We start from the raw sequence: 72089 nt of genomic DNA on the forward strand, positions 1-72089 counted from the left end.
CATAATAAGAGATCAAAAACAATAAAAATAAACAATTTTAACAATATACTGTAATAAAAGCTCTGGGAATGTGGTCTCTTTTCTTTCTCTCTAAATACCTTATTATATAAATTTAAGAGCTTTTCCATCTTAACTCATTCTATACCAGGGGATTTTTGCAGAAAGTAACATCTGTGGCTTGTGATTTTTATTTTGATCAGCCAAAAATTAATCCTGATATTTCACCAACACCTTGTTGGTTATTACATACAACAGTAACATCTGAAACACCTGTAAAGTCTAATTCTCAGGAAATGTCTTCAATCCACTCTTCTCTAGAAGCACAGGAGCATTCTCCACCATTTCACTTTCACTTTCTGTATCAGAATCAGCAACTAGGGTTTTTTTTGTGTGTCTTTTTGTTGTTCTAGTATTCCCATCATCTGAATCAGAATAATATCCTGAAAAACTAACATCTTCTGAGACACGAGTATATATGTTGCTCAATCAGAGAAAGTATCTGCATAAATTTCATTGAAAAATACTTTACAAAAATGTAATGGATCAAAATGTGAGTAACAATAATCATAAGATGTATAGTAAACCTTTGATCAATTTTAAGCTCCAACAAATTTGCATGGTGATTTTAACTGTATCACTTTCTAGAAACATATTGCTATGTCTCCAGTCAATAAGCCTCATTAACAAAAGACATATTAACACATCTCTGGTCAATAGTTTATTAATTAAGCACTTACTTCTCACTGTGGCCATAACTTTTGCAGTTTGGGTTGTGACATCAAGAGTAGCACAAATGTCTTTTTCCTTCTTCAAATTTCATGGAATGATTTATTCCTGTGATAGATCTTGGTGGTCTCAGGATACAATTTTTTTTTCTTTCCTCATTAAGTTAATAATTTTCATTTCTTCACTTAAAGAAAGCACTTCATGGCTTCTCTTTGCTATCTCTAAATTACCAACATCAGTGCTCTTGTGCTTTGAGACCATTATTAAGTAAAGAAATGGTGAGTTGAACCCAAGCACTGTGCTATCTAATAGTTGATATGAAAACCAAGATGGCTATTAAGTGACTAATGGGATAATCAGACAAAGGGATTAATCACGCTGCAGGTGCAGACAGCATGAGATTTCATTAGGCTACTCAGAATGGTACATAATTACACCTTTAAAAAAGTATAAATTCTTTATTTCTGGAATTTTCTATTTAATATTTTTGGACTGTGGTAGACTGTAGATAACTGAAATCTCAGAGGGGGAATATTGTATTTATTCTCTGGTTGCCTGAGGTCACCAGGACTGACTTTTCTCAAAGGGAAGATCACTGCTGCTCTCAGTGAGGTCAGCTCTATACAGACCTCCTTCCTTCTGCTTTGCAACTGTGCCTCTCCCCTTGTTCTTTGGGCCTAGAAGTGATGTCAATCCATTGCTGCTAGCTCTGAGCTTCCGTACTGTCCCTTTCACTTCCTGTATACTGTATTCATACCTGTGTAATTAATCCCTTATCCATAAACTGTCTTCTAACCAACCTAATGTGAGAATGCCAGCTCTTTCCACTGGTTTCCTTACAGACAAAAAAAAAACAAAGAAACTAAACCAAGATATACTTTATAAACTGCTTTACCTTAATATTTTGAATCTAGCAGATATTACCAAGTATAATTCCTCCATAATACTGTGGAATTGGAGATGTTAATTTTGATTTTTTGAGTCACTTCATCTAAAATGTTAACATGTATTAATTATGTTATAGTTTATGAATAGCAAGTATAGGTATAGTTCCAAAGGCAATATGCTTTCGGTAAGACATCACTTATTATTCTTCCATATTTTGCAGACAGAAGAGTATGAAACAACAGATGTTGAAATTATTAAGAGTATTCTGACAATGTCAAAATTTCGGGCTTTTATTTGATTTGGCTGGAGACCATGAGCTCAGATTTTATCTGAACCTTGTGTGAACTAACTTAAGTAAAACTTACAGGATTTGGTTCACAGAGATGGGTTGAAACTTTCCTTTGTGTATGAATTCACTTTGTCTTCCATGAGTTTTACTTAGAAGTTTGGGTGTATTCCCAAAGTGATTTTCAAAAATTACTCCTAAAACCTTAGAAACTCTAAGCTTCTGTTAACAGTACAAGAAAAAAGTGAACATAATAGTCTTTAGAATAAAACATAGATTATTACATTTTTAAAATTTTATAAATTTTATTATGAACATTTTCCATTTATTTCTAATTATCATCTTGATTACCTCTTTCACTCATACATTCTGTGAGTTGATAATAATCAGGATTATTTCAATTCTAATTGAGCATTTTAAACACACTAAATTATATATTGTTGCCGTTGTTTTATATGGTATTTAATTTATCCATATATTAAGTATTTTACAAGCTAACTATTTCATTTTTTTTTTATCTCTGTCCTATGTTTAGGAGGACTTCCTTGGTGAATCAGAGGTAAAGAAGCCACCTGCAATGCAGGAGACGTGGGTTTGATCCCTAGGTCAGGAAGATCCCCTAGAGGAGGGCATGGTAACCCAGTCCAGTATTCTTGCCTGGAGAATTCCATGTACAGAAAACCCTGGCGGGTTACAGTCCATAGGGTCACACAGAATCGGACACAACTGAGTGACTAACACATTCATGTACCTTTAGGAATTGACTAGAGTCAAGTTCTAGCTGAGTGAGCCTCCCCTCCATGTGGCAAGTTCTTTGTTAATGCCCCCAAATTGAGTACAAATTGAGTACATTAAATAATTACATACATTGAGTATATTAAATAATTATTTAATAAAATCTATGTACTCTGTGCCCATATTATGTAAATTTTGAATAATATATTTATGAAGACATTCTCAAATATACTCTATTTTTTCTTTAATATATATATATATATATAATTGAAATATAGTTGATTTGGGCTTCCCTGCTAATGCAGCTGGTGAAGAATCTGTGCGTTGCAAGATACCCTGATTCAATTCCTGGGTTGGGAAGATCCCCTAGAGAAGGAATAGGGTATCCACCTCCAGTATTCTTGGACTTCCCTGGTAGCTTCATCGGTAAAGAATCCGCCTGCAATGCTGGAGAACTTGGTTTGATCCTCGGGTTGGGAAGATCCCCTGGAGTGGGGGATATGGCAACCCACTCCTGTATTCTTGAGTATCACCATGGACAGAGGTGTCTGGCTATAGTCCATGGGGTCAAAAAGAGTTGGACAGGACTAAGCAAATAAGCACAGCATAGTTGATTAATAATATTGCAAGTGCACAGAAAGTTAATTCAGTTATACATATACACATATTATTTTTCAGATTAAATATACACTAATACAAATAATTTACACTATAATTATAATATATGCTGTGTGTATTTATATGAAAATTTTAAAAGGAAATGGTTAAAAACAACATAAGTGTGCATGCTTAGTCGTATCCACCTCTTTGTGACCCATGGACTGTAGCACTCTAGGTTCCTCTGCCCAAGGTATTCCCCAGGCAAGTATACTGGAGTGGTTGCTATGCCCTCCTCCAGGGGGTCTTCCCAACCCTGGGATCAAACCGCATTTCCTCTGCCTCCTGCAATGGTAGGCAGACTCTACCACTGAGCCATCAAGGAAGGCTAAAAGCAACATGTAAATTTAACCAATTAATCATTTCACAAATTGACTAGTTAGTAAACTGGCCATCTGGAGAAATTAATTGATTTTTCATGAATTAACTGTTCTGGAATTGGCCATGCAGTGAGTTGAAAAGGTGAATTGACCTTTTGGTGATATATTTTGTTGAATGAGTCTATACGTATCTCCAGAGCTGAGTCTTCTTTTCATCTGCAAAATGAAGGCCAGTTTTCTCTGCTGCGGGGACTAATGGAAGAGATCTGAGATTCATAACTGATCCGCACACAAATTTTCAGTCCTTTGTGGCTTTAATTCCATGTTTTCTTCATCCTCCAAATGTTTTTGTTGAGTCAGTTATTCATCCTTCCTGGGGTTTTGAATCAGAAATGTACTTGCTTCTTGCTGACTTTGTCCTGTAGTAGACACTAATTCTGTTCTAAGTCAACTAACAAATACTCATCTCCATTTATCTTTACCAATTTTTTTTGCCATCTCTCCTCTGCTATTACCTTTTCTATCATTTCTTTTTTAAATTTCTTATTAAAAGAATTATTTCACTGCTGTTTTAATAGGATTATGACAGGAATTAAAAGTAAGTACTTATTTAATCCTCCAAGTTACTTTTTGCCTTTCTCCACTAGTTGACTGACTTTAAAACATATATTAACTAATACAATGATAAGGCTTGTTATAGCAACACCTTTTGCATAATAATTTTTAAAAGAAGTTGACATTCTAAGTATTAGCTTAAGTATTTTGATTAAATGTGTTTCTTAAAAAGTATTTAGATAAATATAGCGCATATTTTATTTTCATACACACATTTAGCTACATAACAATAATAATTAGTTCCAAGTGCTTTAAGACCTCTTGAAAATTTATGTGATGGGCTATACATCTAAATAATTTAAATGTTTGTTCACTTCTAAGAATAGGGTCTTTTGTTATAGACTTCAAGGAATTCTATACCAGCAGCAACAACAAAAGTTGGTATATTGGATAAGTAGAATTGGGATTGAAATTTACCAATTACTTCTGTTTTTTGGAATTATTAATGAACAACTACTCTGCATAAGAAAATTCCAGGGCTTAATACAACTCAAATTATGTGTGTTTAAATTTTCATGGGTGTTACTAGAATAGATGATCATCAAGATGCTGTGTTCTCAACTGTGACCTGAAAAGAGGTGACAGTGAAAATGTTAGTGGCTCAGTTGTTTCTAACTCTGTGACCCCATGGACTTAGCTCACCAGGCTCCTCTGTCCATGGAATTCTCCAGGCAAGAATATTGGAGTGGGTAGCCATTCCCTTCTCCAGGGGATCTTCCTGACCTAATCCAATTTTGATAAATATTTGACAAAATTTGGTCCAGATTAACAGTAGTAATACGATTATCACCCACTGTAAAAATTCTTCACTGGATTATTACTTATATCAAGAATTTAATTTGTATAACTTGTCATTCAAATACATTTTTTTTCTCAGACTGATATGAAGTGTTTTAAAATGTACTTCCAGCAAAACTACTCAATATTATTATAAACTGGTAAAAATGTTGAGATTAGTATTTTCAAGACTTTAAATGACTTACTGGATGCTATTCATCATGTATAATATTTATTTTTCCTCAGTTAGTTAAGCATGTGGTTAAATTTTTTAAAAACTTATTTTCACAAAATACGTGGATGGTTTTCATTTATTCATATGACTTAAATTTTGTGACTTTATTTTACCACCATGATAAAATTCCATCAAACTCCATCAACAAATTTAGTTATGGGTAAACAACATTCTGTTCAGAATTTATAGTAAATCTTAACAGTAAAATTAGTAACAGTGACATATTTGAAGTTTTTCTTTTTATAAAATAAGAAACTTTTAACTAAAAATGTCTGTAGACATTCAATAACATGTAGATGATACTGCTTAATTATATCAACATTTGTAGTTTAGGTAGGACAAAATGTTTAACATTGCCAAATCCAAGTTCATTTATTGTAGGTTTTAAATGCAACACTTTAGAAGGTATTAAAATTTTAAGACAGGGAGGCCTGGCGTGCCTGGGAGGCTACAGTTCATGGGGTTGCTAAGAGTCGGACACGACTGAACGACTGAACTGAACTACAGGAGAGAATGTTCATTTTATAAGAAAATGGTGAACATTTGTTATTTTGCCTAGTGATGCTTTCATTTTCTCTTCTTTTGGTAATACTGCTATGTGAAGTGAAGTGAAGTCGCTTAGTCGTGTCCGACTCTTTGCGACCCCATGGACTGTAGCCAACCAGGATCCTGCGTCCATGGAATTTTCCAGGCAAGAGTACTGGAGTGGGGTGCCATTTCCTTCTCCAGGGAATCTTCCCAACCCAGGGATTGATCCTGGGTCTCCCCAGTTGCAGGCAGACGCTTTACCATCTGAGCCACCAGGGAAGCCCAATACTGCTGTAGCTCCTTTTTAATTTTCTTTTATTTTTTTAAAACTAGATAACCCTGCAGTTGTCTTCGTTCATGGTGTTTTGATTCCGCCCAAGCAAGACACGTGACCAAAGTTAGAACAATTAGGCCCTCTGCTTTGGATTTTGAATTTTTTAAACTGTTCATTAAAAAAAAAATTTTATTGATTTCTTTCTTTTTGCTTACTTTCAGTTTTAATTTTTTCTTCTTTTTCTGGTATCCTAAGGTGGAAGCTGAGATCATTGATCTGAGCTCTTTCTTCTTTTCTAATGCAAACATTTAAGGCTATACATTTCTAAGCATTGCTTTAGTAGCATTCTACAAATTTTGATATATAGTATTTTTATTTTCATTCACAGCAAAACATTTTCTAATATCTTTTGTGATTTTTCTCTTTGATCCATGGGTAAATTTCCAAATACTTGGAAATTTTTACAGCTATATTTTTGTTACTGTGTTCTAGTTCAATTTTCCACAGACCAGAGAACATACTTCATATACCATTAATTCTGTTAAACCTATTCAGAATGTTTTATGGCTCATAATATTGTCTATTTTACTTAGTGCTCTTGGTCCCTTGAAAAGAATGTGTATTTTGTTTTCAGATGGCATGTTCTCTAAGTGTTAATTAGATCAAGTTAGTTGATAATGTTGTTCCACTCTTCAATATCCTCATTGATTTACTGCCAATACATTTGCTATTAATTATTGAGAGTGAAGTGTCAAAATTTCCAATTAAAATTGTTACCATAGAATTCAGGTATGCATATAGCTACACCATCTTTAATTTGCTTATGGTTTGCATGGGGTAACTTTTGCCATTCTTTTATTTTTTATTAAAATATATTTGTCAAATGATATCTTTCAGGCAGCACAAGCCTGGCTATTATCTTCTTACTTAATCTAACAGTATTTGTTACTTAATTCAGATGTCTAGACTTTTACATTTAATGTGGTTATGGATATTATTGGTTTTAAATCTCCCATATTTTTATTTATTTTATCTTCCCTTCGTTTACCCCTTTCTCTATGTTCTTTTGGTATTAGGTACATATGTCCATTATTCTGTTTTATTTTCATGATTGTGTTATTAGCTATGATTCCTCTTACTTTTTAGTGGTTGTTCTAGAGCTTATAGTACAGATTTTAAATTTATCACAGTTTACCTTCAAGTGTTATGATATAACTTCACACACAATGTAGAACCATACAACATTACATATGATTTCCCCTTCCATACTTTATTTGTTGCCATAACTTACATATTTATTTGTGACATAAAGTCCAGAATTCATCACTTGGTTTTTAACTTTAAAGAGTTGCAAAGATGTCATTTGTTAAAAAGATGGAGACTAAAGGAAAATATTCTGTTCTATTTATACCTCTATGTTATCCATTTTTGGTGTTCTTCATTTCTTTGGGTAGATGTAAATTTCCACCTATTATCATTTTCATTTGCTTGAAGAATTTCACTTAATATTTGTTGAAGTGAACATTTGTTGGTAATGCATCATCTACCCTTTTTTTTCCTTTGGTCTGAAAATCCTTATTTGATTAATTTTAGAAAAATATTTTCACTATACAAAAAATTCTTGGTTGACAGTTTTTGTATGTCAGTACTTTAAAGATGTCTTTCTACCATCTTTTGGCGTTGATACTTTCTGACAAAAAGTCTGACTTCATCCTTACCTTTGTTGCTTTCTATATAATTTCTTTTTCCCCTTGTTGCTTTTAAGATTTTACTTTTATGATTGTGGTGAGTTTTTTTCTTTTTCCAATCTCATTGTTTTCTTCTGGAGAAGGAAATGGCAACCCACTCCAGTATTCGTGCCTGGAAAATCTCATGGACAGAGGAGCCTGGTGGGCTGCAGTCCATGAGGTCACAAAGAGGCCGGCACAACTGAGTGACTAGCACTTACTTACTCACATTGTTTTTCTTGGCTTATTTTTCTTTTTTTAAGATTTTTTCATTTCTGCTTCAGATTTATTGAATTTCTTGGATCTTTGAGTTTAAAGTTTATAGTTTTCTCCAAATTTTGTGATTTTTATTTAATATTATTTAAAATATTCTGTGCCTATTTCTCTTCCTAGAACTCCAATTTTATGTATGCTTCCCAATGGTACTGTCCCATACATCACTGATTTCTTGTTTACTTTTTGGTCTTTTTCTTCCTCTCTGTGTTTATTTTGTAGCATGTATTTTGTTCTATGTTCAAATTCACTGACATTTTCTTTTATAGTATCTAGCTGTAAATCACTCTAGTGTATTTTTATACCAGATATTATATTTCTATTCTCTAGAACTTCCATTTGGATATTTTTCATATTTCAACTCTCTTCTTTGTCATGTTTATCTTTACCTTTACCTTATGGAACATATGGGGAGTATTTATAATAGACAAATTTTGAATATAAATTATTCAAAATAGAAAAATTAAAACATTTCAGAGCCATACTAATTGGCAAAGATACCCTGATGTGACCATTATCACTTTCTGCTACCTCAATTGCAGAGCCTTTCTAAACTTGTCTTTTCTTAGACCTGATTCTTCACTAATTTTAAATTCTTTTTGTTACCACGTATTTGTTGAATAAAATTATGTTTAGTTATGCTGACTGCAGTGACTTTCTATAGCACAATCTAAAGTTATAATTGTGTGTGTGTTAGTTGCTCTGTCATGTCCAACTCGTTGGGACTCCGTGGACTGACTGTAACTACCACCATGTTCCTCTGTCCATGGAATTCTCCAGATAAGAATACTGGAGTGAGTTGCCAAGTGCTTCTTCAGTGAATCCCGGGGCTCCCACATAGAAGGCAAATTCTTAACTATCTAAGTCACCTTTTTCTAACTACATTCATTTATTAAATGATACCTCACCACAATTCTTTACCAGTGTTTTGTACTCTCATCTTCATAATACATTAAATCCTTAATTTATGCTTTTTTAATTTCTTTGTATGTTCCTCTTCTATTGAATAAGATTATATTATCTATTTTTAAAGTATTAAAGAAATCATCTTCTCAGACAATTCTTTATTAGTTTAATTTTTAAAAGATTAATTTTATTACTTTGTATGGATATTCCTCCATGTTGCACAATACTAAAATTATCCTTTGACTTTTATAAAAACTCTGTATTTAGACTCCCTACCTTTTCAGATTAATCTTTTAGCTATTCTTTAATGGCCTTTAGAACTGTTTTATAATTATTACATTTATACAGGAGTTTATTCTAAGCTGGCATCTTTGTAATATTTATTCAAGAGCTGTTTTATTTGGAAGATTTCAAAAAGGTCTGGCATATGTGGATTCTATTGGTATTTTTGTTTGTGGCTATTTTAATAAAATATTCAACATGTAAAAATTTGGATTACTTAGGATAGGAAAAGAAACACAAATATCCAAAATACATACACATATGCACATATACAATCATATGTATAAATCACATACACAAAATACATGTACATAATCCAGGCTGCCTTTTCCCCAGCAGCTGCCTTGCCTATCTTTTACCTATTGTACCTTCCATGGTACAGCTTTTATCTAACGATTGCTCAGTGGGGGCGAGTCACAGGCCCTGCTTATCTTGTCAACATTTTCCCATTGCAGTTACAGAGCTTCTCAAGGCACCAGGTAGTATTTTACTTTCCTACTGTTTTCACCTGTAGTAATCCTAAGAGCACTGTGCTATAAATCTACAAAGTAAAATCAATCTCTGAGTCCATTTCCTCGGAAATCTGACTGAAAATATGGGCATTTACATAGCTAGCCAAATGTGACCTTTTGGCTTTAATGGTCTAGCAGGAAAACAGTATAACCTAAGGGCCTCCCTAAGGTGGAAAGATTGATAGGAAAACTTCTTCACCTTAAGCTGAGACCTAATGGTCTACATCCAAAAGCAGTCAGTCTGAAAACAAAATAAAAATATTCTTCCCAGATGCTCAAATATACACACATGCACATACATTAATATAAAATGTTGCTTTGATACTAAGGACAGCCAGGGGGAAAAACATCTATCTTTAGGTTATTGTACACACAAACTAATAAAGTGAGATTTTCCAGGGCAGGAACCATGTTTTTTTATATACTTATATACATAACACAATGTTAGAAGAGTACTAAATATTTGCAAAATGGACACTTAGAAAAAAATATGTTGTGTTTCAAGGCCTGAAACCAAATAAATATATTTAAGGTAGTAAAGTACATTTCAGATTACTGCTAAGTACTGTAATGGAAAAGTGATGGTATGAGTTTTCTTGTTAGCATGGCAATAACAAATCTAAGTTTTTCAAGGTATTGCCCTAAGCTTCCATGTTAAATAAAGTTAATGTAACAACATGTACAATGTAACTTTTCTTGTTTGAGAAATAATTTGTAGTAATTTGAATGATGTACTGATGATGGTCTTGATATAGTAGCATAAGATCTTGTTGAGTAACAGAAGGTAAAATCATTTTAGAAAGAAAAAACAAAAGTAATAGTTCTCCTTCCTTGCAGAACATTAAAAACTGTTGTTTAATACAAACAGCATCTAGTACAAGTGTATGTGTCTCAATAAATCATTAAAACAAACATCTACAAAACAAAACTCTCATAAGATCATTGAAAAGTTTGAGTGCATACACACAAAAGTGTGTGTGTGCATGCATGTACGTGTATTGTAAAATTTCATTTTCCCATTCCATGAATACTAACTAAATTTAAGTCTCTAGAGAGAAACTGAAGAAACTGTATCATTGTTCAGGAAGCAGGAACTGGCTTTTGATAAAAGGCTTCCCTTTCTCTTCCACAATGCATCTGGGACCGTCAGAGTTGATTACTGTAATATTTATATAATATAGCTTTGACGTACAATTGAGAACTATAACACATTTAATAGTGGAAAAAGTTGGCCAGCATGAGATATTTTTAATGAATTGGAATACAGCCTATTTTATTTCATCTGAAATCAAGAAAGAGTGCCAGTTTGGTCACTAAACACTAGTCAGTTTCTTTTAAAAAGAATGCTTCGGATAAAAAAAAAAAATTGGATGTGGTTTCAAAAAATCCTTCATAATTATACTATAAAATGAAAATGAAAATAGTGCTTTTTTACAGACGCCATTAACTGGAGCATCAGACTGATGGCCAAGTTTTTATAAGCACAAAGATCATTGCACTATATTGCTGTTTGTTTGTTTTTTAATCACTGCACTTCTTTGTATGGATATATAGAGAAATTTTATTTCATTCATTTGAAAGGTTTAAAAATGTTGAGAATCCTTTTCTTTTTGCCACATCTCTATTTATTTATAGTAAACACTATGCTATTCTAAATGAACACTCTTCATATGGTTATTCAAATAAGAAAATTAAGAAGGAAAGAACAAGTTGCAAAACCAGGAATCTATTTAATATCAAGGGCTATAAACAAAATTAGTAATTTAATTACTGCCTTACCTCCAAACTTTCATTTACAGCACATTGTTTTCATTGGTTATATAACTTGTACTTGCTTATTATATATTAAATATTAACATTTTATGACAATGGAAAAACATATATTAAAATCCAACTTCTCATAAGTCATACTGATATCCTGCACCCTTGCTGGAATGTATTGATGTATATTATACCTGTGGTACTCTGGCCAAAAATGTGTAACTTCAATTCAATTATAAGAAGACATCAGACAATCCCAACTGAAGGTATTCTGCAAATATAACTGACCAGTGTTTCTCAAAAATTGTGAATGTCTTGGAAGATAAGGAAAGAATAAGAGCTGTCACAAATTAAAGGGGACAAAGAAGACATGGGGACCTGATACAATTTGTGATCCTGATTGGTTCCTCGGAAGATTAATATTAAAAATTCAACAATATAAATTACTTGAATACAATAAAGTCAGTTGCTTAGTTAATTGTATTGTTATGATTTTCTGTATCTACATTCAACTCACATTTTTGTAGGAGATCATCTCTGCTATTTTTTATAATCTACAACTTTTTAAAAGCTGTTTCTACTTTCTTTATTAACTTAATTCATCCTCAACCAAAAGAAACAAATAAATGACTTTCCTTCTGTACATTTCTACATATAACCATACACAGAAACTGTCGCACACACACACACACACACAACTTAGAGAAGATTGAGTGTGATTATTCTGTGAGTAATATATCATATATTGTTCAAGCAACATTTTGCCTAACTTCAAAATTACCTTATGAAATCTCTTCAAGTCAATGGCACAGATACAAGTGATTATTTTTATAGGGAAATATCCCATGTTATTCAATAACGTATTAGTGTTTTTTGACCCTTCCTCTATTAATGGCCATTCATTATGCTTATAATTTTTTTCAACAAGCAATTTTATAACAAACTATGTTTTACGTTTCTGTGCAGGTTGATTCCTTTTCTTTCTGAGATAAAGGAGAACTGGGGGTATTGAAGAAAAAAAAGTATTTATTTTAGCTATAATTAGCTATAATTGATATTAGTAAATTGTTTAACTTGAGATAATGAATTAAATTTCTTCTTCCTTTTTAGTTTCATATTTTAATTAATTTATTTATCTTAATTGGAGGATTATTTTACAATATTGTGATGGCTTTTGCCATACAGCAACATGAATTTGCCATAGGCATACATGTGTTCCCCCCACCCTGACCCCTACTTCCATCTCCCCCTGCACCCTATCCCTCTAGGTTGTCACAGAGCACCAGCTTTGGGCTCTCTGCTTCATGCATCGAACTTTCCCTGGTCATCTACTTTACATATGATAATGTATATGTTTCAATGCTATTCTCTCAAATCATCCCACCCTCACTTTTCCCCACTGAGTCCAAAAGGCTATTCTATACAACTGTGTCTTCTTTGCTGCCCTGCCTGTAGGCTCATTAGTTCCATCTTTCTAAATTCCATATATATGGTCTGTCCATGGAATTCTCCAGGCAAGAATACTGAAGTAGTTTGCCATTCCCTTCTCCAGGAGATCTTCCTGACCCAGGGATTGGACCTTGGTCTCCTGTATTGCAGGCAGATTTTTTACCACCTGAGCAACAAGGCAAGCCCATATATGTGTGTTAATATACAGTATTTGTCTTTTATCTTTCTGACTTACTTCACTCTGTATGACAGGCACCAGGTTCATCCCCCTCATTAGAACCGACTCAAATGAGTTCCTAACTGAGTAACATTCCATTGTTTATTTATACCACAACTTCCTTATCAATTTCTAAGAGTAATAGGTAGACATACGTCCCCTCTCTCTTGAACTTTCATCCCACCTCCCACTCCATCCCACCCCTCTGATTAAGGTTTGTGAATATTTTAATTTTCAATGTAGAATTTCTCATATAATATGATAAGCCACCAATCCCCAGAATTAAAAGAAAAATATTTATATTATCATTTCAGTTCAATTCAGTTCAGTTGCTCAGTTATGTCCAACTCTTTGCAGCCCTATGAATCACAGCACACCAGGCTTGCCTGTCCATCACCAACTCCCAGAGTTTACCCAATCTCATGTCCATTGAGTAGGAGATGCCATCCAACCATCTCATTCTCTGTCGTCCCCTTCTCCTCCTGCCCTCAATCCCTCCCAGCATCAGGGTCTTTTCAAATGAGTCAACTCTTCACATCAGGTGGCCAAAGTACTGGAGTTTCAGCTTCAACATCAGTCCTTCCAATGAACACCCAGGACTGACCTCCTTTAGGATGGACTGGCTGGATCTCCTTGAAGTCCAAGGGACTCTCAAGAATCTTCTCTAGCACCACAGTTCAAAACCATCAATTTTTCGGTGCTCAGCTTTCTTTATAGTCCAACTCTCACATCCATACATGACCACTGGAAAAACCATAGCCTTGACTAGACGGACCTTTGCTGGCAAAGTAATGTCTCTGCTTTTAAATATTCTATCTAAGTTAGTCATAACTTTCCTTCCAAGGAGTAAGCGTCTTTTAATTTCATGGCTGCAATCACCATCTGCGGTGATTTTGGAGCCCCCAAAAATAAAGTCAGCCACTGTTTCCACTGTTACCCCACCTATTTGCCATGAAGTGAAGGGATCAGATGTCATGATCTTAGTTTTCTAAATGTTGAGCCCTTAAGTCAACTTTTTCACTCTCCTCTTTCACTTTCATCAAGAGGTTTTTTAGTTCCTCTTCACTTTCTGCCATAAGGGTCATATCATCTGTATATCTGAGGTTATTGATATTTCTCCCGGCAATCTTGATTCCAGCTTGTGTTTCTTCCAGCCCAGCGTTTTTCATGATGTGCTCTGCATAGAAGTTAAATAAGCAGGTTGATAATATACAGCCTTGACGTACTCCTTTTCCTATTTGGAACCAGTCTGTTGTTCCATGTCCAGTTCTAACTGTTGCTTCCTGAACTGCATACAGATTTCTCAAGAGGCAGGTCAGGTGGTCTGGTATTCCCTTCTCTTCAGAATTTTCCACAGTTTATTGTGATATCTTCATTTAAGATCAGTCTAACAGCAGGGCATTGACAGTGAGTTTGCAGAAATCAATCATCTCAGCTTGAGCAATAATCTATGATTGTCCAACCAGAAGAATTTTAATATGAATGGGAATATGTCTGACCACCTAAATTTAGGATATTAAAAATATTCAATCAATTGGACAAGAGATATGACCAAGGTTTTTTTTTTGCGAAAGTGTTATTATTAAAAACTTTATGCTTATTTGTTCTTCTGCATTCCAGTAATGGAGTGTTATCTATCTTATTTCAGATATAGTTGACAACATTGATTTTTTTATTTTGTATGTGCATACTTTCACTAAAATATGTCTATTTTTATATTTTATTTTTATATCCCAGACACTATAATATTGCATTGAATCTACTAGGTACTCGATATATATCTACTGAGTAAATGAATGAATTTTACATCTATCATTTACTTTCTTAAATTGTTATCTCAAATTTGCATAGGTCTTATTTTAAACATTTAGTTTTATAGTTAATGCTTTGTGAGCCAGAATCACTGTACATTACCATAATGCCAGCCAGTAATAGCTATTAGGTAACAAATAATACAAACATACAAATTTATTAATTGACTTTATACTGAAAAATATACTGTAGCTACTTAGTAAAGGTATATCTTGGCTCACATTGTGAAATTATCTCTTAACCACTATATTAATGTTAATATTTGTATACATTTCTGTAAGTAATCTCAAAACCTTCTCAAGTAAGGTATATCTGAGTGGTAACTCTCTTCTTGTCTATAAAATGCAAATCAGTTTTGTTTCTCAAATCAATGAAATAATGTCAAACACTCCTTTTATATACCTACTCTTAAGGCATTTCTTTCTTCTGTTCCTAGGAATACCAGTCCAGAAAGTCATTACTTCTTGCTTGGATTGGTATGATTGTATTCTGTTTTCTTAGTTTCTAGTCCAACCACCTCAATTTTATTTGTACTCATCACTTCTTTGAAAACATAAATCTGAATTTGTTCAAGTCATCCTCTGCTTAAAAATTATTAATGACTTCTCTTTGCTCTTAGGCTAAAGTACAAAAGACTTGATTCATTTTATAACTGTTGCCTCAATTTAATTCTATCTTATCTTTTGACTTCCCTGATGGCTCAGACAGTACAGCGTCTGCCTACAATGTGGGAGACCTGGGTTTAATCCCTGGGTCAGGAAGATACCCTGGCGAAGGAAATGGCAACCCACTCCAGTACTCTGCCTGGAAAATCCCATGGACGGAGGAGCCTGGTGGGCTACAGTCCATTCTTATCTCTTAGTGCTTCTCCCTCTGCATTCTGGTACTCTTGCATGTTTTTTTAATTATTAAGAAGTATCATTCACTTTTTTTTTATGTCTTCTATTCCTTTTGTCTTCAGCATTCTAATATTGCCCTCCTAACTCTATGTGATGTATTCAAAACCAGAGTCAATGCTTATTGCTATACCTTAGCAGAGGTGTCATTTTTCTCAAGACCACGTTCCTTCAGACTTTCCATGATAGGTCAGTAGCAGTGTGCTTCTTTACACCTTGAACTTCTCCAGCATTTGAACTTTCACAAACAACTCTAAAAGATACAAAGAAGAAATCAAGCAATCAGGAATATATGCGTACTGATTGAGCATAAAGTCAAGAGGAAAGGCAAGTCTTTATAATAAGTCAAACACCTCTGTGTTCATCAAAGATATTATTCATCTTTCTAGTTCTAAACTGTTCCAAATCAGTTCCAAACTGATGATTATGTATATTTTGTAGTAGATGTTCAAATAATTATCACTGTATGAAGGTCAGAGTGTTAACCTTATACTCATAGTTCATTAATTCATTAAGAATCTATAAAAACAATATGAGTGGAGCTCTATGCTATGTTTATCAGCAATAAACTAAGTTTGAGAAAGTCCTGGACTTCAAAAAGCTAGGGTTAAGTGGTAATAATATGATTGTTTTCTAGTATAGTATAACAACCTCTTTTCTATACTGGGAAGTAGGTAAGGCCTAGATTTAGTTATGCGGGATCTTGATAATTATATGATATTTCCAAATTCTCAGTAGGTAATTCTAAGCAGAAAAAGAAAGAATTAAATCTTTGAGGCAGTCACCATGATATTTTCTCATTGTATCACCAAGACATTCATTTAAATAAATACAATAGAACAAATGGAATCAAAGAGTCATTGGATTAGAATTGAGACTTGACAGTATTCATTTTTTAAATTAAATTTTTACAGTCACTGCCTTTAGAGTAGCAAGCATCATTTATGATTAATTATGAAAACAATTTCCTCAGATTCATGTCTTTTTTGAGCAATATATTGGAAGATCATTGAATATGAAAGCTCAGAAAGCAAAGCCCATGACTGTTAACAATTTAGAATTTGAGGAATTAGTATTGTTTTAAACTAAATTGACATTCCTTCCTTGCCTAAATTAGCACTCAATGAATTTTTTTCTTTTGTTTCCTTTCATAAATTTCATAATAACTTATGTTTTAGGCAATGGATTCTTTACAAAATTACATTAGCTTTTGTGAAATTTGTAATAGATAATAGAATTAAAACAATGTTAAATCAAAGGTTTTTTGAGGTGACCAACTTTCATGTAGCTAAATTCATATTAACCCAAATTTCCTCTAGTTGAAATTATATTATTTCTAACTTCAATAAAGGAATAAGAAACAGAACCAATATAACTTAAATCCTTCCTGATGTTTGCACTGAAAGTTTTTCTTATAAAAAAAGAAAAATTGTAGATAATTGCTAATATAAATTTTTTCACTTTGTTTAATGTAATTTGAAACTCAAAGTAAAGGTAGAAAAATGATAAATAACCTCCCCATGACCTTTATCTAGAGTCACCAGTTATTTACATTTGGCATGACATCTTTCTCCCTCTCTCTTTCTCCTTCCACACTCTTCCTCTCTCTCCTTTCTCTTCCTCTCTCTCTAGATAATTAGATCAATAGATATCCAATATCTATATGGATGGATATTTAAAGAGAAAATAACCTATATCTATCTATATAAACTGGTAAAATATCTGTAATCTACAGATTATATTCAAATTTTGTCAAATGCCTCATTAACAGTTTTTTTCCATCATATTTTGGATCAAATACAAAATCATGAATTTTATTTAGTTTAATAATCCTTTAGTCTCCTTTAATTTGTAGCACTTCAATTTTTATTTTTCTTAACTTTGTTATTTTTAAAGAACCACTCTTTTGTAGAATGTCTTAAATTTGGGTTTCTTTATCAAGAGAAGCACTGAATCCATCACAGGGCATTGCTATTAGGAGGCACAAAATGACTGACTGCCCAGTTGTGGAGCATGGATGGATTGATCCTCTGTTTAAGGTGACGTCTACTAGATTTCCCCAGTGAGGAGACAAGTGTTCCATAGGAATTAGTCAGTTACAGGGATATATTTTAAGACTATATAAGTACCGAGTCTCTCATTAAACATTCATCATTTCCTTTTAGCATGTAATAATGATTATCTAACCACATTATTCCTTCTATATTTATTAGTTAACTTTCTTAAAGTAAGTAATTATACTTTAAGAAAGTATTTGCCAGTATCTTCTGTGCACTTTTTTTCAAAAAATTTCTTTCATGAATTTATACATGCATCTTTGCCCAGTGAGACCCTCTTCAAGTTGATATTCTATCCAAAATATTAAAAGTTATTCACAGGTTGGAATAATGGAAAGAACTCCCCAGACTCTGCAGAACATATTTACACAGGCTTAAAAAATGTAAAATACAAATAATAGAAGAAAGCAAGTAGAAGGCAAGCACTGGTTCCTAAGATCCATTCACTCGGAAGACTCTGTTTCTGGATTATCATCTGTTAAGACATGTGCGAGAAATCTTTGTTTGAGGAGAACTTAGACAAATATTTCAAGTAGGGTCTCAGAGGCCCTCCTGGTAGGATTACCTGAAATAGCAAATAAAATATAGGGTACCAGCTATATTTGAATTTCAGAAAAACAACAATTTAAAATATATACATATATTACTGTCAAATAATTCATAGGTATTCTCTTTTTTATCTGGCAACTCTATCCACTGGTCAAGCAGCCAAGTCAATCAGGACAATTAAAACAAGCTGTACACCATCAATTAACACATCTTTAAACAATGTAATCAAACTTAATATCCCATTCCTTTTGGGGTGAATTCTAAGTATACAATACACTGCTTGATATTGTCCAACAGTTTATTGAGGCTTTGCTCATTTTACTTTAATAATTTCCTGAGCTTTAAGTTTGATATCTTAATTAACAAGTTTAGGTCATCTCAGACATTGGATTTTATCAAATATGCAGCCAATTTTTAGTATGCTTTATTGATAGTAAAATTTAACTTTTGAATGCCCCATCTGCTAAATTAATGTGATATTAGTTGCCCCACTCCAAGTTTAAAATGCAAACAAATGGTTTACTTTGATACACAACAATTAATTTAAACTAAGATTTCTTTCTCTTCAGTTTTATCTATCTAATACTAATGTATGACCTGATATGATCATGGAATAGAGCATTACAAATTTTAGACTAGAAATTCACTCATTCTTTGTCCTAACTTTCTTCCCTTTGTGAGGGGTATTTTATGCTTGATGAATATATAATATATTTCTATATTTTTTCATATGAAGTCATGTATTTCAATAATATTTATGGAAAATAATTTAATTTTAAGTTCTCTAAAAGCAGTAAAATATCAACAGATTTAATAAAATCCTTTAAAATTATGCAATATTTTAACATCACATAAATGTCTATTTTAGTTTACAAAAGCAACTCATTTCTTTAATCTTGTCCCAAGTAAACCAATTAAATTCACAGATTTAATTATCTGTGAAATGAAAAGGACAGAAAATTAATCCCAAACAGACAATGAAACAAATTACTTAAATTGGCTCTGAAAATACCACTTTGTATCTTTCTCTCAGTAGATTTACTTTCTCAATTGATCATGTCAGTTAATTTTATCATTGATTTTATATTCCTTAAGAACATAATAGCTAATGGAACCACATGTTACATAAAGGAACAGTGAATAAGTGTGTGCTTTTGTATATACGAGGTGGGTGGTTTGGAAGGAGCTTTGTTTTTTTATGATAATCAGATAGCATTTTCTTATACCATACATTTATTGGGCATCCTTTGTGCTTGACTGTAGTCTCTACTAGGCTCTAAGTTTTAAGAGCGAAAAGAACATAAGGAAAAAATACTTCTCTCCACATGGAGTTTATATTCTAGTGGGAAGAGGTAAACAATTAGCAAATAAGCAGATATTTACCACCACATGTTCTGCTGCTGCTGCTAGCATCTCAAGAGTTCCAGAAATAGGTACCAAACAGGCACCTTGGAGCCCAATGAAGAAGTGATATGTCCCAAAGGTGCTGGTATCTGAAAAGAAACAAATGTACTCAGATGGTGATAAATGTTATGGATCAAAATAAAGGCAGGTAAGGGATACATGGAATGCTGGGGAAAGGGGTGTTACTTTATGTTGGATGGTAAGGAAATCTTTAGTCTGTGATTATGATTTGAGAATAAACTGGATGGAAGTAAGTGTGTGGATATATGAGAGAATTACACTCCAGACAGTGGGAAAAGCTAGTACAAAGTCTCCAAGTGAGAAGAGTTCTTTGCCTGTTTGACAAACATCATGGCTTCATCAGAAAAAGAATATTGGGAATAAAAGATTATGAGGTCAGAAAGGCCATTGGGGTCAGGTGATTTCAGCAATAATTTTGGGCTTTACTTAGAGTGAAAGGGAAACTGAGGTGGTGTTTGAAGAGTTAGTTAACATATTTTACATTTCAAAGCAATCACTATGGCTCCTCTGTTGGGAACAAGCTAAAGGGGCAATGCTTTTTTTTGTTTTGTTTTTAAATGTTTATTTCAGGGTTTTTTTATTTTTTATTTTTTAATATTATTTTATTAGTTGGAGGCCAATCACTTTACAACATTTCAGTGGGTTTTGTCATACATTGACCTGAATCAGCCATATAGTTACACGTATTCCCCATCCTGATCCCCCCTCCCACCTCCCTCCCCACCCAACTCCTCAGGGTCCTCCCAGTGCACCAGGCCCGAGCACCTGACTCATGTATCCCACCTGGGCTGGTGGTCCGTTTCACCATAGATAATATACATGCTGTTCTTTCAAAACATCCCACCCTCACATTCTCCCCCAGAGTTCAAAAGTCTGTTCTGTACTTCTGTGTCTCTTTTTCTGTTTTGCATATAGGGTTATCACCACCATCTATCTAAATTCCGTATATATGTGTTAGTATACTGTAATGTTCTTTATCTTTCTGGCTTACTTCACTCTGTATAATGGGCTCCAGTTTCATCCATCTCATTAGAACTGATTCAAATGAATTCTTTTTAACGGCTGAGTAATATTCCATGGTGTATATGTACCACAGCTTCCTTATCCATTCATCTGCTGATGGGCATCTGGGTTGCTTCCATGTCCTGGCTATTATAAACAGTGCTGCGATGAACATTGGGGTGCATGTGTCTCTTTCAGATCTGGATTCCTCAGTGTGTATGCCTAGAAGTGGTATTGCTGGGTCATATGGCAGTTCTATTTCCAGTTTTTTAAGAAATCTCCACACTGTTTTCCATAGTGGCTGTACTAGTTTGCATTCCCACCAACAGTGTAAGAGGGTTCCCTTTTCTCCACACCCTCTCCAGCATTTATTGCTTGTAGACTTTTGGATAGCAGCCATCCTGACTGGCGTGTAATGGTACCTCATTGTGGTTTTGATTTGCATTTCTCTGATGATGAGTGATGTTGAGCATCTTTTCATGTGTTTGTTAGCCATCTGTAAGTCTTCTTTGGAGAAATGTCTGTTTAGTTCTTTGGCCCATTTTTTGACTGGGTCATTTATTTTTCTGGAATTGAGCTTCAGGAGTTGCTTGTATATTTTTGAGATTAATCCTTTGTCTGTTTCCTCATTTGTTATTATTTTCTCCCAATCTGAGGGCTGTCTTTTCACCTTACTTATAGTTTCCTTTGTTGTGCAAAAGCTTTTAATTTTCATTAGGTCCCATTTGTTTACAGTATGGTACTGGCACAAAGACAGAAATATAGATCAATGGAATAGAATAGAAAGCCCAGAGATAAATCCACGAACCTATGGACACCTCATCTTTGACAAAGGAGGCAAGGATATACAATGGAAAAAAGACAATCTCTTTAACAAGTGGTGCTGGGAAAACTGGTCAACCACTTGTAAAAGAATGAAACTAGAACACTTTCTAACACCATACACAAAAATAAACTCAAAATGGATTAAAGATCTAAATGTAAGACCAGAAACTATAAAACTCCTAGAGGAGAACATAGGCAAAACACTCTCCGACATAAATCACAGCAAGATCTTCTATGACCCACCTCCCAGAATATTGGAAATAAAAGCAAAACTAAACAAATGGGACCTAATGAAAATTAAAAGCTTTTGCACAACAAGGGGCAATGCTTTTGCCTGACTTTAGGGCTGAGTTGAGAATGCCTTGGACGGGGGTGGAGCAGTGGATACAGTAACTCATGACTGGATGATATAACTTAAGCATATCTTGTTTATCTATTCCTGAAAACCAGTGATTTTACAGGAAGCTACTAAATTTCTAATTCTTATTATTTGAAATTTAAATTGCTTGAACAGGTCACAATCAAATCAAAACCATCAACAAATATCCTAGACATAACTGCAACCCAGTAAATTTTCTGTATAAACATATAAAAACTATCAAAATAGAATACAAGATGTGTAGAATATTGCTTCCTGATCATCCAACAATTAATATGCTTTCAACAAACCGAGTCACAAAAATAATGAAAAAGAATGATGTGAGAAAATATAATTAAAGATAATTAGAATAAGTATGTATATAGAGGACATAAAATAAAAAAGACCATATTAGGAAAATGTCATAGGAAGATTGCCAAGAAATATTGGAAAACAAGAATAAGGTTAGAGAATCTAATCTGATGAATATATATTTTGAAAACATTTTAAACACTACAGTAATTAAAAGACTATAGCTCTGAAACCAAAACTGACCCAACAAAAAAAGTGGAAAGGACAAGATAATAATTGAGCAAATACTACTCTCAGCATTTTATCCTGGTGGTGGTTTAGTCGCTAACTCTTGTTACACTCTTGCAATGCCTTGGACTGTGTAGCCTGCCAGGCTCCTCTGTTCATGGGATTCTCCAGGCAAGAATACTGGAGAGAGCTGCCATTTCCTGCTCCAGGGATCAAACCCAGGTCTCATGCTTTGCAGGCAGATTCTTTACTGACTAAGCTATGAGGGAAGCCCTGAGATGATAATTAAAGATGAATGCAAGTCTATCAATGTAAAATTATGTAAAACAATGATGAGCTAAATGTAACTTAAATTCTATACAATGGCCTGCCAGGGTTGTTTAGTAAAGTATCTTTAACCACTTGATATGCTATTATGTAGGTTTATGCTTGTTTTCAACACATATTTAATAATATAGAAGTATGAGGTAATATTTGGGAAATAATAATAGCTATCATATCTTCATATTTATACTACTTATTGTGCTAACAGCCTCATAATTTTATAATTTAAGACAATCTTTACAAGGTTGCATAATCACAGCTTCTAAAATGCAGCCACATTTCAATGCTAGGCAATGGAGCTCCTAAGACCCATATACTCTACCAACCTCCTTTGCCACCATTCCATCACTAAAGCAGAACACGGAAGTTTCTTTCTTTCCTACTATTTTCACCCCACAATGTAATGTTTCTACCATGGAAAGTATCTGAAGAAAATATATTAAATATACAAGGTGAAAATATACAGTTGTACTTCTATTCGGTTAGCTCTCCACATCCATGGGTTCAGCATCTAGGAATTCAATTAATCACAGATGGAAAATAGCTTTTAAAAATTTCTAAAAAGTTCCCTAAGTCAAACTTAAATTTTCTGTGTGCTGGCAACTATTTACATAGCATTTATATTGTATTAGGTAGTGTAAGTAACTTAGATGTGATTTAAAGTGTACTAGAGAATGTGTGTAGATTACATGCAAATACTACACTTGAGCAGCCATGGATTTTCATGATATTCATGAGCATTCTGGAACAAATCCAGCATGGATACTGAGGGGTGACTGTATGATATTCTAAAGTGTTTCCAAGTATCTACAAGAAAATCGAGAAAAAACGGACAGTCACCAGTATGAAGAGTAGATGAACTTGTTTTCTGAAGTAGGCACATTCTCCTAGATTTTAATGTAAGTTAGACCACATTGTGGAAAATCTTGAATATCAATTTATAAACTGATGTTTTGAAAGGTATATAGCTGAGTATCACTTTATCTGTTTCATGATAGTGGCACTTTGGGCATCCACGCCAGTAAACGAGGACATCAAGTTCCATGAACTTTAGATGTTTTCAGTACAGTCAGTTGACTCTGGAACTCCCATCTCTAAAGCCCTCTGCCACTTCCCTTTCATCTTCTTCTTCATCATGTGTTTCTGATGCACAATGTATCAGAGACAAATATGCTCTTCTCCAGCCTTCAGCATAATATCAGTACCTGTCAGTGTTTCTATTTTGCTTTTACTATTTTTAGTGGTGTTTTTATTGTTTTTGTAAAGTGCAAACTAGTATATGTGTTTTGAATAAAAACATTTCACTTTTTATAAAATCCTAGTGAATTGTAGAACATTTAAATAAAAGGGACATACAAAAAAGTAAGCTGCATAGAAACAAATTACCAGCTACATAATTAATTTGAGTATTTTTCCATTACGGTAATATGTGAGTCTTTTCCAAACATTTCATTCCAGCAAACATTTGTACTTTAAATACTGTGTCTATAATATCCACTGGGGAATAATAAACTTATATTTTCCTTGGTTTTATTCATGGGGCCCTTGAATCTCCAGAGCTAGTTAGCTGAGGCCACACTTGAGGACAATTATAATTTACTGTAAAGAGGAGAAAAACATTATTTTATTCCATGGATAATAGATATAAATTATACAGATTTAGGTATGATCTGGAGGCACTGGGCATCTATTAACAATAGAAACATTCTACATGTGTTTTTGAAATAATTTACATGGCACAGGAGATCCCCTGCATGTGGAAACAAATAAGGGAAATCAGAGAGTAATGAGTTCCTATTAGACGTGGATCTCAAAAACACCGATTCAGAAAGAAAAGTAGAGGAGGGAAAAAAGGAAAACTGGGATAACTTTTAAGCATATAGTACTCTCCAAAATTTATTCCATGTGTTGGAGTTTTCTTATGCTGACAGTGAGTAAATAAATTACAAATGAGAGAATAAAAATATATTTTTTAACCAATAGTAAAAATTATGTATGCAAACAACATAGATACATACATATCTATCTATCTATCTATATAAATAAAGTACTGTGACATTTTACAATCAATTCAGTCACTCAGTCGTGTCCAACTCTTTCCGACCCCATGGACTGCAGCATGCCAGGTTTCCCTGTCCATCACCAACTCCTGGAGCTTGCCCAAACTCAATGTCTATTGAACTGGTGATGCCATAAACCATCTCATCCTCTATTGTGCCCTTCTCCTCTTGCTTTCAATCTTTCCCAGCATCAGGGTCTTTTCTAATGAGTCAGCTCTTCGCATCAGGTGGCCAAAGTACTGGGGCTTCACCTTCAGCATCAGTCCTTCCAATAGATATTCAGGACTGATTTCCTTTAGGATGGACTGGTTGGGTCTCCTTGCAGTCCAAGGAACTCTCAAGAGTCTTCACCAGCACCATAGTTCAAAAGCATCAATTCTTTGGCACTTAGCTTTCTTTATGATCCAACTCTCACATCCATACATGACTACTGGAAAAACCATAGCTTTGTCTAGATGGACCTTTGTTGGCAAAGTAATGTCTCTGCTTTTTAATATTCTGTCTAGGTTGGTCATAGCTTTTCTTCCAAGGCCCAAGTGTCTTTTAATTTCATGGCTGCAGTCGCCATCTGCAGTGATTTTGGAGCCCCCAAAAATAAAGTCTCTCACTGTTTCCATTGCTTCCCCATCTATTTGCCATGAAGCAATGGGACTGGATGCAATGATATTTGTTTTTTGAATGCTGAACTTTAAGCCACCTTTTTCACTCTCCTCTTTTACTTTCATCAAGAGGCTCTTTAGTTCCTCTTCGCTTTCTGCCATAATGGTGTTGTCATCTGCATATCTTAGATTATTGATATTTATCAATATCAAATTATAATATTAATATCAAGATTATCGATATCAATATTATCTTACAATAATGCAATTTTAATCATAAAGAGTTATATATATATTTCACAATCATTAAATTCAGATATGAAAGAAGGAAACCTTTCTTAACCTCTATGGTTCTTTGTATTTATTTCTAACTATAAACTTAAAAGGCAATTTTCTTTAAGGTTTGATTCTTAATATATTTTTTAACTAAAAAGCTGCCATGTGCATGTGTCTTGCAATGTTTAACTTGACTTTATGTGTTTAGTTATACTGCTAATCGTTTTTCTTGCTGTGACTTCTAAAATTGTAAGTGTCCTTTCATCATGCCAGAAAGCTTTTTACACAATCTTATCATTGCTGGAAATTCATTCTTTGTGGAAAGATCATGTGCCTTATGCCTTAAGTTTCACTATGCCTTTCACTTAAGGCATAGTGAAACTCTGCCTGTATACACTACAGTGAAACTCTTCTCTATCATTTCACTTACTTCTCCCCCATATATAAAACAAGGGTACATGCTCACAGACTGTGTAGGTTTCCACAACAGAAAAGATTTGAGTTTCACTTTGCTGTGATGACTTCACATTATCTTTATTTCATGTTTAGAATTGTTTTTAATATTCAGATTCTTCATGAATTAGTGATAATTGAAAACATTCTTGCTTAGTTAGTATTTAAATCCTCTGAAATTCCCAAATTTTTGTTTTTTTAGAGAACTAAATATCATGAACACTTATTACAGTGTTTTACTGAATATATTTCATTTATATATTGCTTTCTTCTTTTACTTACTATTCATTGACTATTTACTAGATAGCAGGTTCACTGCTAAGCAAGGAGTTAAAAGATTAGCAAAGAAACATACTATAAGAAACTTATGATAATGAGAGAGGAATCACCGTTCACAAGGCAGAAAAAAGTCATGTTGTGCATGTGTCTCTGTATGCATGTAAGTGTGAAAGAGAAATGAGGGAGTAAAAAGAATATGATTCTAGGCAGAAGGCCCAGCATGAACGAGAGCCATATTCAAGAAACATATGTAGTTTGATGTGGCTGGAGTGCATGGTGCAACTTGTTTTGACAAATACTGAATAACATCTTACACTGTCTTCCAGGAAATGATAAATATAAAAATGCTTTTCTTACACATAAACTTTATTTATATATAGTGTATAAAATCCAAAGTGCAATCTGCATCTATGATAAACATTTCATCATCTTAATAAATTAATGTTTCTCTTTGACTTAAATTTCAGATGTTTTCTTCAGCTACTTTTTCAGTGGTACACCTAAGGTTTAACTTGTCAGTTGCATGAGGACATTTGGTAGAATTCACAAAGTACAATATATCTGAGTTTATATACATTTCCTATTTAAAATCAATCCCTATCAACTGCAATTTGTTTGTATGATAGTGGATCTCACTGGTAGAAACATTTCAGGGAAAAAAGAAAGAGTTTTCAATGAGATCTGAGAGGCTTGCTCATGTGCAAAAGCAGAGGAGCCAGAACTTGAGGTTGTGGGTGAGACGTTGATTGCAGTTGATGTTGACCTCTCATAGGGCATATGCCAAGTTCTCCCTGGGGATCTCAAAGTCTACTATATTTTGTTTTCAGTTAGAATTATCGGCTAATCTGAATAGGGGCTGGTCTTTCCACATCATCTAATTCAAAGCACAGGCATTCACTGAAAAAAGCCTATATGCTTTTCTGCAAAGTGGAAAGAGTAGGAATTTGAAATTCCAGAAATATTAAAGCATGCAGTCTCAACCACTACAGACACATTTTTACACAGGTTTAATTTTCTTTTACTGCAACCCACTCCAGTAGTCTTGCCTGGAAAATCCCATGGATGGAGGAGTGTGGTAGGGCTGCAGTCCATGGGGTCACAGAGTTGGACACAACTGAGCGACTTCACTTTCACTTTCACTCTTTGAAAAGTGAAAAGACTAGAAGAGTCATGAATAGAAAAAGAGGATGTCTTTTCTTTTTTCCTTTTCTTAAAAAAACACAAACATTCAATGCCCTTTTCCCCATCCTCCGTCTCTGGAAACCACAAATCTGATATCTTTTTCTATGAGTTTGTTTCTTTCTTTTTGAAGTATAATTGACTTACAACACTGTGTTAGTTCTTGATACACAATATTGTGGTTCAGTGTTTCTCTGTATTTCCTGGGACATCCCTGGAGGAGGAAATCACAACCTGGCTCCAGTGTTCTTGCCTGTAGAATCCCAGGGACAGAGGAGCCTGGAGGACCCGCTTCATAGGGTCGCAAAGAGTCAGACATGCGCATGCATACATACATTTCAAGACCGTACACATGCAGACATTTCAAGATGATTACCATGATAAATCTAACTATGAGATATCACTATACAAAGATATTACATAATCATTGACTATATTCTCCACACTGTACATTTCATACCTGTGATCTATTTATTTTGCAACTGTTAGTTTATACTTTTAATCTCACTCACCTGTTTCTTTCATTCCCCCACTCTCCTACCTTCTGGCAATCACCAAATATAGATTGAAAGTATTTTATGATTTCACCTATGTGTGGAATCTAAAAAGAGTGATGAACAAAAATTAAAAAAAAAAAAAACCACAAAAAACGAGTTATGACCTGGGGGATGTCTTCTTAACTAAATTTTTTAGGTTTATTTTCTGAATGTTCCTGAATTAGAAAACAGTCCTGTGTTTTTTGTTTTTTTTAACCGTGGGTTATGTCTTAGTAAACTTTGTATATTCATAACTTAGGGAGGAACCTGGCACATGAGAGGAATGCAGAAATGTGTTAACCAGTTGATCATATCAAGTTTAAACATTTTTTCCCTAACATTTTAAATGTCTAAAGAAATATTAAAAATTCTAGAACTAAGCATCATTTCCTATATTTGGGAGAAGGCCATCAATGTGCTAATGTTTGAACTGTGTTGGTTGAAAGTCAAAGCAAGACAGGGTTCGCAGCCCCACGCTGAGTAAAGTCAAATGGGTGATACATTTGTTCCTTCTATGCTATTTGGCTAGAAATAGTGACTTCAAGTTTGCTGTTGGAGTGCCTACGGGTTCAGAGCTTCACATGTAAGTCCTATACATGTGTTTGGAATGAAATTAGCAAGGAGCATGAAAGTGAAGTGAAAGTGTTGGTCGCTCAGTTGTGTCCGATTCTTTCAGACCCCATGGACTGCACCCACCAGGATCCTCTGTCCACCATTTCTCCAGGCAAGAATACTGGAATGGCTAGCCTTCTGCTCTCCAGGGGATCTTCCTGACACAGGAATCAGACCTGGGTCTCCTTTATTACAGGCAGATTCTTTACCATATGAGCCATGAAGGAAGACTGAAATTAGAGATATCAGTAACTAAATAATAATGTAAATAATAACATCCTAGGGACCAAGCCAGAGACAATGAAGGGTATTTACCGAGAAGTAATAGAAACATTTTAGTAACAGGTTAACTGTGGTGGTAAGATCTATGTCACACATTTTTCTGTGAGTCTAGAGTCAAATAATTTGAATGATTTTATAAATTATACAAATAAAAATGCTGCACTTTCTTTTTTATTTTATGAATTATCTAATTTCCTCCTTTTTAAATAGGAGATCCTCTTTACTTTCAATATGACAATCCTGCTTCTATCATGAATACAACATTCTTTGTGAACATTGATAGCTTAACCCAAATATCCTTTCATTTATCATTTGATGTGTGAAAACTTTCTATGGATTTTATATTTCTTCTCACAGGGGTGATGCAGTAGTTTAAATGGTATCAGACTTGGGTAAGTAAAAAACAATTACATTCATAAAAGAATTTATTGTGAAAAATTTCCATACTTCTATTTATCAATTTTAGTAATAGAGTAGATTAGAAATGAAAATAACCACAAATATTAAAATGCTGAAATAGATGACAACTCTAGGAAATTATTTTTAAGTCTCTTGTTATCTAGCCTTTTTTCACTTTTTGGTTTGTTTTACATCCTACTGAATTATAGCATACATGTTTACAAATTATAAATATACACATCAATCTTCGTAAAGTTAACTCATATCAAGAAGCAGAATATTTACAAAATGCTCAGAAGCTTTCTCAACGTTCCCTTCTTTCCACTATTCTGCTCCTTCTGTAAGGGTAATATCACACAGGTTTAAGCTTTAAAAGACATGGAAGGATGAAAAAGAAGGTGTTGAGTCCACAATTTGTTTAGTGCAATGTTGGGAGGTTAAAACAGGCAACTCTTCTTAAAGAAGGACTGCTGTTTCATAAAATGATAGATTTAACCAGCACCATCATGACAAAATCCAATCCATGGAGGGAACTTACATGTCTTGATCTTGATTTGTGAGATTCCCCTAAAAACCTGAAATCATAAGTATCCTTCAGAACTCATATTCATATTACCTGATCTCCAAAATAAACTACAGCCAATGAAATGTTCTGAAAAGTTTTCAGATGGTTTATATTCTATTGTAATGTCCAGATTTGGCCTCACCAATATACATCCCTTGTCTCATACCCTCTTCTAAAATAGTTCCCTCCTCTTAAACCTGGATATATCACTTAAACTTCATATAATAGAACATGACAGAATTGAGACTATGTTATTTCTGAAGAAAGGCTGTAAAAGGCACACAGACTCCACCTAGCCCTCTCTTTTAGAACAAATGCATTTGGAGCTCTAGGCTGCAGTGTAATATGCACAAGTACCCTGAAGCTCTTAGCTGGAGAGAACACATCCACATGTAGGGAGCTAACTGAGGAGTCCCAGCTGTTCCCAGTCTTCAACTATTGAAGACTTTTCTTTTAGGTACCATACATGTGAGGAAGTCTTCAGATGAGTCCAGCTGTTGAGCTGCCTAGGCAGCGGCTACAGTATTAATAATACACAACCTCTGAGTGAAGACATCAAGCAAGATGTCATGTCTTTATAAATCCTCAGATGTATAAAGTTCAACACATCCAAAGCAAATCAAAATTACATAGAAACTTTGTTGCATCAAAATTAAGAATGTCTTAATAGCATGCAGAGGAAAAAATCAGTATTGCCTGCAAAAGAATGTCAGACTGAGTTGACTTCTTGGCAGAACACAGATGACAGAAGAAAGAACAGTATCTTTCAAGTACTAAATAAAAATACCATACCTATATGTATATACAGAGAGACTATATATAATATTAAACACATAATATCAAATTTTATAGGCTAAAACCAAATTTCTTCATAAGAACTCATAGCACTTAATGCATATACTTTAAAAAGACTAAAGATAATACCAATTGACACTAATTTAGATGTTAAAAATAAAATAGAATACAGGCATTTCTCCTTTTATTGCGCTTCCCTTTATTGCACTGCACAAATATTGTTTTTTTTTTTTGTACTTTGAAGGTTTGTGCAAGTTTGCCTACCTTGAGCAAGTTTGTTAATGCCGATTTCCCAGTAACTTTGCTAACTTCACATCTCTGTGTCACCTTTTGGTAAGTCTAGAAATGTTTCAAACTTTTTGTTATATCTGTTATCGTGATTTGTGATCAGTGATCTTTGACATTACTACTGTTGCTGCTACTGATGTTACTACTGATCACTGTTGTTACTATAAAACACATATGACTCATTGCCCCTTAAGAGACTTCCCAGGCGGCACTAGTGGTAAAGTATCTGCCTGCCAGTGCAAGAGACGCAGGAGACACGGATTCGACCCCTGGATTGGGAAGATTCCCTGGAGGAGGAAATGGCAAGCCAACCCATTATTCTTGCCTGGAAAATCCCATGGACAGAGGAGCCTGGCAGGCTACAGTCCATGGGGTTGCAAAGAGTTGGATACAACTGAGCGACTGAGCATGCATATGTGTTTCAACTCCCTTATATAAAAGACGTAAGGTAAAGAGTTAAATCTATTAAGAGGCTTGGATAAAAATCTCTGTTCCTATAATTTGAGGGTAAATTCCATTCCTATAAACTTAGATCCTTCACATGGTATTTTTATTTTCATGAAATAATGGTGAGAGCTATTTAATTCAGTAATCTGATGTTTCACTCATTTCTTGCCTCTACTATTAGAAAAGAGATGCAATGAGAGATGGAACTTGAGTAATGCTCTAGTAACTATTAATGTTTATGATTTCAGTAATAATTGTACTATAGTTTTTGTCAAGGTTTTTCTCATTTGTTTCTCTATAAGAAACATTAGCTAAGGTGTTGCCTGACATATATTTTGCAATATTTAAAATATAATTGGTGAACATTGACATTTTTCTTTCTATATGCAGCTGCCAGAGGAAGGGTTTCCCCAAAAATGGATTTCCCAGACCTCCTGTCTGCCATGTATTGTAAAATTGCTCCCTCCAGGTATTTTAGCAGATTTAGAAAACAATTTTGTTACCATTAGCTTCACCATATTGGGTCAGAGGCGCTTCATAAACCCTTGCATGGTCATTTTAGTTTTATGGTTTTTATTGAGAGAAAGTCATAAAGCAGTCTAAGCCATAAAAAGAATCAAAGACTAACATGCCTATGCTTTACAAAGGTATATTGCCCATTATTTGAATATTTCAAGGTCTGAACAAATTTACAGAATATGTCATAACTTCTTTTAAATTTCTGGATCATTAAGACAGGAAAGAAAAATGAAAAATGCCAAATGAAACCACATAGGAAATTGCCTGAGCAAACACAGCCGACAATATTAAATACTGTTAATATTAAATATTAAAATATGATTATTGCATAGTAAAATGCTAGCTGTGGAATATTTATTATATGAACTATCTTAATAACAATATGATTTATGTTTAGTCAAGAAGTTTTTGTTTTAATTAAGTATTCTCAAAGATAAGTTGTATGAAGAAATAGTCGTAAATAAAATATTCAAGATATGTTGTTTTTTGGCAATGCAAGTAATCATAGCTATATTAAATTATATTTTCTTCCATCTCCAAGCTAGATATCCAATTAGATATATAAGTATCATGTTTTCTGAATTGACAGTAAAATATAGTCACATAGATAAATTCACTTCATGAGTCTGCTATTATCCTTTAAAAAATGAAGGTTTAAAAATTTCATTATTAAATATTTCATACACAAAACAGAATAAGTACAATATATAATATAAAATATACTATGAATACTGTGATGTCTTCTCTGGTGGCTCAGTCAGTCAAGAATCTGCCTGCAATGCAGGAGATGTGAGTTTGATATCTAGGTCAGGAAGATCCCCTGGAAAAGGAAATGGAAACCCACTCCAGTATTCTTGCCTGGAAAATCCCATCAACAGAGGAGCCTGGCAGGCTACAGTCCATGGGGTCGCAAGAGTCAGACTAGACTTAGAGACTTAACCACCACTACCATTAATACTTGTGAATTCATCAAACAGGCTAAGAATAATAGAACATTTACACAACTTTTGAATGTCCTTATTTTCATCCCTTTATTTTCCGGTGCCTCAAATTTATAATCATTTTGTTTCTTATCTTGGTCATTTTAGTAAGTAATATACTATAAATTTTAGCTTTTGTTGATTTCTATCTACTTAAATTATGTAATACATAGTTTTGCCATGCTTGTTTGTTTGATTTTTATATTGTTCTCCCTACTGTGTCTATAGTTATGTCTTCACTTTTAATGACTTTTTAAATTTCTTTTCTGTTTTTTTTTCCTGATAACTCTTGTGAGAGTTTGTTAAATTTTGTCCAGTTATTCAAAGATACAAACTCCTGTTTGTCAATTTTATGTAATTATTGATTTCAATTCATTAGTTCCTGCTCACCTCTCTTTCATTTTATTTCTTATATTTTTGCATAGTACTATTTTTTGTTCATAAGAACAAATAAAATATGGTATAGCAATAAGCATAAATTTGAAACTTGAAAAATGTTCTGCTGTAAGCAGCTGGATATACACAACAAATTGTATCGAGTATGTATAACTGAGATCTTACAAGGAAAGCCAAGTCTTCATTTTCTATAAAGAAGAAAGAGTTCAAACTCAGTTAGAATCCAAGGCTGAGGCTGATGTTATAGCGTTCCTAAGTTGGTGGGTATGTGAAGATGAATGGGAGCTTTTCTATAACTTAGAGATTTGGGACTTACTACCTATACAGGAAGAAAGCTCTGTATTTGGACTCTGAAAGATAAGTGTTTGAAAATGAAACCCCTACTGTAAAACTAACCTTCAGTGAAAAAAACTGGCTAATAATCAACCCACAGGTAAGAAAAATAAAAAGTAAATATTTATGTTTTTTTGGGCTCCAGCTGTGCTGTCTTCTACAAGTTCGCAACTACATATGTGCCACTGAATAGGTGTGGGTTCAGTGTATACGATAACTTGATTCAGAAGAAGTCTAGCTGATAAATAAATGCAAAATTAAATTCCAAACTGGTTGAATTTCTGTGGCAGCACAAACTCTAAACCTAGGCCACACACAAGAGTTTTAGGATAAAGCATTACAAATGTTTAGCTTATAACATAAATGTAAATTTATAAGCCTATTAGAGTTACTATTGCCATATAACAAGTTCCCACAAAACTATTGGCTTAAGAAAACCTTTTCATACACTCATGAGTTCTGTGGGTTTAGAATTCAGAAATTTCACAGTATAAGAGTTTTACTTGTTGCATGATGCCTGAGATATAGGTTTCTGAAAACTTGACAGGCAGGGGTGACTCCATAGCTGTGGCTGGAATCAACCAAAGTCTTCACATGTCTGTGAGTTGATTTTGGCCGTGGTCTAGAAACTTTAGCTTAGCTTTACAGAAGCACCACCATATCGCCTTTCCATGTAATCTGGGCTTCTCCACTCCATGGTAGCCTCAAGGTTCCAAAAGCAAATGTCTTAGCAAACAAGTCAGAATCAACATTGCCATTTATAATATAATATAGCTTCAGAAGTCCTGCAGCATCATGTGTACTACATGCCATTTGTTAAAAGTGAGCTATTATATCAGCCAAGATTCAAACAAAGGGAGTACAGAAACTGTGCGTAGTGAGAGAAGTGTTAAAGGATTTGCTTTGCTGTTCAGTCACTCAGTCGTGTCTGACTCTTTGAGACTCCATAGACTGCAGCAGGCCAGGCTTCCCTGTCCTCTACTTCCTGGAGTTTGCTCAAACTCTTGTCCATTGAGTACATGATGCCATCCAACCATCTCACCCTCTTTCGTTCCCTTCTCCTCCAGCCTTCAATCATTCCCAGCATCAGGGTCTTTTCCAATGAGTTGACTCTTTGCATCAGGTGGCCAAATTATTGGAGCTTCAGCTTCAGTATCAGTCCTTCCAATGAATGTTCAGGGTTGATTTCTTTTAGGATTGACTGGTTTGATCTTATTGCTGTCCAAGGGACTCAAGAGTCTTCTCCAGCACCACAATTTGAAGGTGTCAATTCTTTGTTGCTCACACTTTTTTTGCTGTCCAGTTCTCACATCTCTACGTGACAGCTGGGAAAACCAAAGCTTTGACTATATAGACAATAATTGTCAAAGTAATGTCCCTGCTTTTTCGTATGCTGTCTAGGTTTGTCATAGCTTTTCTTCCAAGGAGCACATGTCTTTTACTTTCATAGCTGCAGTTACCATCTGCTGTGATTTTGGAGCCCAAGAAAATAGTCTGTCACTCTTTCCATTGTCTGTAGACATGTTTTAAAACCACCACAATCTGCATTTTAGCTAAAAGTTATTTATATTAATTCCACTTGAAAAACATATCTACCTTCTCCCAAGATCCCTCAAAAATTATGTTTCATAACAGCATTATGCTCAGGCTAAAGGTCTAGATCTCAAAATCTAAATCAGATCCAGGTAGGATGAAGTTTGTCAGAAACTGTTATTCTTGATATGAAGACCTGTGAAGGAGACATAAGTTTTCTCCATCCTCTGCCCACACTTCTTCCCCCAGCATATGCAATATATATGGTGATACAGGAATGAATAAGTTCTATTGATACATCCATTTAAAAAGGTGGCCAAAAAGTTGTATAACAATGACTGGTCCATATCCCAGGTACATGATGGGAATTTTTTGATGAAGACTCAGCCCTGCTGTCTGGACTTTCTGGAGGATTTCTGACTTGTTTTCCCTATGGTATTTGGCTTTGACCCCTGGGTTTTTGGTCCTACTCTCTGACAAGGTGTATTATGCAATATTTCCATAGATAAAACACAACATGTTATGAGCTAAAAAATTAAATTACAAGGCCATTAAGAAACTAACATGACTGAATACAATGAATATAAAATAAGAATAGGTTTAGAATGCCAGTAATTTATAAAAATGGTTGTTGTTTAGTCACTAAGTTGGTCCAAATATTTTGTGACTCCCATGGACTGTACACCACCAGGCTCCTCTGTCCATGGGATTTCCCAGGCAAGAATACTAAAGTGGGGTTGCCACTTTCATCTCCAGGGAATCTTCCTGACCCAGGTAACAAACCCAAATCTCCTGCATTGGCAGGCAGATTCGTTACTACTAAGCCATCAGGGAAACCCATAAAAGAGCTATGATAGATAATAAAATTAATACTTTAAACAATTAGGACACAATCTTAAAAATAAGATATCATGAGACAAGGGATGTAGGCTTAAAAATGGAATTTGAGAAATAAAAATTATTAATAAAATTTAAAGCATATTGCATGGGTAAAGTAGCAGTTTAGATAAAACTGAAGGGAGAATTAATTAACTGAAGAAAGAACTAAGAGGAATGCAGAACAGAGTGAAAAGAATAAAATATGTGAAATTTAAAAGACTTGTGGGATAGAATTCCGTGATTTAACATAAACTAATGGAATCTCATTAAGAAAACAATAACAGCGATTTACACCCTTAAAACATTTCACAATATTCCATAATACCTAATATTGTCAAATACTAGGAGTATCATCTGTCCACATAAAGATAAGTAACAGTAAATCTATACTTAGATATATTATAAAGGAAACTTCAGAGAGATCTTATAAGCAGCCTGGTGAAAAGGACAGGATAACTACTGAGAACAATAAGCTTGACATTAAACTTGACATCAGCAAAATGTCAAAAGACAATATGATATGTATATGGTGGTCAAAAAAAAAATAATTATCAGCTTAGAATTGTAACCCTAGGTAAAATACCATTAAAAATAGTCATGAAATAGATAATCTCTAAAGAAACAATGGGTGAGAATTCACCACACATAGACATTCATAAAAGCTTACTAAGAATTTTTAAGAGGAAGGAATTCTCTGTATATTTGGAATAAGTAGGATACTAGATGCAGTAACGATCAAAGCATATGTTAAATATATGGATAAATCCAATTAAGGTTTACCTAAAATTTGGAGATCTGAAAAATTGTGAACAAGAAAAATGTGTAAGACAGTGGCATAATTAGAGGGAGTAGATAAAAAACATATTGTATATTTTGGCAGGAGACTAATCATAACAACTAACTTCAAACAATGTTAGATAAATTGTGTTCATTAAAACTGTTAAAACATCATGAAAGTAACAGAAAGAAGATACAAGGGAAAAAATTGTTTGAGGAATATAAAAGACAAGGTACTCTGAAAATCTCTTATGACAAAACATTCTGTTTTCTCATAATTTCATCAGAAGTGAAATTCTCAGGATTTTAAGTACAACATCATGGATCCAGAAACAAATAGTAAATTGAAAGCCAGAGCAGAAGATGAGAACAGCAGCATCACACTAAAGGGAGACACAGCAGCTGCGCCCAGAGGCATGTTTTTATAGTGTTAACCAAAGATTTGCCCAATAAAGGTCCGAAGAACAAAATCTAAGCTGAAAAACTATGGTAACGATAACCCTATATGCAAAACAGAAAAAGAGACACAGAAGTACAGAACAGACTTTTGAACTCTGTGGGAGAAGGTGAGGGTGGGATGTTTCGAAAGAACAGCATGTATATTATCTATGGTGAAACAGATCACCAGCCCAGGTGGGATGTATGAGTCAAATGCTCGGGCCTGGTGCACTGGGAAGACCCAGAGGAATCGGGTGGAGAGGGAGGTGGGAGGGGGGATCGGGATGGGGAATACGTGTAACTCTATGGCTGATTCATATCAATGTATGACAAAACCCACTGGGAAAAAAAATTAATTAATTAAAAAAAATGTATATTTGGGGAAAAAAAAAAAAACTAGGGCAGAAAATGTGAATACTGATGCTTCAGCTGTGCTTGATGACATTTGTTGATAGTGATCATCAAAGAGATGAGTGCTTATGGCCATGCAGGTACAGGGTCAAGGTAGGATATGAGAATTTGAGAAACAGGCATGTGAAACCTTGACTTTCAAAGGGTCACTGCCCTCTGTGTAAATGAGGAAAGAAAAAAAATGGCCACTTTCAAAAGGAAATGAAAAGCAATACTGTGGGTTTCAGTTTGGGCTGTGGATAGGGTAGAAAAAAATTATTCCCCATGACATTTTGTGACCGCATGCTTCCATTCACGTGGATTTTGTATTAATATTTATAGTACTTGACTTATGAGGTCTGGGAACTCAGACAACACAGAATTTCTGAGATAAAATCCCACTAAATATAATCTTTTAGTCTAAAATAACAAAACACGAGAGGAAGCAATACATAAGGTCAGCAGTGGGACAGAAACAAATTGCATAATTAATCTGTCAAGAACTGTTGAATAGAATTATTGTGGTATTGACTGGCAAGCTGCTCTCCAAACCTATTTCATCTTCTTTTTGGATTCAGAGAGGAAGTGATTTTATGTCCAAGCTTCGCTTGTAGTTGGCTATGGCCATACGGCCAAGTTCTGGCTTATGGAATATGTCTAAAGTGAATATATGTCACTTCTTGGTCTAGCTGATACACACTTCCAACATGCAGCCATCATTCTCTCTTTTGTTTTTTTCATCCTTGCAGAATGGAAAAGACAGTATGAGTTAGGAGGAGGGTCACCAAGATATTAAATGAGATTATATACTCAAAGAGGCAAAAGGAAGACCACTCACTCAAAACACCTGAGTGACCTAATCTACATTTACAAGAAATGTATGGCACATATATGTGTGGGTTGGTTGTATGTAACAACAGCTAGCACTAAACAATTTAGTAAGCTATAAAATATATAAAAGTGGTTATAGTGGTAGAAGGAATTGAGAATAAGGACAAAAGTTCTTTTAGTAAGGACCAGACAGATTTGAAAAAGAACCAAAGCTAATACCTATAAATTAAATATTCAGGCATTAAAATTAAATGTAGCATTTAAATTCAGAATAATTGTAATTGAAGGGAGAAGTAGTTAACTGAAAGAATTGCACAGAATAGAAATTATGCAGAAAGCAGCACAAGAGATAAAGTGGTGGGAAAATGATAAATTAAGAGATCTGGAGAAAGGCCAAAAATATTTCTGATAGGAGATCTTAAAGGAAAAAAGTGAGGGAAAGAAAGAGAGGCACAATTTGATGACAGAAAGAATGAGAATGTTTCAGATCTGATGAGAGAACCATATTAAGGAAGCACATTTTTTCCAAACAGGTAATAAGAAATCTTATTTAGATAAGAAATTAAGCTAACAAAGGTTTTGAAATATAATCTTAAAATCATTTTTTAAAAAAAAGACATAGTATCTAGAAATTATACTGACAGCAGATTCCCAGTTGTAACAATGACAGCCATAAACAAGTAAAAAAAAAAAATAAATCACCAGAGTACTGAGAATCATTGTGTCAAAACAGCTAACCTATTATTTAAACAGAGTGATAGTCTGATTATTTTTATAAACCAAAGATCTTTGCCATAGATATGTCTTCATTAAAATAAATTCCAGGAAGAAGAAAATAATATACTGAAGGAAGAACTGAGTTGAAAAAAATCACTGGTAGGCAAGACACAGACACAATATGTATATACTCTATGTGTATATATAAAAATATACCTAATATATAAATACTTTGTGTGTGTATATATATGTAGATATATAGATGTATATATATATTAATAAAGCTCAGGATATATATATATATATGTATATATATATGTTCAAATATCTCCCAAACATCTATTATTTGCACAGTATTCAAATAGTAGCTGAGGACACCACTTGAAAGATGAATTGAAACAAACTTTTAGCCTCAGAGAACTTAGACTCTAGAGGGAAGCAACAAAAAGCATTTTTTAAAAATACACATTGTTAAGTGAAAGTGTTAGTCACTCAGTCATATCCCATTCTTTGTGACCCCCTGTCTCCTCTATCCATGGAATTCTCCAGGCAAGAATACTGGAGTGAGTAACCATTCCCTTCTCCAGGGGATCTTCCCAACCCAGGGATTGAATCTGGCTCACACACATTGCAGGTGGATTCTTTACCATTTTAATCATCAGGGAAGCCCCTATATGTCGCTAAGTGCCACATTTAAAATTAAAGCACAAGACAGAAAGAGAGAATATTAAGAAGGAGCTTCAAGTTTCAAAAGTGTGGTCACAGAGTTAAATATATTTTTCCTCTTCACTGACTAAAGGCAAAGCTTCTCTGTAGTCTTACAACATTCTTACATCAAAAATGTGGGGATTTCCACACACCAACCAATTCTCCCACCTTCTGTGGAGACCAGCTGGTTGTCCTACAGTTTAATTTATTCTGACACTAACTGCCTAGTGTTAAAAAAAAAAAAAAACTGTTCCACAAGACTACTCCCCACTTCGCAAGCTAGTGGCAAGGTTGTCACCTGTGCAGCTAATTGACCAGTTATAAATTGGAAGCTCCCGTGACTCCCTCTCTGGTTTGATAATTTGCTAGAATAACTCATAGACTCAGGAATATGTTTATTTACATTTACCAGTTTATTATAAAGGATATGCCAAAGGATATAGATGAAAGTCCAGATAAAGAGGTATACAGGACAAGGTATAAGCTAAGGGTATGGAGCTTCCATGCCTTCTCCAGCATGCCGCTTCCCCAGCACCTAAATGGGTTCACCAACCCAGGAGCTCTCTGAATCTCTTTGACTACAGCTTTTCTGGAGGCTTCACTATATAAACATTATTAGTTTAATCACTAGCTATTTGTGATTAAATCAATCTCTAGCCATCATATGGTCAGTTTCTCTGGGTATAACTAGCCCTCATCCTCCAAGAGTCACCAACTATGATAACCTCAGGACTGGTTGAAAGGTGCTTATTATAAATGACAAAGGACTATTTTCTCATTTCTGTCACTATGGAAATTATAAAGGCTTTAGAAGCTCTGTGTTAGGAACCAGGGATGAGAACTAAATACATATTTCTTATATCACAATATCACACTGGTGAATATAAATTTAGAAAAGAGCCCAAAGCTTAGCTCTTTTGAGTATTGATTTAATTTATAGTTCAGATTGGGCTTCCCTGGTGGCTCAGATGGTAAACAATCTGCCTGCAATATGGGAGACCAGGGTTCGATACCTGGGTTGGGAAGATCCCCTGGAGAAGGGAACGGTTACTCACTCCAGCATTCTTGCCAGGAGTATTCCACAAACAGAGGAGCCTGGTGAGTTACAGTCCATGGGGTCACAAAGAGTCGGATGCGACTGAAGCCTTAACACTTTCACTTTTCATAGTTCAGATGGGCTGTATTTGAGCACTGAGCTGGGTGCTATTAATAATTATTTTGGTATAACAGATGAAAATAAGGACTGTATTGGCAAAGTTGGGCAAAGAGTCAACATACATTGTTTCAGTCGCTCAGTCATGTCCAACTTTTTGCAACCAACCCCATGGACCTCTGGAACCTGCCAGGCTCCTCTGTTCATGGAATTCTCCAGGCAAGAAAACAGGAGTGGGTTGCCATTTCCTTCTCCAGTCAATATGTATATATTATGTAAAATGTTTTGGCAATCACTTTAAACTGTTATGTCCTTTTCCTTTTGGAAAAGTGAACTTTGCCAAAAAGCTATTATCTTACCATAAGTGAGTTTAATGTAAGGTAATAAAGACTGGAATGTACATGTCAAGCAAGGTTTGCATTATTCTATACAGTCTTAAAGTGGATGAAATTTAAAATGAATGATAAAAATAATTAGTCTGCAACTAATAAATATCTAGAATAATTTAAACTGAAAAATAAGAGTAAGATAATGTGATCTAGGTAAACTTAATAGGAAATGGCATCCCACTCCAGTATTCTTGCCTGGGAAATCCCATGGATAGATGAGACAGGTAGGCTCTAGTCCACGGGGTTACAAAGAGTCTCACATGACTGAGTGATGGAATTGAAACACAATTTTAATTAAGATTGAAAACAGAAGGCAAATTATGAAATTAAGCAAGTATTCAAAGAATAAGGCTAAATTGAAGTGAATCCTATTAGGTAAGTAATAATCTAGGATAACTAGCAGAAAAAAAGGAAAAAGAAAAGATTAATTAATCAGAGATAATAGGCTTAGGGGAGTTCCCTGGCAGCTCAGTGATTAAGACCCATCTCTTTCACTGCAGTGAACCCAAGTTCAACTCCTGGTCAGGGAACTACTATCCCCCAAGCTGCCTGGATTGGTGAAAAAAATATTAGCCATGAGAATTCATAAGAAAGTCCTTGGAATGGCTCAGCAGTCCCAGGAAGTAGCTTTTCTTGGGGTGTAGCTTGCTCCTTTTTAGGTTTCCATCACTACATAGCACCCTCAACCCCTTCCATTGTCATCTATGTGTATCCTTTCTGCTTTTACCCCAATATACATCTTCCTTTTCCTCTACCGATAGAAGAAAGACTCGTATTTATAAATTTGAGGACACAAACTATAGCTAGTAAATATTTTGATTGTGAATCTTTCTTTCCTGAAGGAATGAATAATATGTCCATTTAATTTTTCTCCACTCTCTTTTCCTTAACTATAAGCTTTCCATGCTCTCCTGGATCAGGTATTGAAAGTCCGTCCAAATAAACCTTTTCTAACAAAAGAGCATTTTCATTATGAGATATACATTTCAATCAATTAGGAAGAATAGATACACAAAGACTCTGGTTCTCAAGTTTAGCTAGAATCACTGGGAAGGCTTATTAAGACACAGACTGCTGAGCTGTAACCAGTTTTGATTCAGTAGGGCTGGAAATGGGAACAAGAACCTGCATTTCTAAGTATGATACTGACATTGTTGGTCCAGGAGCAACAATTGAGAATGACTGTACGGACACTGAGAGCTAATTCTTTCTTCCACTATGGACAACATTACCACAGTCTTTTTTTCTGTTTTATGGGAATATTTTATCCATAGAATCTGTAAAATCTGAGTATCTTATAGGGAATGTTGTTAACTCCAGTGAGGCAGTATTGTTCAAAAGTTGAGTTCATTTATATTTGGCACCTATTCCAATGACTGTGAGTGATTTAATCTCCCCAAGTTTCGATTCCCTTCTCAATAAAAGAAGAAAGATACATCTGTATTGTTAGTGTATGTACATGTGGTGAAGTTTAATAATAGACTCAACAAAAATTGATTGATATGATGCCACAGAATATGTGCTTATCACTGGTAAGAGGGTGAAGAGAAAAAGAAACAGGAAGAGAAGAGGAGCATTAGATGGAAAAACAGTCAATATGTTGCACATTAAATTCAGAAGGAAACACAATATTAAAATTTTCAAAAAACTCTAAGCAACATTTATATTTCTTATCCAATTTTTGACTGTAAAAGTAAATAATGGCATTAATAAAAACCTAAAATATTTTTAAGTAATGTAGTTATTATTTTTATTAAACTTAAAAATACATTGCATATACTATTTAAAACTAGGCAAATACTATGCAAATACATCTTTATACACTGAGATATTATAAATTCTAAGTATTAGAATAGTTATAAAAATTTATTTTTTGGTTTATGTATCAAATATACATGATATATTAATACATGGTAATTATTTCTCATTTTTAGTAACTTTGAGATTTTAATCTGAGGTAAGTGAGAATGAAAGATTCTGCTAGCTTTAAAGAAGCAAAAAAATGTTCCCAGTTACAGAGAGATAGGAAGGACTAAACAAAATCACTTCCTATATGACTATTTTTACAAATTAAAAATTCTTAATGATAAACTCTGGACTTCCCTGATGCTTCACTGGTAAAGCATCTGCCTGCACTGTAGGAGACACAGAAGACAAGATTTGATCCTTGGGTTGAGAAGATCCCCTGGAGGAGGAAATGCAACCCACTATAGCACTCTTGCCTGAAAAATTCCATGGACAGAGGAGCCTGGCAAAGGATCGCAAAGGGTCGCAAAGAGTCAGACACCACTGAGCAAAGCACAAGACAGCACTGATAAACCCCATGATGTTTTTTTAAAGAATCCGCCTGCACTGTGGGAGACCTGGGTTCAACCTCCGGGCTAGGAAGATCCCCTGGAGGAGGGCATGGCAATCCACTCCAGTATTCTTGCCTGGAAAATCCCCATGAACAGAAGAGCCTGGTGGGCTACAGTCCATGGGGTCGTAAAGAGTTGGACATGACTGAACGACTAAAGACTTGCACACCATGCTGTTTTTTAGGAATGCATTTCTTATATTAAAAAGTCAAATGATAATAATGTTACCTCAATCCCATTTTCTTAAGTGTGAGTTATATCACGTTTACTTAGCACTACTTTTTAAGTTCTGTTTTACATCTACATCTATCTGTGGAGGGCTTAAACATTTTCTTCTGATACATAGAAATGCAGAGGAATTAATGTTTTCTGTTTCTCTCAATCTTTCTTGAATGAAGTGAATGAAGTATTCTCTGCTAATGCAGTTGAAACAATTTGCTCGCGTTGAAATGGGAAAAAAGAAAAGAGATCAATAAATAACTGTTAATTCAAGGAATCCTTAGAAAACTTGTAGAATAGTTAGTAATTCATGAGAATATGCTGACTGGGGACATGCCCACACTCTGTTGATATGTAAAATAAATAGCCCTGATCTACTATACTGTGAATTCCTGCCAGTTCTCAGTATGGGTTAGAGTTGTTTTGACTATTAAACAGCAAATATCAACATCTGGAAATGTGAAGGTTAAAGGTCCTTTTACTCATAAAACTGCACCAGCATTATTCATAATAGCCTGTATTTGACCTTTGCCTGGGTTGAGGACTACTGCTAATATTGCTGTATAAATAAATAAAAACTTATTCTTTCATTCTGTTGTGATTTTATTTTGGTGAATTGTGTTATTTAAACAATCAGTAAGGAAATGGCAACCCACTCCAGTATTCTTGCCTGGAGAATCCCATGGATATAGGAGACTGGCAGGCTACAGTCCACAGGGTCACAAAGAGTCGGACATGACTGATCGACTAACACACACAAACATAGAATTAAAAAAAAATTCAAATGCTGCATCCTTATGTTTAAATTAAATAGTATCTATTTTTGCTAAAATTCATCCCATAGTACATATGTTATAATCACATTTGGCAGACAAGTTCTGTTAAAGTAAAAGTGTTTTCATATACAAAGTTTGCATGCTATTTTCTGCTTCTTGTGTTAGTAATTGAATGTATTATATTTATATCTGAAAGTATGCATTACTTTAAACAGTATTTAAAACAGAACTCCTGAATTCTCTTTATTCCTTATTATTTCTCTTATCTCTCTCAACATACTTGTTAGGGGCTGGTTGTTTGTATCTCCAGAAAATTCTTACACTGAAGTCCTAACCCCCCAAGTTAGCTATTAATAGATTTTGAGATGGGCCTCTAAGGAAGTCAAGTTAAATGAAGTCACTGGGTGAGTGTCTGATCTCCCAGGATTAATGTCATAAGAAGAGAAACCAGACCTCTTGCTCTCTCTCTCCCTGTCTATCTCCTTTACAAGAAGAGGTCATGCGAACATGCAAGAAGATGACAACTGCCTACAAGCCAAAAGAGGTCTTATCAGAAAAGGACTGACTGGTTCCCTGACTTTGGACTTATAGCTCCCAAAATTGTAAGAAATAAATTTCTTTTGTTTAATCCACCCAGTCTGTAATATTTTGTGATGGCAGCCTCCAGATGACTAATGAAAAATTTTTCTTGAGGTTATTCAAATTAAAGTATGCTTACTACCAACCTCCTGATGCAATAAGACATGTGGTTGGGGTGTATGTTGTTCACAGACACTGAATAATGCTGAGGGAGAATGGACTGTTTCCAAAGAAAGCTAATTATGATGCTTTGAATGGTCGTCTCCATATTTGCAGATCTTAGAACTGAGCAGTAACTATAACGAAGCCTTAACTTCTAGCGGACCAATTTCAAAGCTTATATGTATCTGAATAAAATGTCATCTTGTAGAAAACAGAAAATAAAAATATCTTAAGAAAGCCATATACAGGACTACTTTTGCAACTAATTAGAGCAGAAATAATTTATTCTCCTTTCCCCTCCCCACCTTTCAAGATAAACTGTGGCTCCATCTGTCTCAATTGAAATGGCTGCACAAACACAAAATTCTTTGATTACAGTTCTGTTGCACCTTTGATCTGCAGGAATCAATCTGAAAAATTTTAGCAGTAGCAGTGGGTTCATTTGGAAAGTAGAACTTCCAGACAGCAGATGTTCTACAAGTATGTCAATTAGATGCCATTGACAAACCAATGTCCTATTTCTGCTCTCAGCTTCTTTCTTTTTCTAGTGCTGATTACTCTTTAACTATTAGACTACTGTTTAACTGCTTACAATTTATTGAAAGGGTGAGTCTCTGGGGAGACTGACTTTTAAAAATCATGGTTTTATCTCAATTGTGTTGTTTCTTACTAGAGAAAAGAAAGCTTGGACATTCAATGATGGTGATCTCTACAGTGACATGTGATTGATTTATTACTAATTGCATTGGGTGGATAATGGTTAGCTGTGATGGGCTTGCTCAAGAGATTGTCATTCTAGCTGGTGAACTAAAGATAGTGATTGTTCCTAATGAAATTAAGAGGTTGCTCCTAGGGTAAAAGGGAGGGGGGAGATAACCAGTATTAAATTTTATTTTAAAATAATCATTGGTTTATTTAGTTACATTTCCATCATAATATTTTCTTATATTTGAAAAGGGCTTTAATCAGTATCTTTCTATTGAGTTTTATTACTGAAAAAGGCCTATGATCTCTGATTACTTGTAGATCTTATTTAATAAGTACCAGGTGCTTGTCAGTTAACATTTGTCAGTTTTCTATTGTTCAAAGTTTTCATCTGTGAACAAATGTTCCTAGTTAAATAAAATAGGAGAATTGGGCACTATGAAAGGGTAAGCCTACACCTGGGTCATAGTGGCTTCACTTGATATGTTAAAGCTGATGTCTGGTTTCTTTAAACAACATATTAAAATCAAAGGATTGAGAGAGAAATAACAGGTTTTAACTTTAGAGGCATTAGCAGATGAATTTAAGACACTGCTTCTGTAAAATTTTTAAAAGTGCAAAAAACTGGTTTGACAAAAGATTTAAAAATTGCAATACAACTGGATGTAAGTCAGCATATTTTTGTAACAAACATATTTTTCTATTTCTGTGTTATTACATACTCTTAAGAACTACACATTACTTAACTGTAGTACTAAAACTCATGATCAAATATCTAAGGAAGTAGAGAAATACACAGTATAAAACAACTGTAATCAATAGATCTTGATATTAATAATTTTTCTTTAAATCGAGGTAGTCTTTAAATTTAGATTGTGTATATGTGTATGTGTGTGTATCTTGTTGTGACAGCAGATTTCCAATTTCCCACTGGTAAAGACTATGACTGGTGAGAATTTATTACCATTTAGAAGCGTCTAATTCTAGAATCACTGCATGTTATAGACTTTTCTCTAGTATCTAACTCACTTTGAAAAAAAAGCTCACCATCAAGATCTTATTTTTTTTCTATGACTTTCTGCTATTGTTCTTGTTTTTTATCCACCTTTCCCCATCTTTCTATGCTTTATTTCATGAATTAATTGCTGAATTTTGATTTCATTTCTAAACAGTTTATTTAAATATTCAGTGTATTGGGAAGGTTCTTATCACTAGGTTAGACTAAGAAGAAATAATTCTGTTGATTCCCATGTTATCATTGTTTTTAATTCCTGACCAATGCTCCAAATACAATTCAAGCACTTACTTGATATCTTTATCCAGTTTACTTCAAAAGCCATAAACCACTCCCGTCTTCCTTTAAAATTTCACTCACTTTAGTCAATTGCTATAGCTTGTGCTTCACAAATAGATTTTTAATATTACACTAAGTATAATGTAAGTGCTTCTCATTTAACACAAAAACATTCTCCCATGGGGAAAATTGATTGGAGGAGAGTTACAATTTAGAATGTTGCAGCAATTGAGTAGTGAGATGAGTCACTACAAGTGCAATGAAGTGGGCCATATAAGTTAATTTTGGAGTTTTAATAAATAGCTATTCAAATAGGACTAAAATTTGGGGAGGGGAGAGATTAAAGCTAACAATGTCATCTAGTTTATAGGTGTGGGCAACTCAGAAAAAGGGATACTATTTATTAAGAGGGTGAAATATGAGGGAGAAACAGTTTGCAGCTTATTATTTCTTCTCCAGCATTAGTGGAAAAGCATGGACTTAAGCAGACACAAGACTTAAAGTGCTTCTGGCTGTTTTCCCCACGTTGCCTGCCTCACTGGTGGAAGCAGTTATAGACATCCTCTGAAGATCCCTGCGGTTGCTGCAACTGCCTGACATCTTGGGCGTGTGCATAGCTGTGAAGACGTGTCCAACACTTTGTGACCCCATGGACTGTAGTCCTCCAGGCTCCTCTACCCATGGGATTTTCCAGGGGAGAATACTGGAACAGGTTGCCATTTCCTCCTCCAGGGGATCTCAACAATCCAGTGACTGAACACACATCTCCTGCATCTCCTGCACTGGCAGGTGGATTCTTCACTACTGTGCCATCTGGGAAACCTGACATCTGGGAGGAAGCAGCAAACTGGGGAGTTAACAGTGACTTTTTGTACATTTATAGATTCATTAACCAACAATTTTATAAACATCTAAATACCTGTATTAAAGCTATTGCTTTAAGTAGCTCTAATTATTTCTGCTTTACTGACACAAATTTGACTTATTTTTTATCTCAACTCTTTAAAATGGAAATACAATAAAAGTATTCTAAAATAAAGTGTGCCAAAAAGTTTCCATAATATCTCTTGGAATATGGGTGGAGAATGACGATTCTTGATAATATAGTTTTTGCCACAGTTTATTTTCTGAAATTAATAAATTTACAAGCAGTTATAATTCAACAATCAGAAAAACAAATGTATATATTCTGAATCTTATTTAGATAATGATTGTGATAACAATTCATTACTTAATATTAGTATCTACTGCATCCAGGCTTTGTTTTAAGCACTGGGCTACAACTTGGAATAAAAAAAGAGTACCTTTGCTCACTAACCTAATGTTAATACACATCAAGCAATGGCATGTAATTAGATTGACAGAGGAGAGTAAGGTAAAAGAGACTGTATGAACTTTGAGCAAAGCCCTTAATGAATTGAAATAATGATACAATTTATTGGGCAATAACTGACCAAATCAAAGATGATAAGTGCAAAGGTCATGAGGGGAAAATTTGTTTAACTTATACACAGAGTACATCATGGGAAATACAGGCTGAATGAATCACAGCTGGGATCAAGATTACTGGGACAAATATCAAAAACCTCAGATATGCAGATGATACCACTCTAATGGCAAAAAGTGAAGAGTAATTAAAGGGACTCTTGATGAAGGTTTAAGAGGAGAGTGAAAAAACTGGTTTAAAATTCAACATTCAAAAACTAAGATCATGGCATCTTGCCCCATTGCTTCATGGCAAATAGAAAGGGAAAAAGCAGAAACAGTGACAGATTTTATTTTCTTGGCTCCAAAAATCACTGCAGATGGTGACTGCAGCATGAAATTAAGATGCTTGCTCCTTGGAAGGAAAGCTATGACAAACCTCGACAGTGTATTAAAAAGCAGAGACATCACTTTGCCAAACAAAGTCCGTATAATCAAATTATGGTTTTTCCAGTAGTAAAGTATCGATATGAGATTTGAACCATAAAAAAGGCTGAGCACCAAAGAATTGATGTTTTTAAATTGTGGTGCTGGAGGAGACTCTCGAGAGTCCCTTGGACTGCAATTAATTCAAACCAATCCACCCTAAGGGAAATAGTCATTGAAGGACTGATGCTGAGGCTGAAGCTCCAATACTTTGGCCACCCGATTTGAAGAGCTGGTTAACTGGAAAAGCTGATGCTGGTAAAGATTGAAGGCAAAACCAGAAGGGGGTGGCAGAGGATGAGATGGTTAGATAGCATGGCAACTCAATGGATATGAGTCTGAGCAAACTCTGGCATATAATGAAAGACAGGGATCCATGTGTTTGCAAAGAGTAGGATATGACTTCATGACTGAACAAAAACAAATTCAAGTAACATCGAGAAGATGAAGGTAGATGGTTTGTCACACACAATTCGGAGAGGAGTCAAGTCTTATTAAAGACTTTCAGTATTATTCTAAATGCTATAAGGAAGCACTGCAGTACATGGATAGTTGAGAGAATAGATGTGGGGTAACACAATTCAGCTCACATTTTAAAACCATTCTCTGGATAGTGTATAAGAAAAGCCTGAAAAGGGAGTGGGTGCAGGAGTAAAACTGACTGACCTGTCAAGACAACTTTGCAGAGAGCCCACCTCAAAACTGTTGGAAGATTGAACTAGGATAATGCAGTAAATGGTGGGGGAAAGTGGACATCAGTGCATATTTTGAACATAAATCTGAAGTGATTAGTTTTGCAAAAAAGAGTAAATGATGACAACTAAATTTTGGGTCTGAATAACAAGTTCACTAATGGAATGTTACTATACTACAGTTTTTCATACTGTTCATGGGGTTCTCAAGGCAAGAATACTGAAGTGGCTTGCCATTCCCTTCTCCAGTGGACCATATTCTGTCAGACCTCTCCACCATGACCCGACCGTCTTGGGTGGCCCCACACGGCATGGCTTAGTTTCATTGAGTGAGACAAGGCTGTGGTCCTGTGATCAGATTGGCTAGTTTTCTGTGACTATGGTTTCAGTGTCTGCCCTCTGATGCCTTCTTGCAACACCTACCATCTTACTTGGGTTTCTCTTACATGGGACGTGGGGTATCTCTTCACAGCTGTTCCAGCAAAGCGCAGCAACTGCTCCTTACCTTGGACAGGTCGCCTGTCCTGACCTTGAATGTGGAGTAGCTCCTCTCAGCCCTCCTGTGTCCACGCAGCCGCTGCTCCATGGACGTGGGGTAGCTCCTCTTAGCCACCACCCCTGACCTCGGACAAGGTCCAAGGAACTCCCCATATCGGTAGGTGCCCAATATGCTACTGTAGCTCAGTACAGAAATAACTCCAGAAAGAATGAAGGGATGGAGCCAAAGCAAAAACAATACCCAGTTGTGGATGGGACTGGTGAGAGAAGCAAGGTCCGATGCTATAAAAAGCAATATAGCACAGGAACCTGGAATGATAGGTCCAAGAATCAAGGCTAATTGGAAGTGGTCAAACAAGAGATGGCAAGAGAGAAAGTCAACATTCTAGGAATCAGTGAACTAAAATGGACAGGAATGGGTGAATTTAACTCAGATGACCATTATATCTACTACTGTGGGCAGGAATCCTTTAGAAGAAATGGAGTAGCCATCATGGTCAACAAGAGAGTCTGAAATGCAGTGGTTGGATGCAATCTCAAAAACAGCAGAATGATCTCTGTTCATTTCCAAGGCAAACCATTCAATATCACGGTAATCCAACCCTATGACCCAACCAGTAACACTGAAGAAGCTGAATTTGAACGGTTCTATGAAGACCTATAAGACCTTTTAGAACTAACACCCCAAAAAGATGTCTTTTTCATTATAGGGGACTAGAATGCAAAAGTAGGAAGTCAAGAAACACTTGGAATAACAGGCAAATTTGGCCTTGGAGTACAGAGTGAAGCAGGGCAAAGGCTAATAGAGTTCTGCCAAGAGAACGCACTGATCATACCAAACACCCTCTTCCAACAACACAAAAGAAGACTCTACATATGCACATCATCAGATGGTCAACACCGAAATCAAGTTGAGTATATTCTTTGAGCAAAAGGTGTAGAAGCTCTATACAGTCAGCAAAAACAAGGCTGGGAACGGACTGGGACTCAATCATGAACTCTTTATTGCCAAATTCAGACTTAAATTGAAGAAAGGAGGGAAAACCACGAGTCCAATCAGGTATGACCTAAATCAAATCCCTTATGACTATACAGTGAAAGTGAGAAATAGATTTAAGGGACTAGATCTGATAGACAGAGAGCCTGATGAACTATGGACAGAGGTTCATGACATTGTGCAGGAGACAGGGATCAAGACCATCCCCATGGAAAAGAAATGCAAAAAAGCAAAATGGCTGTCTGAGGAGGCCTTACAAATAGCTGTGAAAAGAAGAGAAGTGAAAAGCAAAGGAGAAAAGGAAAGATAGTACCATCTGAATGCACAGTTCTAAAGAATAGCCAGGAGAGATAAGAAAGCCTTCCTCAGTGATCAATGCAAAGAAATAGAGGAAAACAACAGAATGGGAAGGACTAGAGATCTCTTCAAGAAAATTAGAGATACCAAGGTGATATTTCATGCAAAGATGGGCTCAATAAAGGACAGAAATGGTATGGACCTAACAGAAACAGAAGATATTAAGAAGAGGTGGCAAGAATACACAGCAGAACTGTACAAAATAGATGGTGTGATCACTCACTTAGAGCCAGACATCCTGGAATGTGAAGTCAAGTGGGCCTTAGAAAGCATCACGACGAACAAACCTAGTGGAGGTGATGGAATTCCAGTTGAGCTATTTCAAATCCTGAAAGATGATGCTGTGAAAGTGCTGCACCCAATATGCTAGCAATCTTGAAAACTCAGCACTCAGCCACAGGACTGGAAAAGGTCAGTTTTCATTCCAATCCCAAAAAAAGGCAATCCCAAATAATGCCCAAACTATGCACTATTGCACTCATCTCACTCACTGGTAAAGTGATGCTCAAAATTCTCCAAGCCAGGCTTCATCAATACGTGAACCGTGAACTTCCAGATGTTCAAGCTGGTTTTAGAAAAGGCAAAGGGACTGGAGATCAAATTGCCAACATCCAGTGGATCATCAAAAAAAGCAAGAGAGTTCCAGAAAAACATCTATTTCTGCTTTATTGCCTATGCCAAAGACTTTGACTATGTGGATCACAATAAACTGTGGAAAATTCTGAAAGAGATGGCAATCAATACCAGGCCACCTGACCTGCGTCTTGAAAAATCTGTATGCAGCTCAGGAAGCAACATTTAGAACCGTACATGGAACAACAGACTGGTTCTAAACAGGAAAAAGAGTATGTCAAAGCTGTATATTGTCACCCTGCTGATTTAACTTATATGCAGAGTACATCATGAGAAAGGCTGGGCTGGAAGAAGCACAAGCTGGAATCAAGATTGCTGGGAGAAATATCAATAACCTCAGATTTGCAGATGACACCACCCTTATGGCAGAAAGTGAAGAGAAACTAAAAAGCCTCTTGATAAAAGTGAAAGAGGAGAGTGAAAAACTTGGCTTAGAATTCAACATTCAGAAAACTAAGATCAAGGGATCTGGTCCCATCACTTCATGGCAAATAGATGCAGAAACAGTGGAAACAGTGGCTGACTTTATTTTTGGGGGGCTCCAAAATCATTGCAGATAGTGATTGTAGTCATGAAATTAAAAGACACTTACGCCTTGGAAGAAAAGTTACGACCAACCTAGACAGCATATAAAAAAGCAGAGACATTACTTTCCTAGCAAAGGTCCATCTAGTCAAGGCTATGGTTTCTCCAGTGGTCATGTATGGATTTAAGAGGTGAACTGTAAAGAAAGCTGAGCACTGAATAACTGATGGTTTTGAACTGCATTGTTGGAGAAGACTCTTTAGAGTCCCTTGGACTGCAAGGAGATCCAACCAGTCCATCCTAAAGAAGATCAGTCCTGGGTGTTCATTGGAAGGATTGATGTTGAAGCTGTAACTCCAATACTTTGTCCACCCCATGTGAAGAGTTGACTCATTTGAAAAGACCCTGATGCTGGGAGGGATTGGGGGCAGGAGGAGAAGGGGACAGAGGATGAGATGGTTGCATGGCATCACCGATTCAATGGACATGAGTTTGGGTAAACTCCGGGAGCTGGTGATGGATAGGGAGGCCTGGCGTGCTGCGATTCATGGGGTCACAAAGAGTCGGACATGACTGAGCGAGCAACTGAACTGAATTGAACTGATACTACGGTTGGTAAGTGTTTACTTGTATCATCTCATTATATTTTCAGAACATTATGATTTTGACCTGGAATTCCTAAAGGGAACTTGTTCTGTCATGATAACATTTTTATATATTCTCAGGAAATGGTAGGATTCATACTACTATAGGGGGAAGCATAAGCATTTGAGACACAAGATACACCAGTAGAGTGCCTTATTTTGTTTTAAAACAAACAAACAGTAGTAAAAACACAAAAATTTTATAGAGTTGTTTTGTACATTCACAGATATATTTGTATTTTGCATTGATTTCCTTTTTGCACATAGTTTTACTCCCTAGTTTCTGAAGGATTTAGTTTATTATATGTAGTTGTGAATAGCCTTGGTTACCCTTGACATTTCTCATTTCCTATTTTTATTCAAGTGTGGAAATTGTGAAGAGCTTATATTGCTTGACCTTAAGACTATATAACTCCAAGACTGCATTTTCTTGAGTATTCACTCTCAGTTTTAAGATGGTATTTTCTTGCCTTCTGTCATAGAACTCATAAACATTAAAAGTCAAAATATAATGCACAAAATGTCAAGAATATGAAAATAAATGCTCTATGATCTCCTAAGGTGAAGAATGGGTATTCACATATATTTTAACACATTCACAAAGTAAGCTTAAATATCACTGCACAATATTACATAATGATTATATACTATTTTTGTTGATTAATGAAATTATGTAAAAATGAACAGTTATCTTTGAAGGTCAAGAAAGCTCAAATCAATACAGATTTTGCTGGATATTTCTCTATTTTGGATTTGTATTTCAGGAACAGTGTATATTTACAAAACATTAAACAAGAAATGCATAAAATTACCTTTCAACAGTAATAATAATTGGAATTTGTGTACATTAAGATACAAAATTTGTGTTCTAAATATGTAAAAGCAATATTCTAGGCTTTATCTTCTTCAATGTTTAGAACATTCTTATTGGTAAGTGCTGCTGTTATTTATTTATTATTTGCAGAGAGAAATTAAGTAACTTTGCCCAGGATACAGAAATTAAGCTAATAGAGATTGGCCACAGTGTCTACTCCCTCAAGAAATTGCATTCAACCATCCAGAAACAGTAATTTATTTTCTCTATTTTCTTCCACTGATCAAAATTAAAAATTACATCCAGCACTTTCAAAGTGCTAGTTATGTTCTAAAAACACAAATTATCAGATTTAAAGCTCTCCACAAGAGAGAGGGAGAGACCTTATTATTACTCTCAATTTACAAAAGAGGAAACTGAGACTCAAAGAAATAGTAAAACACATACTCGAATCAAAAATATTGTTAAAGCTTGTATTCAAATCCAAACAATCTGGTAATTGAGTCTACGTTTAAATATTAACTTCAGCTTCCCAACAGTTATTTATGTGATGACATTTTCATACTATGTAATTATAGTATTACATACTACGTATCACTTAGCATTTTAAGATTCAATTTTATATTTAGTCTAATATTATAAATATTTTCCTACTGAATATACAGTGTGCAGTCATTTTATGATTCAATTATGAGCCATGGAGTTTGATAAGCAAAAATTTTCTTAGTCTATTTTTTCTTAGTTTATTTTATTTTAAAAATCCATATATTTTTATTTATGGATAGATGATGCAAAGAATGTCCCTATTCAATTTTGGTTTATGAAGTACATTACTTTGTCCTATTTAACTTTCCAAAAATATCTGAGGTCATTAAGCCATAGGTTTCTATCCTTAGGGACTTTAACGGCTCATTCTCTGCTTTGCTAATTGATTTCACCCTTCTTATTGGCTCCTACTTCCACCTATAATATGTGATTGTCAAGTCTCTTTCCCTGGTCTTTCTCCTCAATGTCATCACCAGATATTTCTAAATGCTACCTAGACATCTTCATTGCATTGCTTCACAGGTGCCTGATGTCAAGATTTCCAAACTAATTTTTTCTTTTACACACTTTTTTCCCCCTTATACCCATTATCTCAAGTATAACATTTTTTATTCTCCTAGAAAGTGAACACATTATTTCAGTATACCTGAGTTTTCCCTTATCTCACATATAATTACATTCTCTTGCATGTTTCTAGAATCTTTCTCCTTTAACTTCAAGCTAATTGCTTTTGCTTTAGTTCACACTCTTAATCTTCCTCTTTACTGCAATAACTTCCTAAGAAATCTGTTTCCAGTCTTTCCTTCCAAATGCTGCCTATTGTATTTGTATAAGATATATTACATGATTTCATACCTTTAATTAAAATGTCAAAAGATCCCCATTCCTTATAGATAAAACTCTATATTTTTATGATATGATAAAAGTTGGCTACTTTTTTCATCAGAAAAAAACACTTTATATAGTGATTTTAACCATGAATGGTGAGCCCAGATAAAAGACACTTGGCCAACAATAACAAAATATTACTGATATTATAGTAATTTTGTTATATGGATTTTTATTAACTGTTTAGAGGTTGGGTTAACAAGACTTAGGGATCCTGGAACTGACTGGAGAAAAAGAATATAATCAAGAGAGGATGAAACTGAGTTGTCAGAAAAAGGGACCCAAGTAAAGAAGTAAAGCCTAAGAAAGAAAAAAATAGAAGGAAATACCCAATAGTGAGAATATAGATGTTATCTTATCTGTGATTTGTTATTTTTTTTTCAATCTCTCTGGTATGTATTCTTAGTACTTGTTAACTTATAAAGCAATTATTGAATGTCAAGAATTTTTCTAGGTGTTAACTAATAAGGTTATAAATAAACAAAAAACACCTCACAGAACTTGGATTCTAATAAACAGCATAAATAAAGGATATGCAACTTAACTTTTCAACTTCTAGGGCATATTTTTAAATATCTCATTCTAGTTACTCAATTATAAATAATTGGTGAGGAAAAATACAAGGTTTGAAGGGACAGATGAATGTCTATCTATGTGTGTCATTAGACAAGTTATATAGCATTCTTTCATTCAACAGTTTTCAAAGTTTTGGGTTTCAAGAATCCTTTACACTAGTAAGATTATTGAGAGTCCCCAAAAATTTTTGTTTCTGTGTGGTACATATGTTGATAGTTACTATGTTAAAGATAAAACAGTAATATTTGAAACATATTTATATATTAATTCATTTAAACATGACAATAATAAACTTATTACATTTTAACAATTATATTTTCCAAACCCACAAAAATTTAATGAGGAAAATAGCATTGCTTTTTATTTCTACAAGGATTCTTTAATGTCTTGCTTAATATATTCATATCTTTTTTGGGTACCTATTGTGTTATATTATTATTTTGCTTGCAATATATGAAATTAATCCAGTTTCACACAGATATACATATTTCAGATGATTATAGATATTCTACTTTGATATTAAACATTAACTAAATATGTATAGTTTCTGAATGGTCACTTGAAATATGGAAACTGAAATCATATCAAAGATGATTTGCTGCTGTTATAGTAAAAATCCATTTGTCTATATTACACTTTCACTGACTTCTTTTATTGTTGTTGTTCAGTAGCTCAGTTGTGTCCAACTCTTTGAGACCTCATGGACTGCAGCACACCAGGCTTTCCTGTCCTTCACTATCTCTCAGAGTTTGCTCAAACTCATGTCTGTTGTGTCAGTGATGCCATCCAACCATCTCGTCCTCTGTCATGCCCTTCTTCTCCTGCCTTCAGTCTTTCCCAGAATCAGGGTCTTTTCCAATGAGTTAGCTCTTTGCATGAGTTGGCCAAATTATTGCAGTTTCAGCTTCAGCATCAGTACTTCCAATGAATATTCAACCTTGGTTTCCTTTACAATTGACTGGTTTAATATCCTTGCTGTCCAGGGAACTCTCAAGTCTTCTCCAGCACCACAGTTCAGAAGTATCATTTCTTCAGCACTCAGGTTTCTTTTGGAAAAAACATAGCTTTGACTATACATAACTTTATCAGCAAAGTGATATCTCTGCTCTTTAATACACTGTCTAGGTTTGTCATAGCTTTTCTTCCATCTTTTAATTTCATTGCTGCAGTCTCTGTCTACAGTGGTTTTGGAGCCTAAGAAAATAAAGTCTGTCACTGTTTCCATTTCTTCCCCATCTATTAGCAATGAAGTGATGGGACTGCATGCCATGATTTTTGTTATTTGAATGTTGAATTTTAAGACAGCTTTTTCACTCTCTTCATTCACCTTGATCAAGTGGCTCTTTAGTTCCTCTTCACTTTCTGCCATTAGGTTGTCTGCATACCTGAAGTTATTGATATTTCCCCCAGTGATCTTGATTCCAGCTTGTGCTTCATTCAGCGTGGCATTTCACATGAGGTACTCTGCATTTAAGTTAAATAAGCAGGGTGACAATGTACACCCTTGTACTCCTTTCCCAATTTTTAACCACTCCACCATTTCATGTCCAGTTCTAATTGCTGCTTCTTGATCTGCATACTGATTTAGCAGGAGGCAGGTAAGGTGGTCTGGTATGCCCATCTCTTGAAGAATTTTCAACAATTTGCTGTGATCCATACATCAACAGCTTTAGCATAGTCAATGATGCAGAAGTAGATTTTTTTAAATTCTCTTGCTTTTTCTATGATCCAATGGATGTTGGCAATTTGATTTCTGGTTCCTCTGCCTTTTCTAAATCCAGTTTGTACATCTGGAAGCTCTCAGTTCACTTACATTTGAAGACTAGCTTGAAGGACTTTGAACATTACCTTGCTGGCATGTGAAATGAGTGCAATTGTGCAATAGCTTGAACATTCTTTAGCACTGCCTTTGTTTGGGATTGCAATGAAAACTGACCTTTTCCAGTCTTGTGCCACTGCTGTTTTCCAAATTTGCTGGCATATTGAGTGCAGCACTTTCACAGCATCATCCTTTAGAAATTGAAATAGCTCAGCTGGAATTTCATCAACTCCACTAGTTTTGTTCATAGTAATGCTTCCACTTGATTTCACACTCCAGGATGTCTGGCTCTAGGTGAGTGATCATACCATCATGATTATCTGGGTCATTATGATTTTTTTGTACAGCTCTTCTGTGTGTTCTTGCCACCTCTTCTTAATATCTTCCACTTCTGTTAGGTCCATAATATTTCTGTCCTTTCTTGTACCTATCTTTGCATGAAATGTTCCTTTGATATCTCTAATTTTCTTGAAGATATCTCTAGTCATTCCCATTCTTTTACTTTGCATTGTTCACTTAAGAAGGCTTTCGTGTCTCTCTTTGCTCTTCTTTGGAACTCTGCATTCAAATGGATATATTTTTCCTTTCATCCTTTGCCTTTCACTTTTCTTCTTTTCTCACCTATTTAAAAGGTCTCTTGAGACAACCATTTTGCCTTTTTGCATTTCTGTTTCTGGGGTATGATTTTAATCAGCTCCTCCTATACAGTGCTATGAACCTCCATCCATAGTTGTTCAGGCACTCTGTCTATCAGATCTAATCCCTTGAATTTATCTGTCACTTCCACTGCATAATCGTAAGGAACTTGATTTAGGTCATAACTGAATGGTCTAGTGGTTTTTCCCTACTTTCTTCAATTTAAGTTTGAATTTTGCAATATGGAGTTCATGATCTGAGCCACAGTTAGCTCCCAGTCTTGTTTTTCCAGACTGTATAGAGCTTCTTCATCTTTGGCTGCAAAGAATATAATCAGTCTGATGTCAGTATTGACCATCTGGTGATGCCCATGTGTACAGTCATCTCTCGTGTTGTTTGAAGAGGGTATTTTCTATGACCAGTGCATTCTTTTGGCAAAACTCTTAATAACCTTTGCCCTGCTTCATTTTGTATTCCAAGGCCAAACTTGCCTGTTACTCCAGGTATCTCTTGACTTCCTATTTTTGCATTCCAGTCCCCTGTGATGAAAAGAACATCTTTTTTTGGTGTTCATTCTAAAAGGTCTTGTAGGTCTTCATAGAAACATTCAGCTTCTTTGGCATTAGTGGTTGGGGCATAGACTTGGATTACTCTGATATTGAATGGTTTGCATTCAAAACAAACTGAAATCATTCTGTCATTTTTGAGACTGCATTCAAGTACTGCATTTTGGACTCTTTTATTGACTAAAAGGGCTACTCCATTTCTTCTAAGGGATTCTTGCCCACAGTAGTAGCTATAGTTGTCATCTGAATCAAATTCACCCATTCCCATCCATTTTAGTTCACTCATTCCTAAAATGTTGACATTCACTCTTGTCATCTCCTGCTTGACCACTTCCTATTTACCTGGATTCATGGGCCTAATAATATTCCAGGTTCCTATGCAAAATTGTTTCTTACAGCATCAGACTTTGCTTTCACCACCAGACACATCCACAACTGGGAATTGTTTACAATTTGGGTCAGCCTTTTCTTTCCTTCTGGAGCTATTTCTCTGTTCTTATCAAATAGCATATTGGACACCTACTGACCTGGGGAGTTCATCTTTCAGTGGTATATCTTTTTGCCTTTTCATACTGTTCATGGGATTCTTAAGGCAAGAATTTTGAAGTGGTTTGCATTCCCTTCACCAGTGGACCACATTTTGTCAGAACTTTCCACCATGATCAGTCCTTCTTGGATGGCCCTACCCAGCATAACTCATAGTTTCATTGTTACACAAAGCTGTGATATATGTACTCATTTTGGTTAGTTTTCTGTGACTGTGGCTTCATTCTTTCTACCCTCTAATGGATCAAGAGAAGAGGCTTGTGCAAGCATCCTGATGGGAAGGATTGGCTGTGGGGAAAACTAGGTCTTTCTCTGGGGGCCAAGGCCATGCTCAGTAAACCTTTAATCCAATTTTCTGCTGGTGGATGGGGCTGTGTTCCCTCTCTGTAGTTTTGTCTTCCAAAGGATTTATGCTGGGCATCCCAGGGCTGCTACTATCAGTGTTCTGATCCCGTGAAAGTCCACTGTCAACCCACATTTCTGCATAATTTCTTTACCCATGTTTAATTTTGGAAAATATTGATTTCTTGAATCATGTGCAGCTTCCAAGCATTGCTACATTTCATTATGTACTTCAAAATTCATATTAATATGATTATCAATATCATCCAAAAAAGTCTTTAAGTATTGAGTATATGTCAAGGTCATAGAGGTAAACACAAGTTTATCAAGTGTTTTAATTTTCCTCTGACATTACTAAATAGCATTCTCAGTTTTGGATCTGTACTTCCTGTTCTGATTTTCAAATTCCTATGCACTCCAGTAGATCCTCTGTGCTTTCCTTCAAACAAAGCCTTATATTTAGCTATTTGTATTTTTAAAGCATTTTATATAATTTTTGGTAGATTTTGAAGTTCCAGAAACTAAAAATCTTTCAAACAGTTATTAGTCTTCAAAAAAGGGGGGAAAAAATCTGTACCTCTCATAGACTGTGGTTTGCTCTCTATCCTTCTGTGTGTGGATTTACACCCTATTTTGTTATTTTATTCATTATTTTAGTGAGTTTTGAGAAGCATAATTCTCTAAGTAGTGTTGGTTATATCTCATTTAATTACCAGTCCTTATTTGATCCATATTCTATGCATTGTCATTCTAGCTCATTCTCTGGAAGTTGTTTGGCATGAGAATTAAACTTTTATTATAATATCACAAGTATTTTAAATTTTGTAGTTAAAAATATGACTTTTTCAATTTCCTAAGGGAATAGAAATAAAATAAAAATAAATAAATTGGAGTTAATCAAACTTGTAAGCTTTTGCATAGCAAAGGAAACCATAATCAGAACAAAAAGACAACTAATAGACCAGAAGAAAATATTTGCAAGCAATGCAACTAACAAGGGCTTAATTTCCAAAACATAGAAACATCTCATGCAACTCAACAACAACAACAAAAACACAATAAAAAATGAACAGAAGACCGAAATAGACATTTCTTCAAAGAAGACATACTGATGGCCAATAGGCACATGAAAATATACCCCATATCAGTAATTATTAAAGAAATGCAAATCAAACCTACAATGAGGTATCATTTTACACCAGTCAAAACGACCATCATTAAAATGTCTAAAAATAACAAATGCCAAAGAGGATGTGCAAAAAGGGAACTCTCCTACTTTGTTGGTGGGAATTTAAATTGGTTCAGACACTATGGAAAACAATATGGAAGTTCTTTAAACAACTAAAGATAAGAGTTTCCATATGATTCAGCAACTCCTCTCCTGGGCATATATCCAGAGAAAACCATAATCTGAAAAGATACATGCATCCCAATGTTAATAGTGCATTATTTACAATAGCCAAGACATGGAAGCAACCTAAATATCCATCAACAGATGAATTGATAAAGAATATATGGTACATATACACAATGAAATATTATTCAGTCATTAAAAACAATAAAATAATGCCATTGCAGCAATATGGATGGACCTATAGACTATCATACTAAGTGAAGGAAGTAAGACAGAGAGACAAATATCATATGATATCACATATCTGCAATATGAAAAATGACACAAGTGAGCTTATTTACAAAACAGGAACAGAGTCACAGATAACAAATTTACTGTTGCCTAAGAGAAAATCAGGTGGAGGAGGAATAAATTAGGAGTTTGGGATTAGCATAACAGATACAAACTGTTACACATAGAGTGGATAAACAACAAGGTCCTTATTGTATACCACAAGTAATGTACTATAATAAACAATAATGGAAAAGAATATATACATTATATATATAAATATGTTAAATATATTCATGTATGCTTATCTATATATAACATATTAAATATGGCATATTTAATATGTTATAAATGTATAACATATATTTATATGTATAATATATATCACTTTGCTATACACTAGAAACTAACATAACATAAACTAACTACGAGAAGTGAAAGGAAAGTGAGTCGTATCCGACTCTTTGCAACCCCAAGGCCTATACAGTCCATGTAACTCTTTAGACCAGAATCCTGAAGTGGGTAGCCTTTCCCTTCTCCAGGGGATTTGCCCAACCCAGGAATCGAACCCAGGTATCCTGCATTACAGGCAGATTCTTTACCAGTTGAGCCACAAGGGAAGCCCAAGAATACTAGAGTGGGTAGTCTATCTCTTCTCCAGCAGATCTTTCTGACCCAGGAATTGAACCAGGGTCTCCTGCATTGCAGGCAGATTCTTTACTAACTGAGCTATCAGGGAAGCCCGCCAAAAAACTATACTTCACTTGAAAAAAATAAACAAATATACTTTTAAACTATATATATATGATTTAAATAGAACCACACAGAATGAGGTGAAATGGTAAAAATAAGTGAAGAAGAGTCCTAGAATTCTTCATTTTTGTCTTAAAGAGGTTAAAAATTATTTCATAGCATATAATAATGATATAAATTTTCACTTTTATACACTATCAGGTTTATTTCTCACCTGTATTGCTGTGTCTGTCTGTAATAGTAAGGGTAGTTAAATATTTTTTTTTTTTTTTGTCCTTCCTATAGCAAAGCTGGAAAGCTACAGGATAATCTGTATCCAATTTAAAAAACAGTAAGAAATTAGAAAAGGCTAAGGAAACTATTGTAATCTATGGAGAGCAAAAACTCTAATAAACTTATATGTAGAAAGATTTTTTTTTCATTTATGGTGCTGATTCTCTAAGTGTAAAGACAAAATGTAGGCTGCATGGTGAGTTAAGGCTGCTTTTCATTTATATTTCAGGTAGAACCAAGGGAAAGTAGGGAGAATGCAGAGTAGATGAGATATTGAGATTATTGACAGTGAGCAAATGTTCAAATCAGTTGAGAAAGTTATTGCTTTTGACCTTCAGTTCTTTATGATCAGTAGTTTTGGAAATGTCTCCAGATTTCCCTGTCTATACAGGAGGAAATTTTTAATACAGCTGTTTGCTTCACAAAACAGATCACCATGTAATTTCTACATTTATCAGTTTTTCAATAGTTCAGAGGAAAAGTTTCATTTGACAATGTGGCACAAAGAAAATCTGGATTGGGGGATTTTTACTTTTAGTTATTTTTCTATCATCATCCCTGTTCAAATTAACCCAAGAACAGTGAAAAGGAGGGCAATTGGGTTTTGTCTGCTGTGACTTATGTGATCTCTTCTGATATATGGTACTGATTAAGAAAGTTTTTGAACAATTTGGAATGCATTACTGTCAGGTAGTTAGAATAGGAAAGATGAGTCCAGAATGGCAGTGGCTAAAAGACAAGGAAGGGAAAAGATGTGAAAATAAACAAAGGAAGGTCCAAGGATGGGATTGAGGACCTCAGGTAGAACAAACAGCACTCCTGGCTAACCCAGTTTACATAGGGCAGGTCCAGGGGGGAGGAAAAACATATAACAAGAGGAGCCAAAGGGCTGGGGGTCTCTCTCTCTCTCTCTCTCTCTTCTCTTCTCTCCCGTGTCTTTTGGGTCGACATGACCTCACACCTCAAGGATGTATTTTCCTTTATTTTCTAAATAAAATTGAGTTGTAACATGGAGTTATAACCAAGAGCTGTGAAACTGGTTTGATTGTCCAAGGGCTGTACCTCTGGTCCGTTGCTTCAAATTTTTGTTGTGATGAGACAGAATTGAGGAAATTATCAACTCCCTCAACATTACCAAGTGATGTTGTGAAAAATCTTCTCTTCAGAGCTTTTGGATCATAGTTTTTTTGTTTGTTTTTTGGTTTTTTTTTTTTGTATATCAGACAATGAAATAAACAAAATTAAAGGTCCTATACCTTTTGAAACTGTATACAGAAGTTTGCGGGTGGGAGCCTTAGTATATTACTCTGAGGGAAGGGTACACAGCTTTCATCAAAAGGGTAAGGAACACTCACAAAAAGACAACAGATACTCAAACACAACATTTTTCCAATTCCATAATTGTAAAATTATGCTTATATGTTCAGGTTTAAAAAAAGTAAAAAGTAAATTGGTAAATAAGAAGAAACAGCTTGACTACACAGGACTTTTCAAAGTAAATATTTAGAAACAAAGACGTGTTTCCTTAGAACAATTGACTCTGGCAGATTTTTATAATTTAGAGAGGAATGTTATTTACTTCATTCACTGCAAAAGAAACATAAAGAAATATATACTTGCCATTCACGATTCCTTTGTTTTGTTTTAAAAGTCCTTACCAAAGTTGTAAGTTTCCTTGGTGACTGATGGTGGTCTAACATTAAGATATTCTAACAGAGAGCATGCCAACAAAACTAAAGATAGGACTTGTTTTCCTTTTGTATTCCTTTGAGAATCTACATGCTATTGTGCAGAAACCATTTTCTGTTTCACACAAGGAAGGAGCAAGTTTACTTAAAGAGCTTACTTTATTAAAGGTGATTTATTTCACATTATTCACAATGACCCAAAGAGCAAAGTTTTATGAACCACTAGGGAATAACATACTGCACACTGAAGCCTATGTAGTTGATATCCACACTTATTGATTTACCTCATCTCTGAAATGTAAGCAAGTTCTTGGAATTCAATAAGCCAGTCTCCCTGTACTTCTTCAGATCTGATATATTGCTTCTGTGATGTTAACTACTCTTGAGTTTCCTTTAATTAACTTAATAGAAGTTGCAATATGTGGGTTTCCATTTGAATTTACTAACTTTGCTAAAATTGCTTTAATGTCTAAAGTAAGTAAGCTAATGAAGCTTGATAAGATAAAGTCCCATACTCCTGTAAGCCTAATGTGTCCTTGGATATTATTTTATCAGGGTCATTTATAAGAATCTCAACTATTCTTTAAAGTAAACAAAGACTGACAAATAATATTTAAAAATCTCCTCATTGAAAAACTGCTTGCTAAAAAATAACAACTCATGCCAGTTAATCCAGCAAAAATTATTTAAAAAGTAGTATAATATATATCCCCAGGATACCTAACATGGTAAAAATAATTACTAATATAGGTAAATATACCAAATTAAGTGTTTCAAGGATACATGAATGAGGAATATGGCCCTCAGTCTATCTGATACTGAAATAGGTCAATTTTGTTCCTGTATTAGGGTCTTTGCAACCACTGTAACCTCTGTCTGGAATGTTTCCCATTCCCATGTGCACTACCAGTTTTAGCTCGGCTGGCTCCTATTTAAAAATAATGCCTTGGTTCAAATATTATCTCTTTAACCAAGATGAGCTGATCACCCTTAGTCTGTTCTGTGTTTGAGTTTCTTTCAATCATATTACTCTCCTTTGTTATTACCCATTACCCTCTTTTATTTCATTATATCACTGTTTACTAACCAAAATTATAGTATGCTAATTATTTATTATATTGAGTATTTATGTATCCATTTGTGTGTATACTGTATCTCTTCCAATTAGAATATTTAAACTTCCCTGAAGTTTTTCATTTTCTTTCAATAAAGAATCTCAGCCCCATATCTCTTACTATTTAAACCCCCAATGACTGCTTTTTCCAAACAGAACTTGCCAATTAATATGTCTTAAATATATTGAAAAGATCTGAAGGGCTAAAGAATCAAGGAGAAGCAGAGGAAGAAAGCTCCATGCATTTGGCATAGCTTATGGAAAGGGAAGATGACAGAGAAAGTGAAGAATAGCAAGTAATGAATTAGGCAGAATCACAGTGTTTATATGGAAAAAAAAAAAAGCAGGGGGGACATAAGGCTGAAAGGAGAGAGAAGATAAGATGGGCTAAATTCTTTTAGGCTAGCAATATTGAAATTTTATATAGATGATATTTGAATTCAGGTATAAACCATGGATAGAATTTAGGAAAAGTTTATTTTAGATATAATAAAGAATTTTGTAATGTAAGCTCTGAATGAACTAGAAAAATATCTGAATGCCATTAATACAACCTAAGCAGACATTGAAACTACCCATTTTAACCCATTTCCACTGTGAAAACTTTTCTATTTCCCTTGACTATATTAGTTTTCCTCATCATCTCCTTTGGTACTTTGTTTTTATATTTTTTCTATGGGATTCCTCGTTCATAATACTTTTTTTTTCTTGGTTTCCTTAATTTTGAAAATGGTTTTTCCTGTTTAGAAGCACAGTATCTGTGTAGACACAGACATCTGCTTTTGATGGTGCCTAGGATTAAACTTTATATCCTGTAGTTAGACAAAGACTTCCTCATCCTTATTCCCACACACTCTCCACCATGCTATGCTCTGATCTTATCAGAGTCCCTTGCCCATGATTATTGAAAAATAATTTTTGTTTTTTAATTGTGTTCTACAATTTCTGGTATAAATTTTCTCTCCCTTTACATGATAATTATATTAAACTAGTGTTTTCATAAACATGTGAATAAAAAGATTCCACCACCCTTAGAATTTTCTTATTTTTTTTACTTCCACTGGGAAACCATTCTAAGATACCCACCAAGGTATTTAATCATCACTGACACCTAATTTTGCTGGTATATTTTCCTAGAGATATCTTACTGACCTATTATTTTTTTATATTCTCACTGGTATTTCACAGTTTATCGCCAGTACATGTGAGAATGGCACTAGGATCTTAACATTCTTTGTTTGTCACTTTGACCATAACAAAAAAGTTGTATTCTTTAAATTCAACCAGCAAAGTAAGATCACATTTTAGTGACACATAACACTGAGACAAACACATATAAGGCTGCCTTGTCACAGATAAACACTGTTTAGACAAAGCTGTAACTATAAACAAATAAGCAAATAATCCACAAAGCACCTAATTGATTTTGAAATAAGAAACATCATATAAAATATAATTCATCATTTGCATAGATTTTAAACTAAATTATCCATTTGAACAAAACAAAAATCTAATTGCATCTAATTTCTGGACTATTAAATATATGTGCCTGAAAGACTAATCAAAATAAAAACTCTCTATATTATCTTAAGCATCAAGGGACTTTAGCAACAATGCAAGATAAGTAGAAAATTTAAAAATAAAGTTTAGAGATTTGCTTATGACATGATAGAGTGAAGAGGCTATAAGTTCTTTCTCTGAAAAGCAACTGCAAAGGTAGATAAAACAATCAAATCAACTATTATGTTGCCCTGCAAACAGACTGATGAGATTGAACAAGTGCAAAAATGTTTACTCATGAGAATTACTGGCCTTCAGATAAGAAAAGTTTGAATATGTGGTGACCCCAAATAGATATGTGTACATCCTAATCCCTAGAATTTGTGAATGTTACCTTATTTGGAAAAAGGGTCTATACATATGGAATTGAGTATCTAGAGACAAGAAAATCATTTTATATGATCCATGTGGTCCCTAAATCCAATGATAAGTGTTCTTACAAGAGTCAAATACCAAATTAGAAGACAGACATAGAGGAGGAGGTAATATGAGAACAGAGACTGGAGTAATGTGGCTACAAGCGGAGGAAGCTGTCAGCACCAGAAGCTAGAAGAGGCATGAAATGGATTCTCCTCTAATTTGAAAACTTGTTGCCTCCAGAACTGTGAGATACAAAATTTATGTTGTCTTAAGCCATCATGTTTGTGGCAATTTGTTACAGTAGCCTTAGGAAGTTAACATAAATACCAAGAATTAATTCATAACAAAAATATTTTAGATTACATGGTAAACAATACTTAATTAAGAGGAGTTTGCATCAGTTAAATAAAATGTAAGGTAATTTGCTTTATAATCCAACTAATATTAAGGAACAAACCATATGAACACATTAAAATAAAAACTCTTACTGATTTGATATGAAATACTGACATAAAGATTTGTATAATTTAAAATAGGTCATTACAACAGACGTATATAATAAACAGGTTAATTAATGTTATCAATTTATAGACTACCTAGAATTAGTCAATGACAAAATGAACTTGGGGCTTCCCAGGTGGTGATACTGGTAAAGAATCCACCTGCCAATGAAGGAGACCCAAGAGACACGGTTCAATTCCTAGGTTGGGAAGGCTGCCTGGTGTAGGACTTGGCAACCTATTCCAGTATTTTGCCTGGAGTCGTCCAGGGACAGAGTAACCTGATGGGCTACAGTCCACAGGGCTGCAAAGAGTTGGGAATGACAGAGTGACTGAGCACAAAATGAACTTGAAATACATGAATCTATTACATCTTAATAGAGGTTTTCCAAATTTGACAATAATTCTAAAAATATAGATGATGCTGTTAATAAAAAGTTTTGAAGAATTTTTCAAACTACCAGTTGCAAAAATTAAATTTTTATTAGTAATCCTGTAGAAGACTAACTTTTCTTTCTCAATTATAAGTGAAAACCATATTTTGAAATAGTTTTTATATAAGGAGAGTGAAACTCTTCAAAGTTAGCAAGAACAAGACCAGGAACTAACTGTGGCTCAGGTTATGGGTTCCTTATTGCAAAAGTCAGACTTAAATTGAAGAAAATAGGGAAAACCACTAGGCCATTCAAGTATGACCTAAAACAAATCCCTTACACTGGAAGTGACAAATAGATTCAAGGGATCAGAGCTGATAGAGTGCCTGATGAACTATGGATGGAGGTTCATGATGTTGTAAGGAGTTGGTGATCAAAAACATCCCCAAGAAACAGAAATGTAAAAAAGACAAAATGGTTGTCTCAGGAGGTCTTAACAAATAGCTGAGGAAAGAAGTAGAAGGCAAAGGAGAAAAATAGAGATATACCCATTGGAATGCAGAATTCCAAAGAATAGCAAGGAGAAATAAGAAAGCCTTCCTAAGAAAACAAACAACAATAACAAAAACAAAAACAAAGTAAGACAATAGAATCCAAAAAACTAGAGATCTCTTCAAGAAAATTAGAGACACCAAGGGAACATATCATACAAAGACAGGCAGAATAAAGGACAGAAATAATATGGACCTAACAGAAACAGAAAATACTATGAAGAAGTAGCAAGAATACACAGAAAAACTATACAAAAAGATCTTAATGACCAAGATAAGTGCTGCACTCAATATGTCAGCAAATATAGAAAACTCAGCAGTGGCTACAGGACAGGAAAAGGTCAGTTTTCATTACAATCCCAAAAAAGGGCAATGCCAAAGGATGGTCGAACTATTGAACAATTTCATTAATTCCACATGCTAGTAATGTAATGCTTGAAATCCTTCAAGCTAGGTTTCAACAGTATGTGAACAGAGAACTTCCAGATGTACAAACTGGATTTAGAAAAGGCAAAGGAGCCAGAGATCAAATTGGGAACATCTTCTGAATCATAGAAAAAGCAAGGGAATACCAAAAACAAAAACAAACAAACAAAATCTACTTCTGCTTCATTCTCTATGCTAAAACCTTGACTGTGTGGAGCACAACAAAACTTTGGAAAATTCTTAAGGAGTTGGGAATACCAGACCACCTCACCTGCCACCTGAGAAGCCTGTATGCAGATCAAGAAGCAACAGTTACAATCTGACATGGAACAACAGACTGGTTCCAAATTGGGAAAGGAGTACAACAAGGCTGTATACTGTCATCCTGCTTATTTATGTGCAGAGTACATCATGCAAAATGCCGGGCTGAATGAAGACAAACTGGAATCAAGATTGCCAGGAGAAATATCAACAACCTCAGGTATGCAGATGACACCACCTTCATGACAGAAAGAGAAGAGGAACCAAAGAGCCTCTCGAAGGTGAAACAGGAAAGCAAAAAGTTGCCTTAAAACTCAATATTCAAAACACTAAGATTGTGGCATACGGTGCCATCACTTGATGACATATAGACAGGGAAACAATGGAAACAGTGACAGACTTTATTTCCTTGGGTTCCAAAATCACTGTGGATGGTAAACTGCAGCCATGAAATGAAAAGATGTTTGCTCCTTGGGAGAAAGCTATGACAAACAAGCCATTACTTTGACAACAAATGTCCGTATAGCCAAAACTATGGTTTTCCAAGTAGTCATGTATGAATATGAGAGTAGGACCATAAAGAAGGCTGAGTGCTGAAGAAATGTTGCTTTTGAACTGTGGTGTTGGAGAAGACTCTTGAGAGTCCCTTGGACTGCAAGGAGATCAAACCAATCAATCCTAAAGGAAATCAACCCTGAATACTCATTGGAAGGATTGATGCTTAAGCTGAAGCTCCAATACTTGGGCCACCTGATGGGAAGAGCCATCTCATTGGAAAAGACCTTGTTGCTGTGAAAAGATTGAAGGCAGGAGGAGAAGAGGGCGATAGAGCATGAGACAGCTGGATGGCATCACTGACTCAATGGACACGTGTTTTGAGCATACTCCAGGAGATGGTGAAGGACAGGGAAGCCTGGCGTGCTGCAGTCCATGAAGTCTCAAAGAGTTGGACACCACTGAGTGACTGAAGTATATATATATAAATATACATATATATATATACACAAACACATATATGTATATATAGTATAATTCCCAAAAATAAAGACTAAAAAATATTACAGAGATGTAGTAGGATAGTTAATAAAGTCTTATTCTATTATTTTGAATTTGTATCATGCTATTTGTCAGTTCTTTAAGCATTCATATTTTATTGGCATTCTTTCTAGTTGAATAAACCTGTATTTTAGTAGTATATTCATATTTTTCTTTTTTTTCTTGAAAGAGTTTCCCTGTTGGAATTTGTATAAGCTTCACAATGTATAAGATTTCAATCAGTCCCTGCCCTTAATGATATTCTAATGTCTGGGATGCTTTTTATATATGCATCTAAAAATAATCAGTTTATGATTTCCTGAGTCGTGGTCTCAGCACTTAAGGAATACCTCAGTGTTCTCTTCTCCCTTCACATGGTCTGAGTTCTTTTCTCTATTTCTCATGGTCGAGGATTCGTGACTAGTATGGGACAGTCCTATTTGTCACTACAACTATTTCCTTTTTTGATCAGTCATGGAAGAACAAAACCCTCTTATCTTTCTTCTTGGTGCAAAGATACTCTATTCCTTTCTCATCAAAGCTCAACTTTTCTTCTTGTAAGAATAAGGGGAAATTGACCTCTCCTACCTTCTATCATACCATGCATTATTGAGGAAAATTAAAATCATACATGCTAAAATCTTCACTGGGACAAGTTGCAACAGAAGGTACTGGATTAACCAAGTTCTGTTGTTCAGTTGCTAAGTTGTATCTGACTC

Source organism: Muntiacus reevesi, chromosome 4 (assembly GCF_963930625.1).
Source record: "Muntiacus reevesi chromosome 4, mMunRee1.1, whole genome shotgun sequence".
Classification (NCBI taxonomy): Eukaryota; Metazoa; Chordata; class Mammalia; order Artiodactyla; family Cervidae; genus Muntiacus; species Muntiacus reevesi.